This window comes from Salvelinus fontinalis, unplaced genomic scaffold, assembly GCF_029448725.1.
Source record: "Salvelinus fontinalis isolate EN_2023a unplaced genomic scaffold, ASM2944872v1 scaffold_0032, whole genome shotgun sequence".
In the NCBI taxonomy this organism is placed as follows: Eukaryota; Metazoa; Chordata; class Actinopteri; order Salmoniformes; family Salmonidae; genus Salvelinus; species Salvelinus fontinalis.
The window spans coordinates 492740-564828 of NW_026600241.1; the positions used below are offsets into that span (position 1 = coordinate 492740).

A 72089-nucleotide genomic window follows, 5' to 3' on the forward strand; every position below is an offset into this window, starting at 1 on the left:
AAAACTCCCTAGAAAGGCAGTGACCCAGGAAGAAACCTAGAGAGGAACCAGGCTCTGAGGCGTGGCCAGTCCTTTTCTGGCTGTACTGGGTAGAGAGGAACCAGGCTCTGAGGGGTGGCCAGTCCTTTTCTGGCTGTACTGGGTAGAGAGGAACCAGGCTCTGAGGGGTGGCCAGTCCTTTTCTGGCTGTACTGGGTAGAGAGGAACCAGGCTCTGAGGGGTGGCCAGTCCTTTTCTGGCTGTACTGGGTAGAGAGGAACCAGGCTCCGAGAGATGGCCAGTCCTCTACTGACTGTACTGGGTGGAGAGGAACCAGGCTCCGAGAGGTGGCCAGTCCTCTACTGACTGTACTGGGTGGAGAGGAACCAGGCTCCGAGAGGTGGCCAGTCCTCTACTGACTGTACTGGGTAGAGAGGAACCAGGCTCCGAGAGGTGGCCAGTCCTCTACTGACTGTACTGGGTAGAGAGGAACCAGGCTCCGAGAGGTGGCCAGTCCTCTACTGACTGTACTGGGTAGAGAGGAACCAGGCTCCGAGAGGTGGCCAGTCCTCTACTGACTGTACTGGGTAGAGAGGAACCAGGCTCCGAGAGGTGGCCAGTCCTCTACTGACTGTACTGGGTAGAGAGGAACCAGGCTCCGAGAGGTGGCCAGTCCTCTACTGACTGTACTGGGTAGAGAGGAACCAGGCTCCGAGAGGTGGCCAGTCCTCTACTGACTGTACTGGGTAGAGAGGAACCAGGCTCCGAGAGGTGGCCAGTCCTCTACTGACTGTACTGGGTAGAGAGGAACCAGGCTCCGAGAGATGGCCAGTCCTCTACTGACTGTACTGGGTAGAGAGGAACCAGGCTCCGAGAGGTGGCCAGTCCTCTACTGACTGTACTGGGTAGAGAGGAACCAGGCTCCGAGAGGTGGCCAGTCCTCTACTGACTGTACTGGTTAGAGAGGAACCAGGCTCTGAGGGGTGGCCAGTCCTTTTCTGGCTGTACTGGGTAGAGAGGAACCAGGCTCTGAGAGGTGGCCAGTCCTCTACTGACTGTACTGGGTAGAAAGGAACCAGGCTCTTAGGAGTGGCCAGTCCTCTACTGACTGTACTGGGTGGAGAGGAACCAGGCTCCGAGAGGTGGCCAGTCCTCTACTGACTGTACTGGGTAGAAAGGAACCAGGCTCTTAGGAGTGGCCAGTCCTCTACTGGCTGTACTGGGTAGAGAGGAACCAGGCTCTGAGGGGTGTCCAGTCCTCTACTGGCTGTACTGGGTGGAGAGGAACCAGGCTCTGAGGGGTGTCCAGTCCTCTACTGGCTGTACTGGGTAGAGAGGAACCAGGCTCTGAGGGGTGTCCAGTCCTCTACTGGCTGTACTGGGTGGAGAGGAACCAGGCTCTGAGGGGTGTCCAGTCCTCTACTGGCTGTACTGGGTGGAGAGGAACCAGGCTCTGAGGGGTGTCCAGTCCTCTACTGGCTGTACTGGGTAGAGAGGAACCAGGCTCTGAGGGGTGTCCAGTCCTCTACTGGCTGTACTGGGTGGAGAGGAACCAGGCTCTGAGGGGTGTCCAGTCCTCTACTGGCTGTACTGGGTAGAGAGGAACCAGGCTCTGAGGGGTGTCCAGTCCTAATCTACTGAATAGTAGATTATCCATCTACATTCAAGCTTTGTTTATATGTGGTTGTCTCACGTAGTCACCTTAATAGGAATGCACTAATTGTAAATCCCTCTGGATTAGAGCGCCTGCTAAATGACAAAAATCTCATGTAAAAACAAATGCAACTAGTCTAAGGCTGTTTTCACATCTACAATAGCAAAGGGGCGTTCTGGACAGCTTCTGGAGAAGTTCTGGAGAAGTTCTGGAGAAGTTCTGGAGAGGTATCGATTTTCGAGAGACAATACTGTTGTGTAAACTTGCGAAATTCTCACATCTCGAGCGCTACCTCCGGAGGGCGCGCACGACACTCGCCCTACAGTTGACCCCCTCTGAGCAGGGCGGTGTAAACAGAACTGTCTCCTTGTGCTCAGCGGTATATGGTAGTAGCAGAACAGCTAAAATGTAAAGGAATTTTCTTCATATTTTACTTGTTTTATTGAGTTTTTACCTGAAAAGGCAGTAACAGCTTGTTACATTCTGAAACTGTTGCAGTAGCTGCCAACATGCCAGCTGTACAGAGCCACATAAAACTTTAGAACCCATTCCCACCACAGTGTTTTTATGTCGACACTATCTACAATTGTGGAGATATGTAAGTGAACATTTTGAGATAGTAAACCATACAAATGGAATATGTTTTTTCATTTGTAACATTGTGTGGTGATTTCAGAGGTGGCATCACAGGTTTCAGAGTGGTGGGGGGGGAATCATTTTTCTAGGGCCCAGAGTTTTTCCTGATCTGGTAGGCTAGCTTAACCAGGTAAAACTCTGGGTATGACACAGTAATCAATCAGCTTAAAAAACTGTTTTATATGGGCTATGATGAGACCAGATCTTTTCAAATAGTAAAAAAAAAAAAAAAACTCCTGGAAAGCCTCCCGGCCCCTAGTGAGGATGAAAATAATAAAATCCTGTCAAATAAATCATGAAACGAATCAGATGTTGGTGACGTGCTGCTTTCATGAACCAACACTTGCGCTTCAGTCCCCCCCTCCCCTCCCAGCACTGACTTTGCTGATAGCTACTTACAACTAAATGTACTCACGATGACTGAGATATGTGGTTGTCTCACCTAGCTATCTGAAGAAATGCACTAACTGTACGTTTTCTTACCAAGTCGTGGGTAAAATAACTCGTGTTAGCCACTAATATTGATCGCTAGTTAGCTGACTAATGTTAGCTAGCATGTTTAATGTACTAAGAGCAAACGCAGCTAACTAATATAGCCTGGTACCAGTCATGGTGTAGGCCGAGATAAGCCTGTTGTTTGTACAACGGTATCTTCCAAATCAGAAATTAAAAGTATGAATACATTAGCTAGCTACATGAGGTAAGAAAACATGTAATGTAACATCTCATTGGGGTCCTCTGGAAACACTGACCAACACTTTGATTCCTACCCTGTCAATAATTCCTCCCTGGCTTATTCATTCATTGTTATGTCAGAAAACAATGTATTCAAAGTGCTGACCACTATATTCCAACTATATAATTAGAATAATCATTCTATTTCCACGATTCCAACAGTTCAACAATAAACACAGCCTAGATTGTTTTGCCCATATCTTGTAGCCCAACTTGGCAGAGCGTGAAAATGATAACAAAAGTGTAGGAAATGCAGAAACTGTTGAAAATGATGAAAATGATTTTTGATGGAAGTTGGATTGAACAGTATAAAACTATTTTAAATGGAGAAAGCCCTATTGAAATCACGTATAATGTATGTGTTGCCATCCTAGGGTCATTAACTACTCATAAAGCATATTTACAACTTTTATTATTCAAAAAGGTGTGTGTGAGAAAGAGGAATTTGAATATTGCAATAGCCCTGCTCCTCTCTCTCTCCAGCTGTACTAACTAAATCCCCAGCCCATTGAAGCTCATCTCTCTGTCTCCCAGCTCACCTCATGAGTCTTTATCTGGATCTTGGTAATAGCTCAAATCCCACAGCACACAGACCAGTCTAGGGGTTATATATATATAGATTCCGCTCTCCAGTCCTCAGAGGCTGCTGTGAGTCTGTTTATATAATGGACAGGTAGGCTAGCGGTTAAGACCGTTGGGCCAGTAACCGAAAGGTCGCTGGTTTGAATCCCCAAGCCGACTAGGTGAAAAATCTGTTGATATACACTTTGAGCAAGGCACTTTGAGCATGGCAATAATTGCTCCTGCAAGTCACTCTGAATAAGAGCCATATGCTTTGGGGGCCTTTGTGACACTGTCTAAAAAAATACATTATTTCAGGAAAAACACTGGATTGTCTGATCGATCGATTGATAGATTATGGAATGATTGACCAATATGAGGGAGGGATGGATTGACTGACTCCTACCTTTGTTGACGGGCATCACTATGGTCTGTGGCCGTACCCACCCCAATCTGTTTCAGCTGGTTGTCAGGAACGGTCAGCGCTGGGAGTGGGAACCCGCCAGAGTGTATCTTCAGCATACCTAGACAAGACGAGAGTACAAGAGACAACACTTAGCCTGGATGGAGAATTTGGCCACTTACATAATCTATTTATTCTAAAACTATGCTTTATTTATACAGGTGATCCCACTGGGATTAAAAATGGAGACCTGTCCCAAAACAGCATCAATCCACTTCCTCAAACAACATAAGAGGTATTCTCTTTCTACCTGATAGAGTAGCAGCAGTCTTCCCTCTCCCTGCCGCCATCTCGCTGATCAATGTCGTGCTGGTGCTCTCGGGCACGCCCCTACCGTAGACCCCGCACCTTTGGCAATGCTGATAACAGGCATGTTGGTAACGGTGTTGGGGGTGTTGGGACCCTTTCCCAAGGTGACATTTACTGCTCGCCTTTCGTCATGGTTACCAAACTGGTGGCGCTCTTTGCCGTGGTAATGGCGGTTGCCGTGGCGTTCTTTGTCATGGTAACATTTACGTTCTTTGCAGCCTTGATGACTGCCACCTGGTTGGCTGCTTCCAGAACAGAGTAGGATACAGATTTGGCCTGACAGGACCCCTCCACTTCCGGGAACCTAACGAACAGCTGTTATTAGTGGAGGTGTACTAACACAGACAAACACACACAGTTTTACTGCCTTGAATTTCACCACGTTTTCAGTCTGTGTATAATTATATAAATACAGTACCAGTCAAAGGTTTGGACATACATTTACATTTACATTTAAGTCATTTAGCAGACGCTCTTATCCAGAGCGACTTACAAATTGGTGCATTCACCTTATGACATCCAGTGGAACAGCCACTTTACAACAGTGCATCAAAATCTTTTAAGGGGGGGGGGGGGGTCAGAAGGATTACTTTATCCTATCCTAGGTATTCCTTAAAGAGGTGGGGTTTCAGGTGTCTCCGGAAGGTGGTGATTGACTCCGCTGTCCTGGCGTCGTGAGGGAGTTTGTTCCACCATTGGGGGGCCAGAGCAGCGAACAGTTTTGACTGGGCTGAGCGAGAACTGTACTTCCTCAGTGGTAGGGAGGCGAGCAGGCCAGAGGTGGATGAACGCAGTGCCCTTGTTTGGGTGTAGGGCCTGATCAGAGACACACCTGCTCATTCAAGGGTTTGTCTTTATTTTTACTATTTTCTACATTATATAAAATCAAAACTATGAAATAACACATATGGAATCATGCAGTAACCCAGAAAGTGTTAAACAAATATATTTTATATTTAAGACTCTTCAAAGTAGCCAACCTTTGCCTTGATTCAGCTTTGCACACTCTTGGCATTCTCTCAACCAGCTTCACCTGGAATGCTTTTCCAATAGTCTTGAAGGAGTTTCCACATATGCTGAGCACTTGCTGGCTGCTTTTCCTTCACTCTGCGGTCCAACTCATTTCAAACCATCTCAATTGGATTGAGGTCGGTGTAATTGTGGAGGCCAGGTCATCTGATGCAGCACTCCATCACTCTTCTTCTTGGTCAAATAGCCCTTACACAGCCTGGAGGTGTGTTGGGTCATTGTCCTGTTTAAAAACAAATGATAGATGGTGATGATTCTCTGGATGATTCTCACTCCAGAAAATGCATTTCCCTGCCCCAAGAGTCCAATGGCGGCGAGCTTTACACCACTCCAGCCGACGCTTGGCATTGCGCATGGTGATCTTAGGCTTGTGTACGGCTGCTCGGCCACGGAAACACATTTAACTTCATGAAGCTGCCGACGAATAGTTCTTGTGCTGACGTTGCTTCCAGAGGCAGTTTGGAACTCGGTAGTGAGTGTTGCAACTGAGGACAGACGATTTTTACGAGCTTCAGCACTCGGCGGTCCCGTTCTGTGAGTTTCTGTGGCCTACCACTTCACGGCTGAGCCGTTGTTGCTCCTAGACGTTTCCACTTCACAATAACAGCACTTACAGTTGATCGGGGCAGCTCTAGCAAGGCATATATTTGACGAACTGACAAGTTGGCAGTGCCACGTTGAAAGTTACTGAGTTCTTCTGTAAGGCCATTCTACTGCCAATGTTTGTCTATGGCATGGCTGTGTGCTCGATTTTATACATCTGTCAGCAACGGGTGTGGCTGAAAAAGCAGAATTTGAAGGGGTGTCCACTGTCCACATACTTTTGTGTATATACAGTGCATTCGTAAAGTATTCAGACCCCTTGACTTTTTCCACATTTTGTTACGTTACAGCCTTATTCTAATACGGATTCAATAGTTTTTTCCCCTCATCAATCTACACAGAATACCCCATAATGACAAAGGAAAAACTGTTTTTTAGAAATTTGTGCAAATGTATAAAAAATAAAACTCTTAAATATCACATTTACATAACTATTCAGAGTCTTTACTCAGTACTTTGTTGAAGCACCTTTGGCAGCGATTACAACCTCGAGTCTTCTTTGGTATGACGCTATAAGCTTGACACACCTGTATTTGGGGAGTTTCTCCCATTCTTCTCTGCAGATCCTCTCAAGCTCTGTCAGGTCGGATGGGGAGCGTCACAGCACAGCTATTTTCAGGTCTCTCCAGAGATGTTCAACTCCGGGCTCTGGCTGGGCCACTCAAGGACATTCAGAGACATTAGAAGCCACTCCTGCATTGTCTTGGCTGTGTGCTTAGGGTTGTTGTCCTGTTGGAAGGTGAACCTTCGCCCCAGTCTGAGGTCCTAAGCACTGGAGCAGGTTTTCATCAAGAATCTCTCTGACCTTTGCTCATCTTTCCCTCAATCCTGACAAGTCTCCCAGTCCATGCCGCTGAAAAACATCCCCACAGCATGATGCTGCCACCACCATGCTTCACCATAGGGATGGGGCCAGGTTTCCTCCAGATGTGACGCTTGGCATTCAAGGCAAAGGGTTCAGTCTTGGTTTCATCAGACCAGAGAATCGTGTTTCTCATGGTCCAAGAGTCATTTAGGTGTCTTTTGGGAAACTCCAAGCAGGCTGCAATGTGCCTTTTACTGAGGAGTGGCTTCCATCTGGCTACTCTACCATAAAGGCCTGATTGGTGGAGTGCTGCAGAGATGGTTGTCCTTCTGGAAGGTTCTCCCATCTCTACAGAGAAACTCTGGAACTCTGTCAGAATGACCATGGGATTCTTGGTCACCTCCCTGACCCTTCTCCCCCGATTGCTCAGTTTGGCCGGGAGGCCAGCTCTAGGAAGAATCTTGGTGGTTCCAAACTTCTTCCATTTAAGAATGATGGAGGCCACTGTGTTCTTGAGGACCTTCAATGCTGCGGAAATGTTTTGGTGTCCTTCCCCAGATCTGTGCCTCGACACAATTCTGTCTCGGAGCTCTACGGACAGTTCCTTCGACCTCATGGCTTGATTTTTTACTCTGACATGAACTGTCAACTGTGGGACCTTATATAGACAGGTGTGTTTCTTTCCAAATCATGTCCAATCAATTGAGTTTACCACAGGTGGACTCAAATAAAGTAGTAGAAATATCTCAAGGATGATCAATGGAAACAGGATGCCCCTGAGCTCAATTTCCAGTCTCATAGCAAAGGGTCTGAATACTTATGTAAATAAGGTATTTCTGCTTAATTGTTTTTATAAATTTGTAACATCTCTCGAAACCTGTTTTCACTTTGTTATTATGAGGTATTGTGTGTAGACTGATGAGGAAAACATGTAATTTAATTCATTTTAGAATAAGGCTGTAGCATAACAAAATGTGGAAAAAGCCAAGGGGTCTGAATACTTTCCGAATGCACTATATATAACTTTTAACAAGGCACACCTGTTAATTGTAATGCATTCCAGGTGACTACCTCATGAAGCTGTTTGGGAGAAGGCCAAGAGTGTGCAAAGCTGTCATCAATGCAAAGGGTGGCTACTTTGAAGAATCTAAAATATTAAATATATTTTGATTTATTTAACACTATTTTGGTTACTACATGATTCCATATGTGTCATTTCATAGTTTTGATGTCTTCACTTTTATTCTACAATGTAGAAAATAGTAAAAATAAAGCATGATAGCATGATAAAGGCTATAGGAACTACACCTCTCTAGTTCCATAACTCATAATGATACAGACTACAGGGACTACACCTCTCTAGTTCCATAACTCATAATGATACAGACTACAGGGACCACACCTCTCTAGTTCCATAACTCATAATGATACAGACTACAGGGACCACACCTCTCTAGTTCCATGACTCATAATGATAAAGACTACAGAGACTACACCTCTCTAGTTCCATAACTCATAATGATACAGACTACAGGGACTACACCTCTCTAGTTCCATAACTCATAATGATACAGACTACAGGGACCACACCTCTCTAGTTCCATAACTCATAATGATAAAGACTACAGAGACCACACCTCTCTAGTTCCATAACTCATAATGATACAGACTACTACAGGGACTACACCTCTCTAGTTCCATAACTCATAATGATACAGACTACTACAGGGACTACACCTCTCTAGTTCCATAACTCATAATGATACAGACTACTACAGGGACTACACCTCTCTAGTTCCATAACTCATAATGATACAGACTACTACAGGGACTACACCTCTCTAGTTCCATAACTCATAATGATACAGACTACTACAGGGACTACACCTCTCTAGTTCCATAACTCATAACGATACAGACTACAGAGACTACACCTCTCTAGTTCCATAACTCATAATGATACAGACTACAGGGACTACACCTCTCTAGTTCCATAACTCATAATGATACAGACTACAGGGACTACACCTCTCTAGTTCCATAACTCATAATGATACAGACTACAGGGACTACACCTCTCTAGTTCCATAACTCATAATGATACAGACTACAGGGACCACACCTCTCTAGTTCCATAACTCATAATGATACAGACTACAGAGACTACACCTCTCTAGTTCCATAACTCATAATGATACAGACTACAGGGACTACACCTCTCTAGTTCCATAACTCATAATGATACAGACTACAGGGACTACACCTCTCTAGTTCCATAACTCATAATGATACAGACTACTACAGGGACTACACCTCTCTAGTTCCATAACTCATAATGATACAGACTACTACAGGGACTACACCTCTCTAGTTCCATAACTCATAATGATACAGACTACAGGGACTACACCTCTCTAGTTCCATAACTCATAATATTTTAGGGTCCGCTGCTCTGTGCTCCCCTTCTGCAGCTCCACTGATGAATCCAATTCATTGTAATTAAGAGGCGGACTGATCAGACTAGGCCAGTGGGTTTAGGGAGTTCCAGCTGAAACAAAAGAACCCATTTCTCTCTGGCAAGACGCTAACATTCCAATTAACAGTTCTGGAAAAGCAGCGTTGCAAAACAGGGATCAGGCACGGAAGAGAGGCGTCTTGGTTCCATAAAACAGTGGTTCCCAAACTGTGGGGCAGTTTGTCATCAAGGCAAAGGGTGGCTATTTGAAGAATCTCATACATAATTATATTTGTTTAACACTGTTTTGGTTTCTGCATGATTCCATATGTGTTATTTCATAGTTTTGATGTCTTCACTATTATTATACAATGTAGAAAATAGTAAAAATAAAGAAAAACCCTTGAATGAGTATAGGTGTTCTATAACTTTTGACCGGTAGCGTAGTACAATATCAAAAACTCACATTGTAGACAAATGCTTAGGATGATTTAAAACATGTCTTCAGATTTGTCCATCAGTAAGCTTAGAGAACGTGTACTAAAGGATATTTGACATTTCCATTATATACATGAATGGGTTAATCTCACTATGAGGCCCAGGATTATAATATTTAATGTCACCACCACACGAACAGCCAGGCTGGCAGGCAGGGAGGGAGGGAGGGAGGAAGATGGGGGGAGGAAGGCAGGGAAAGAGGGAGGGAGGGAGGGAGAGAGGGAGGGAGGCTGGCAGGCAGGCAGGGAGGAAGGCAGGGAGAGAGGGAGGGAGGGAGGGAGGGAGGGAGGCTGGCAGACAGACAGGCAGGGAGGAAGGCAGGGAGAGAGAGAGGGAGGGAGGCAGGCAGGCAGGCAGGGAGGCAGAGAGAGAGGGAGGCAGGCAGGGAAGGAGGGAGGGAGGCAGGCAGGGAAGGAGGGAGGCAGGCAGGGAAGGAGGGAGGCAGGCAGGCAGGAAAGGAGGCAGGCAGGCAGGGAGGGAGGGAGGCAGGCAGGCTGACAGGGAGGCAGGGAGAGAGGGAGGGAGGCAGGCTGGCAGGCAGGGAGGGAGGGAGGCAGGGAGAGAGGGAGGGAGGCAGGGAGAGAGGGAGGGAGGCAGGCAGGCTGGCAGGCAGGGAAGGAGGGAGGCAGGCAGGCTGGCAGGCAGGAAAGGAGGCAGGCAGGCAGGGAGGGGGGCAGGAAAGGAGGCAGGCAGGCAGGGAGGGGGGCAGGCAGGTTGGCAGGCAGGGAGGGAGGCAGGCAGGAAAGGAGGCAGGGAGAGGGGGAGGGAGGCAGGCAGGCTGACAGGCAGGAAGGGAGGCAGGGAGAGAGGGAGGCAGGCAGGCTGGCAGGCAGGGAATGAGGCAGGCAGGCAGGAAAGGAGGCAGGGAGAGAGGGAGGGAGGCAGGCAGGCTGACAGGCAGGAAGGGAGGCAGGGAGAGAGGGAGGCAGGCAGGCTGGCAGGCAGGGAAGGAGGCAGGCAGGCAGGAAAGGAGGCAGGCAGGTAGGGAGGGAGGGAGGCAGGCAGGCTGGCAGGCAGGGAGGGAGGCAGGCAGGCAGGAAAGGAGGCAGGGAGAGAGGGAGGGAGGCAGGCAGGCTGACAGGCAGGAAGGGAGGCAGGGAGAGAGGGAGGCAGGCAGGCTGGCAGGCAGGGAAGGAGGCAGGCAGGAAAGGAGGCAGGGAGAGAGGGAGGGAGGCAAGCAGGCAGGCAGGGAGGCAGGCAGGCAGGCAGGAAAGGAGGCAGGGAGAGAGGGAGGGAGGCAGGCAGGCTGACAGGCAGGAAGGAGGGAGGCAGGCAGCCAGACAGGCAGGCAGGAAGAGAGGCAGGCAGGCAGGCAGGCAGGGAGGGAGGCAGGCAGGCTGACAGGCAGGAAGGGAGGCAGGGAGAGAGGGAGGCAGGCTGGCAGGCAGGGAAGGAGGCAGGGAGAGAGGGAGGGAGGCAGGCAGGCAGGAAGGGAGGCAGGGAGAGAGGGAGGGAGGCAGGCAGGCAGGGAAGGAGGGAGGCAGGCAGCCTGACAGGCAGGAAGAGAGGCAGGCAGGCAGGGAGGCAGGCAGGCAGGCAGGCAGGGAGGGAGGGAGGGAGGGAGGGAGGAAAGGAGGCAGGGAGAGAGTGAGGCAGGCAGGCTGACAGGCAGGAAGGGAGGCAGGCAGGCAGGAAAGGAGGCAGGGAGAGAGGGAGGGAGGCAGGCAGGCAGGAAGGGAGGCAGGGAGAGAGGGAGGCAGGCAGGCTGGCAGGCAGGGAAGGAGGGAGGCAGGCAGCCTGACAGGCAGGAAGAGAGGCAGGCAGGCAGGGAGGGAGGGAGGGAGGGAGGGAAGCTGACAGGCAGGAAGGGAGGCAGGCTGACAGGCAGGAAGGGAGGCAGCGAGAGAGGGAGGGAGGGAGGCAGGCAGGCTGGGCCCCAGAGGAACAGAGAGAGGAGCTGAGGATGGGAGGGAGCAGTAGAGAGATGAAAATGTTTATTGAGGTTATGTAAGCTGAAACAGATTGAACGCTGAGTGAGTGTCAGACTCATCTCCTCTAGCTAATGCTAGCACGGATGGGCACGCACACACAAATACACGCACACACAAATACACGCACACACAAATACACACACACACAAATACAGGGGAGCTGTTTCTGCTGTCCCCTGCTAAGTCCTAGACTGATAAATAGTCTTACACACACCAATACTGCTGTCCTCTGAAATGGTCTCTCACCAAATACTGTTCATGTCTTTAAAGGCAAAGGGACAGATCTACTGGTGTTTTCACATGCTTTTGCAAGAGAGAATACAACATAAAATAGGAAAAATGTAGCTATTTGATTAAGAAGGTTAGAACCCCTTTATGCATTAAAAAAGTATTATAAATATGAGGTGTATTGAGACGCATCCAATACAGAAAAAACTCAACTCTAGCTTCAACTCTAGCTTCAACTCTAGCTTCAACTCTAGCTTCAACTCTAGCTTCAACTCTAGCTTCAACTCTAGCTTCAACTCTAGCTTCAACTCTAGCTTCAACTCTAGCTTCAACTCTAGCTTCAACTCTAGCTTCAACTCTAGCTTCAACTTAAACTTGATGGGGATTCTTTTGTTATGTAACTTAGATTGACGCACTGGTGTGTCAATCGACTCTAGTGGGTTAAACTATATGCCCATAGAGGACATTAACACTGCCTGACTCTACACTAAATAATAGCTGAACGAGTTGAGACCAATGCAATGATAAAACAGACTGGCTGAGAGGACGAGAGACAGAATGTTGTCAATGAAATGGAGAGAAATCCAGAAAGAAAGAGATGGACAGAGAGAGAGAATTAGTCCAAATTAAAGCTCAGACGCCTGCCAAAAAGTACAATTATGAGCTCTGATCTGATAATCAGGGGAAAACAAACACACACACACACAGAACACACACACTCAGAACACACACACACACATACAGAACACACACTCAGAACACACACACACACACACACAGAACACACACACACAGAACACAAACTCAGAACACACATACAGAACACACACACACACACACACACACACACACACACACACACACACACACACACACACACACACACACACACACACACACACACACACACACACACACACACACAAACAGCAGACATAGGAGAACTCCCTTTTTAAAGCCTACTCATTTGAGTCCAATTTATTTCCATGACAATAACTACTCGAAAAAACACTCAAATGTAATAACACAGCACAGTATTTTATATGTATGCTAATTCTGTCTTTAATGAATGCCCTTCTAATATATTCATCTTCTCCAGCTCCTGGAATCTGGTACCATGACTACGATGGTATAACAATGCCTTCAGTGCACCACTGTTGGGCTGCAGTTCGTGTGAGGACAGACTGGTGTAGAAGAGCTGTCCGGATGTAGGTGTGAGGACAGACTGGTGTAGAAGAGCTGTCCGGCTGTAGGTTCATCCCCAGAACATGCAGTATGTGTCTGTGAACCCACTACCACTCACAAAAGGTCAGCAGAGTCTGGTGTTCACTGCTCTATCGCTGCTGATCAACAGCAGTTTGCTGATCAACAGCAGTTTGCTGACACCTTGCCATTGGAAATGTATTGGTTAAATGAATTAGTTACAACGGCTATTCTTCTTGGGGTTGCCTGTAGACTATACTGTACATCTTCTTGAGTAGAGGTTTGTATTGCACACAGACTAACTTACACTATATGACCAAAAGTATGTGGACACCTGGTTGTCTAACATCTCATTCCAAAATGATGGGCATTAATATGGAGTTGGTCCCCTCTTTGCTGCTATAACAGCTTCCACTCTTCTAGGAAGACTTTCTACTAGATGTTGGAACACTGCTGCTATAACAGCTTCCACTCTTCTAGGAAGACTTTCTACTAGATGTTGGAACACTGCTGCTATAACAGCTTCCACTCTTCTAGGAAGACTTTCCACTAGATGTTGGAACACTGCTGCTATAACAGCTTCCACTCTTCTGTGAAGGCTTTCCACTAGATGTTGGAACACTGCTGCTATAACAGCTTCCACTCTTCTGTGAAGACTTTCCACTAGATGTTGGAACATTGCTGCTATAACAGCCTCCACTCTTCTGGGAAGGCTTTCCACTAGATGTTGGAACATTGCTGCTATAACAGCCTCCACTCTTCTGGGAAGGCTTTCTACTAGATGTTGGAACACTGCTGCTATAACAGCTTCCACTCTTCTGGGAAGGCTTTCCACTAGATGTTGGAACACTGCTGCTATAACAGCTTCCACTCTTCTGGGAAGGCTTTCCACTAGATGTTGGAACACTGCTGCTATAACAGCTTCCACTCTTCTGGGAAGACTTTCTACTAGATGTTGGAACACTGCTGCTATAACAGCTTCCACTCTTCTGGGAAGACTTTCCACTAGATGTTGGAACACTGCTGCTATAACAGCCTCCACTCTTCTGGGAAGACTTTCTACTAGATGTTGGAACACTGCTGCTATAACAGCCTCCACTCTTCTGGGAAGACTTTCCACTAGATGTTGGAACACTGCTGCTATAACAGCTTCCACTCTTCTGGGAAGACTTTCTACTAGATGTTGGAACATTGCTGCTATAACAGCCTCCACTCTTCTAGGAAGACTTTCCACTAGATGTTGGAACACTGCTGCTATAACAGCCTCCACTCTTCTAGGAAGACTTTCTACTAGATGTTGGAACACTGCTGCTATAACAGCCTCCACTCTTCTAGGAAGACTTTCTACTAGATGTTGGAACACTGCTGCTATAACAGCTTCCACTCTTCTGGGAAGGCTTTCCACTAGATGTTGGAACACTGCTGCTATAACAGCCTCCACTCTTCTAGGAAGACTTTCTACTAGATGTTGGAACACTGCTGCTATAACAGCCTCCACTCTTCTAGGAAGACTTTCTACTAGATGTTGGAACACTGCTGCTATAACAGCCTCCACTCTTCTAGGAAGACTTTCTACTAGATGTTGGAACACTGCTGCTATAACAGCTTCCACTCTTCTGGGAAGGCTTTCCACTAGATGTTGGAACACTGCTGCTATAACAGCTTCCACTCTTCTAGGAAGACTTTCCACTAGATGTTGGAACACTGCTGCTATAACAGCTTCCACTCTTCTAGGAAGACTTTCTACTAGATGTTGGAACACTGCTGCTATAACAGCTTCCACTCTTCTAGGAAGACTTTCCACTAGATGTTGGAACACTGCTGCTATAACAGCTTCCACTCTTCTAGGAAGACTTTCCACTAGATGTTGGAACACTGCTGCTATAACAGCTTCCACTCTTCTGGGAAGGCTTTCCACTAGATGTTGGAACACTGCTGCTATAACAGCTTCCACTCTTCTAGGAAGACTTTCCACTAGATGTTGGAACACTGCTGCTATAACAGCTTCCACTCTTCTAGGAAGACTTTCTACTAGATGTTGGAACACTGCTGCTATAACAGCTTCCACTCTTCTAGGAAGGCTTTCCACTAGATGTTGGAACACTGCTGCTATAACAGCTTCCACTCTTCTAGGAAGACTTTCCACTAGATGTTGGAACACTGCTGCTATAACAGCTTCCACTCTTCTAGGAAGACTTTCTACTAGATGTTGGAACACTGCTGCTATAACAGCCTCCACTCTTCTAGGAAGACTTTCTACTAGATGTTGGAACATTGCTGCTATAACAGCCTCCACTCTTCTAGGAAGACTTTCTACTAGATGTTGGAACACTGCTGCTATAACAGCTTCCACTCTTCTAGGAAGACTTTCTACTAGATGTTGGAACATTGCTGCTATAACAGCCTCCACTCTTCTAGGAAGACTTTCTACTAGATGTTGGAACACTGCTGCTATAACAGCCTCCACTCTTCTAGGAAGACTTTCCACTAGATGTTGGAACACTGCTGCTATAACAGCCTCCACTCTTCTAGGAAGACTTTCCACTAGATGTTGGAACACTGCTGCTATAACAGCCTCTACTCTTCTAGGAAGACTTTCCACTAGATGTTGGAACACTGCTGCTATAACAGCCTCCACTCTTCTAGGAAGACTTTCCACTAGATGTTGGAACACTGCTGCTATAACAGCCTCCACTCTTCTGGGAAGGCTTTCCACTAGATGTTGGAACACTGCTGCTATAACAGCCTCCACTCTTCTGGGAAGGCTTTCCACTAGATGTTGGAACACTGCTGCTATAACAGCCTCCACTCTTCTGGGAAGACTTTCCACTAGATGTTGGAACACTGCTGCTATAACAGCCTCCACTCTTCTGGGAAGCTTTCCACTAGATGTTGGAACACTGCTGCTATAACAGCCTCCACTCTTCTGGGAAGGCTTTCCACTAGATGTTGGAACACTGCTGCTATAACAGCCTCCACTCTTCTGGGAAGACTTTCCACTAGATGTTGGAACACTGCTGCTATAACAGCCTCCACTCTCCTGGGAAGGCTTTCCACTAGATGTTGGAACACTGCTGCTGTAACAGCCTCCACTCTTCTGGGAAGGCTTTCCACTAGATGTTGGAACACTGCTGCTATAACAGCCTCCACTCTTCTGGGAAGTCTTTCCACTAGATGTTGGAACACTGCTGCTATAACAGCCTCCACTCTCCTGGGAAGGCTTTCCACTAGATGTTGGAACACTGCTGCTGTAACAGCCTCCACTCTTCTGGGAAGGCTTTCCACTAGATGTTGGAACACTGCTGCTGTAACAGCCTCCACTCTTCTGGGAAGTCTTTCCACTAGATGTTGGAACACTGCTGCTATAACAGCTTCCACTCTTCTAGGAAGACTTTCCACTAGATGTTGGAACACTGCTGCTATAACAGCTTCCACTCTTCTAGGAAGACTTTCTACTAGATGTTGGAACACTGCTGCTATAACAGCTTCCACTCTTCTAGGAAGGCTTTCCACTAGATGTTGGAACACTGCTGCTATAACAGCTTCCACTCTTCTAGGAAGACTTTCCACTAGATGTTGGAACACTGCTGCTATAACAGCTTCCACTCTTCTAGGAAGACTTTCTACTAGATGTTGGAACACTGCTGCTATAACAGCCTCCACTCTTCTAGGAAGACTTTCTACTAGATGTTGGAACATTGCTGCTATAACAGCCTCCACTCTTCTAGGAAGACTTTCTACTAGATGTTGGAACACTGCTGCTATAACAGCTTCCACTCTTCTAGGAAGACTTTCTACTAGATGTTGGAACATTGCTGCTATAACAGCCTCCACTCTTCTAGGAAGACTTTCTACTAGATGTTGGAACACTGCTGCTATAACAGCCTCCACTCTTCTAGGAAGACTTTCCACTAGATGTTGGAACACTGCTGCTATAACAGCCTCCACTCTTCTAGGAAGACTTTCCACTAGATGTTGGAACACTGCTGCTATAACAGCCTCTACTCTTCTAGGAAGACTTTCCACTAGATGTTGGAACACTGCTGCTATAACAGCCTCCACTCTTCTAGGAAGACTTTCCACTAGATGTTGGAACACTGCTGCTATAACAGCCTCCACTCTTCTAGGAAGACTTTCCACTAGATGTTGGAACACTGCTGCTATAACAGCCTCCACTCTTCTAGGAAGACTTTCCACTAGATGTTGGAACACTGCTGCTATAACAGCCTCTACTCTTCTAGGAAGACTTTCCACTAGATGTTGGAACACTGCTGCTATAACAGCCTCCACTCTTCTAGGAAGACTTTCCACTAGATGTTGGAACACTGCTGCTATAACAGCCTCCACTCTTCTGGGAAGACTTTCCACTAGATGTTGGAACACTGCTGCTATAACAGCCTCCACTCTTCTAGGAAGACTTTCCACTAGATATTGGAACACTGCTGCTATAACAGCCTCCACTCTTCTGGGAAGACTTTCCACTAGATGTTGGAACATTGCTGCTGGGACTTATTTCCATTCAGTCACAAGAGCATTAGTAAGGTCCGGCACTGATGTTGGGCGAGTAAGCCTGGCTCACAGTCTGTGATCCAATTCATCCCAAAGGTGTTCGATGGGGTTGAGGTCAGGGCTCTGTGCAGGCCAGTCAAGTTCTTCCACACCGATCTCGACAAACCATTTCTGTATGGATCTCACTTTGTGCACAGGGCATTGTCATGCTGAAACAGGAAAGGGCCTTACCCAAACTGTAGGCACAAAGTCAGAAGTACAGAATCGTCAATAACGTCATTGTATGCTGTAGTGTTAAGATTTCCCTTCACTGGAACTAAGGGGCCTGAACCATGAAAAACAGCCCCAGACCATTATTCCTCATCCACCAAACTTTACAGTTGGCACTATGCATTGGGGCAGGTAGCGTTCTTCAGCATCTGCCAAACCCAGATTCTTCCGTTGGACTGCCAGATGGTGAAGCGTGATTCATCACTCCAGAGAACGAGTTTCCACTGCTCCAGAGTCCAATGGCGGCTAGCTTTACACCACTCAAGCTGACACTTGGAATTACACATGGTGATCTTAGGCTTGTGTGGGGCTGCTTGGCCATGTGAAACCCATTTCATGAAGCTCTCGACGAACAGTTCTTGTGCAGACGTTGCTTCCAGAGGCAGTTTGGAACTCGGTAGTGAGTGTTGCAAGTGAGGACAGTTTGTCAATGGAGATTGCATGGCTCTGTGTGCTCAATTTTATATACCTGTCACCAACGGTTGTAGCTAAAATAGTCACATTGAGTAATTTGAAGGGGTGTCCACATACTTTTGTATATATAGTGTATATGACCACTATCTCAAAACCACTATCTGCCAAGAAGTAACTATGGCTACCTTTCCTCCATTTTGTGTCCAAACAGTACTGACCTGAGTCAAGATGGCAGCCATCTGACCCGTTGTGACCAGGATGGCCTGCTGGGTGACGGTCGTCGGGGATGACACCACGTGACCTGTGGAACTGGCCACGCCCTGCTTCCCCGCACCCTGTGATGCTGGCTGGCCAACCAGAAACATACCCTGGGAAAGATCATTCATAAACAAAACTCGGTCGATACAACGCTAACGATACAATGCTATAACGATACAACACTATAACGATACAACACTATAACGATACAACACTATAACGATACAACGCTGACGATACAACACTATAACGATACAACACTATAACGATACAACACTATAACGATACAACACTATAACGATACAACACTATAACGATACAACACTATAACGATACAACACTATAACGATACAACGCTAACGATACAACGCTAACGATACAACGCTAACGATACAACGCTGACGATACAACACTATAACGATACAACGCTATAACGATACAACGCTATAACGATACAACACTATAACGATACAACACTATAACGATACAACACTATAACGATACAACACTATAACGATACAACGCTGACGATACAACACTATAACGATACAACGCTAACGATACAACGCTGACGATACAACACTAACGATACAACACTATAACGATACAACACTATAACGATATAACACTAACGATACAAGGCTAACGATACAACGCTAACGATCCAACGCTAACGATACAACGCTAATGATACAACGCTAACGATACAACGCTAACGATACAACACTATAACGATACAACGCTAACAATACAAGGCTAACGATACAAGGCTAACGATACAAGGCTAACTATACAAGGCTAACGATACAACGCTAACGATACAACGTTAACGATACAAGGCTAACAATACAACGCTAACGATACAACACTAACGATACAACACTAATGATACAACACTATAACAATACAACACTATAACAATACAACACTAACGATACAACGCTAACGATACAACGCTAACGATACAAGGCTAACGATACAACGCTAACGATACAACACTATAACAATACAACACTAACGATACAACGCTAACGATACAATGCTAACGATACACCACTAACGATACAACACTATAATAATACAACACTAACGATACAACGCTAACGACACATGGCTAACGATACATGGCTAACGATACATGGCTAACGATACAACCCAAACGATACAAGATAACAGCAGCAGCAACGGGGTTTTATAATACTATCTGAGAGTTAAATGTGTTTGATTAGGGTTTAGGAGTGTGGAGAGGGACTGTGTTGTTTATTTATTGTTCATTCAGAAGTTAGGCAGTGTGTGTGGTGAAACCTTTAGTTAGGCTGTTTGAGGATGTAGGAGGTGTGTGTGGTGAAACCTTTAGTTAGGCTGTTTGAGGATATAGGGGGTGTGTGTGTGGTGAAACCTTTAGTTAGGCTGTTTGAGGATGTAGGAGGTGTGTGTGGTGAAACCTTTAGTTAGGCTGTTTGAGGATATAGGGGGTGTGTGTGTGGTGAAACCTTTAGTTAGGCTGTTTGAGGATGTAGGAGGTGTGTGTGTGTGTGTGTGGTGAAACCTTTAGTTAGGCTGTTTGAGGATATAGGAGGTGTGTGTGTGTGGTGAAACCTTTAGTTAGGCTCTTTGAGGATGTAGGAGGTGTGTGTGTGTGTGTGTGTGTGTGTGTGTGTGTGTGTGTGTGTGTGTGTGTGTGTGTGTGTGTGTGTGTGTGTGTGTGTGTGTGTGTGTGTGTGTGTGTGTGTGTGTGTGTGTGTGTGTGTGTGTGGTGGTGAAACCTTTAGTTAGGCTGTTTGAGGATATAGGATGTGTGTGTGTGTGGTGAAACCTTTAGTTAGGCTGTTTGAGGATGTAGGAGGTGTGTGTGTGTGTGGTGAAACCTTTAGTTAGGCTGTTTGAGGATATAGGGGGTGTGTGTGTGTGTGTGTGTGTGTGTGTGTGTGTGTGTGTGTGTGTGTGTGTGTGTGTGTGTGTGTGTGTGTGTGTGTGTGTGTGTGTGTGTGTGTGTGTGTGTGTGGTGAAACCTTTAGTTAGGCTGTTTGAGGATGTAGGAGGTGTGTGTGTGTGTGTGTGTGTGTGTGTGTGTGTGTGTGTGTGTGTGTGTGTGTGTGTGTGTGTGTGTGTGTGTGTGTGTGTGGTGAAACCTTTAGTTAGGCTGTTTGAGGATATAGGATGTGTGTGTGTGTGGTGAAACCTTTAGTTAGGCTGTTTGAGGATGTAGGAGGTGTGTGTGGTGAAACCTTTAGTTAGGCTGTTTGAGGATATAGGGGGTGTGTGTGTGGTGAAACCTTTAGTTAGGCTGTTTGAGGATGTAGGAGGTGTGTGTGTGTGTGTGGTGAAACCTTTAGTTAGGCTGTTTGAGGATGTAGGAGGTGTGTGTGTGTGTGTGTGTGTGTGTGTGGTGAAACCTTTAGTTAGGCTGTTTGAGGATATAGGAGGTGTGTGTGTGGTGAAACCTTTAGTTAGGCTGTTTGAGGATGTAGGAGGTGTGTGTGTGTGTGTGTGTGTGTGTGTGTGTGTGTGTGTGTGTGTGGTGAAACCTTTAGTTAGGCTGTTTGAGGATATAGGAGGTGTGTGTGTGTGGTGAAACCTTTAGTTAGGCTGTTTGAGGATGTAGGAGGTGTGTGCAGCACTACATACGTTTTCTACCGACCGATAGAGCAGTGGAAAGAAAGAGGATGTTTAAATTTGTCCCTACTCTCTGGGGGCAACCTGGTGACAAAGCCTAAAGATTTTTCCCTAAAGTTCGACTGACGTCAGAGTGAGAAGAGCGAGCGGTGACTTGAAATGATCTCTGCCCCAGATTTAGATTGTATGTGGAAGGAAGAGATGAACGGAGGAAGCACAGAGACCTCATTAGTAGTAGTTGTGTAAATGCAGAGACAGCATTGTTCCAGAGCAGAGAGCTGGATCAATGGCTTGGTAATGAATGTATCTAATAAAGGCCTATAGATAGATACAACAGGATCAATCAATGCCAGAATACTAAAGACAGGCTCTACAGGGCTGTCTACAGTGCTCTCTGCAGGGCCGTCTACAGGGCTCTCTACAGGGCTCTCTACAGGGCTCTCTACAGGGCTCTCTACAGGGCTCTCTGAGCATGACATGAGACTCTCCTCAACAATATGAGATGAAAGACAGAATGGGGTGAGAGGGTAAATGAAAGACAGAATGGGATGAGAGGGTAAATGAAAGACAGAATGGGATGAGAGGGTAAATGAAAGACAGAATGGGATGAGAGGGTAAATGAAAGACAGAAAGACAGAATGGGGTGAGAGGGTAAATAAAAGACAGAATGGGGTGAGAGGGTAAATAAAAGACAGAATGGGTTGAGAGGGTAAATAAAAGACAGAATGGGTTGAGAGGGTAAATAAAAGACAGAATGGGGTGAGAGGGTAAATAAAAGACAGAAAGAGAGAATGGGGTGAGAGTGTATATGAAAGACAGAAAGACAGAATGGGGTGAGAGGGTAAATGAAAGACAGAAAGACAGAATGGGGTGAGAGGGTAAATGAAAGACAGAATGGGATGAGAGGGTAAATGAAAGACAGAAAGAGAGAATGGGGTGAGAGGGTAAATGAAAGACAGAAAGAGAGAATGGGGTGAGAGGGTAAATGAAAGACAGAAAGACAGAAGGGGGTGAGAGGGTAAATGAAAGACAGAAGGGGGTGAGAGGGTAAATGAAAGACAGAAAGACAGAAGGGGGTGAGAGGGTAAATGAAAGACAGCAGCTAGTTTTACTCAATGATTATTTGAAGAGGATAACAGGACGAACAGAGAGAGAGAGGAGGTGTGTGTACCTGTGGGTTCTGTTTTGAGGATGAAGGCAAATCTGTCTCTGTGTGTGTGTGTGTGTGTGTGTGTGCGTGCACGCGCGCCTGTCAAATCAAATCAAATTGTATCGGTCACATACACGTGTTTAGCAGATGTTACTGCAAGTGTTGTGAAATGCTTGTGTTTATAGCTCCGACAGAGCAGTACTATCTAATAAATTACACAACATATAGCCAATACACACAAATCTAAGTAAAGGAATAGAATTAAGAACATATAAATATTTGGATGAGCGATGTCAGAGCGGCATAGACTAAGATACAGTAGAATAGTATAGAATACAGTATATACATATGAGATGAGTAATGCAAGATATGTAAACATTATTAAAGTGACTAGTGTTCCATTATTAAAGTGGACAGTGATTTCTAGTCTATGTATGTTGGCAGCAGCCTTTAATGTGCTAGTGATGGCTATTTAACAGTTTAATGTGCTAGTGATGGCTATTTAACTGTTTTTCAGTCTCTCAGTCCCAGCTTTGATGCACCTGTACTGACCTGGCCTTCTGGATGATAGCGGGGTGAACAGGCAGTGGCTGGGGTGGTTGTTGTCGTTGAAGTGTGTCTGTACCTGCATGGTCTGTTTGAGGAGGTGTGATGTACATCTCCTTCAGTATAATACACCTATAGACTGCTATCACACAGTCAGCAGGATGGGACTGTTTGTTAGAGAGATGTGGAGGCAGAGGAGAAAGAACAAAGCTGGAAGAAGGAGACAGAAAATGGACAAAGGGGAGAAGAGGGTGAAGAAAATAAGAAATTAAAGAAAGAGAGGACAGGAGAGAGGACAGGAGCCAGGACAGGAGAGAGGACAGGAGAGAGGACAGGAAAGGACAGGAGAGAGGACAGGAGCCAGGACAGGAGAGAGGACAGGAGCCAGGACAGGAGAGAGGACAGGAGAGGACAGGAAAGAGGACAGGAAAGAGGACAGGAAAGAGGACAGGAGCCAGGACAGGAGAGAGGACAGGAGAGAGGACAGGAGCCAGGACAGGAGCCAGGACAGGAGCCAGGACAGGAAAGAGGACAGGAAAGAGGACAGGAGAGAGGACAGGAGCCAGGACAGGAGCCAGGACAGGAGAGAGGACAGGAGAGAGGACAGGAGCCAGGACAGGAGAGAGGACAGGAGCCAGAACAGGAGAGAGGACAGGAGCCAGGACAGGAGCCAGGACAGGAGAGAGGACAGGAGAGAGGACAGGAGAGAGGACAGGAGCCAGGACAAGAGCCAGGACAAGAGCCAGGACAGGAGCCAGGACAAGAGAGAGGACAGGAGACAGGACAGGAGCCAGGACAGGAGAGAGGACAGGAGAGAAGACAGGAGAGAAGACAGGAGAGAGGACAGGAGCCAGGACAGGAGTTTGTGAGAATAATGGTGTGTATGTTACTAGTTGGAGGCTAGGAGGATGTCTCCCTGTGATATGAGCAGCTTCCCTGAGGGATTATTGCTGTTGGTGCTGACATAGAGCTTGGTGCCCGCGAGCAGGTTGGCAAGGTTGTTGACTGGCAGCTGGAGGGTCGCCATCACTGGGAGGAGGGAGGGAGGAAAAGAGAGAGAGAGAGAGAGAGAGAGAGAGAGAGAGAGAGAGAGAGAGAGAGAGAGAGAGAGAGAGAGAGAGAGAGAGAGAGAGAGAGAGAGAGAGAGAGAGAGAGAGAGAGAGAAGGAATGAAAGAGAGGCAATAAATGGGGGTTGTTGTCGTTGAAGTGTGTCTGTACCTGCATGGTCTGTTTGAGGAGGTGTGATGTACATCTCCTTCAGTATAATACACCTATAGACTGCTATCACACAGTCAGCAGGATGGGACTGTTTGTTAGAGAGATGTGGAGGCAGAGGAGAAAGAACAAAGCTGGAAGAAGGAGACAGAAAATGGACAAAGGGGAGAAGAGGGTGAAGAAAATAAGAAATTAAAGAAAGAGAGGACAGGAGAGAGGACAGGAGCCAGGACAGGAGAGAGGACAGGAGAGAGGACAGGAAAGGACAGGAGAGGGGACAGGAGCCAGGACAGGAGAGAGGACAGGAGCCAGGACAGGAGAGAGGACAGGAGAGGACAGGAAAGAGGACAGGAGAGAGGACAGGAAAGAGGACAGGAGCCAGGACAGGAGAGAGGACAGGAGAGAGGACAGGAGCCAGGACAGGAGCCAGGACAGGAGCCAGGACAGGAAAGAGGACAGGAAAGAGGACAGGAGAGAGGACAGGAGCCAGGACAGGAGCCAGGACAGGAGAGAGGACAGGAGAGAGGACAGGAGCCAGGACAGGAGAGAGGACAGGAGCCAGAACAGGAGAGAGGACAGGAGCCAGGACAGGAGCCAGGACAGGAGAGAGGACAGGAGAGAGGACAGGAGAGAGGACAGGAGCCAGGACAAGAGCCAGGACAAGAGCCAGGACAGGAGCCAGGACAAGAGAGAGGACAGGAGACAGGACAGGAGCCAGGACAGGAGAGAGGACAGGAGAGAAGACAGGAGAGAAGACAGGAGAGAGGACAGGAGCCAGGACAGGAGTTTGTGAGAATAATGGTGTGTATGTTACTAGTTGGAGGCTAGGAGGATGTCTCCCTGTGATATGAGCAGCTTCCCTGAGGGATTATTGCTGTTGGTGCTGACATAGAGCTTGGTGCCCGCGAGCAGGTTGGCAAGGTTGTTGACTGGCAGCTGGAGGGTCGCCATCACTGGGAGGAGGGAGGGAGGAAAAGAGAGAGAGAGAGAGAGAGAGAGAGAGAGAGAGAGAGAGAGAGAGAGAGAGAGAGAGAGAGAGAGAGAGAGAGAGAGAGAGAGAGAGAGAGAGAGAGAGAGAGAGAGAGAGAGAGAGAGAGAGAGAGAAGGAATGAAAGAGAGGCAATAAATGGGGGATAATGTTGTAGATAAAGTTGGGGAAAGGGAAAGAAAGGAAAAAGTGGAACTAAACAGAGATAGAGCGAGCGAGAGAGAGAGACACCCACAACAGAGAAAATGCAGAAACATCAGTCAGAAGAGCTGTGTGGGAGCATGTGAATGAAACATCAGTCAGAAGAGCTGTGTGGGAGCATGTGAATGAAACATCAGTCAGAAGAGCTGTGTGGGAGCATGTGAATGAAACATCAGTCAGAAGAGCTGTGTGGGAGCATGTGAATGAAACATCAGTCAGAAGAGCTGTGTGGGAGCATGTGAATGAAACATCAGTCAGAAGAGCTGTGTGGGAGCATGTGAATGAAACATCAGTCAGAAGAGCTGTGTGGGAGCATGTGAATGAAACATCAGTCAGAAGAGCTGTGTGGGAGCATGTGAATGGAACATCAGTCAGAAGAGCTGTGTGGGAGCATGTGAATGAAACATCAGTCAGAAGAGCTGTGTGGGAGCATGTGAATGAGCATTTGTGTGGATGGGTGCTTTTTAAGGAGAGTTTGTGACAGTGGGCATCTGTCAAGAGTGTTGCTTGGTATTTACGTGTCTCAGGTAAAGAGACACCTTTTTTCCTGTTTGTTTGTATGTGTGTGTGTGTGTGTGTGTGTGTGTGTGTGTGTGTGTGTGTGTGTGTGTGTGTGTGTGTGTGTGTGTGTGTGTGTGTGTGTGTGTGTGTGTGTGTGTGTGTGTGTGTGTGTGGACCCTCACCTCCACTCTTTCCTGTTCCCCCTGCGGCCCCAGTTGCCTTAACAATGACCTGCTGACCCACAATGCTATCGGCCGCCCCGCTGACAATGGCCTTGGCAACGCCCTGGGCGACCACATGCCTCCCGCCCATCACCTTGGAGATCCAGAAACTGTCCAATGCTGATGGCCACAAGCTTCATTGCTGCCTGGAGGGCGGAGCCTACAGGGATACCCAGCACCTGGAGGGCGGAGCCTACAGGGACACCCAGCACCTGGAGGGCGGAGCCTACAGGGATACCCAGCACCTGGAGGGCGGAGCCTACAGGGAAACCCAGCACCTGGAGGGCGGAGCCTACAGGGATACCCAGCACCTGGAGGGCGGAGCCTACAGGGAAACCCAGCACCTGGAGGGCGGAGCCTACAGGGACACCCAGCACCTGGAGGGCGGAGCCTACAGGGATACCCAGCACCTAGAGGGCGGAGCCTACAGGGATACCCAGCACCTGGAGGGCGGAGCCTACAGGGGTACCCAGAACCTGAAGGGGGGAAACATGGGAGATGTATTTTAACAGGTCAAAACCATTGCTCTTTGATACCTTGCTCATTGGCTGTGAACCATATGTGTGTGTGAGTGTATGTTTGTCTGATACCTTGCTGGTTGTGGCCCCCGCCCAGGTGGCCCCTCCTGTCTGTCTCTGTGGCGATATGGAGATCAAGTGACTTCCCTTCACTGCGACCAAACTGCTGGGCTGCCGTTACCGTGGAAACCATCTGCTGCTGCTCGAGTGGGAACTTCTCCCGGCTCCTGCTTGATAATGACCTGCAGAGGAAGAGAGCATAGAGATGGAACATCACAGACAGGACAAACACAGGTAAAAGAAACAGTTTCTATGCATTCTACGTAAGCCAAGTGTGCCCACGGATTTTTAGCTAATAGAAATATTCATTCTACATTCTGTCCCGTTCCAAACAGACTAGAAAGACTACAAATAACCCTGAAACTGTGTTGTAATATTCCTTCTACATTCTGTCCCGTTCCAAACAGAATAGAAATAACTGGCATCTGCTCTGAAACTGTGTTGTATCATCTGTGGAGAGAAGATGTGGGAGTGGGTGGATTGTATTACAGGAGTTTGACATGGTCTCTCTCTTTCCATCTGTGTGTGTGTGTGGATGTGTGATACAAACGTGCAGTTATTCTCTCTGCAATGCCTCTCCCATCCCCTCTCAGACTGATGTCCCATTTAAACAGCTTGCCAAGTGGCTGCTCACTGCTGCTGAGGACAGCACCCTGGCAGGGTGGCACACTATTAATAGGTGTGTGTTGTTACAGGAAGGAAGTGTCTACAGAGACAGCAAGTGACTATGCCACACAGAGACCCATCTGGGAGGAGACAGCCAATCACAGAGACCCATCTGGGAGGAGACAGCCAATCACAGAGACCCATCTGGGAGGAGACAGCCAATCACATTGGAACATAACGGACAACATCGTGGCAGTACTACTGGGTTTGGTCTGACACTCCGCTCCTGGAAGCCCACCACTGCTGGGTTTGGTCTGACACTCCGCTCCTGGAAGCCCACCACTGCTGGGTTTGGTCTGACACTCCGCTCCTGGAAGCCCACCACTGCTGGGTTTTGTCTGACACTCCGCTCCTGGAAGCCCACCACTGCTGGGTTGCACACTTTCCACTAGACGGTGAAGCCCTCTATTGGGTTTGCAATAAAAAAAAAATGGGATTAGAGGTGCGCCCTCTATCCATTTTTATGGTCAGCTGTCATGAGATTTTTCGACGCAGCCTTTTCTCCGCTCACTTGAGAACTAAATGAGGAAGTCGAAAATCGGGTCAAGGAAACGCTCCCAGCAGAGATGTTGATCTGAAAGTAACACGTGTTACTTGAACAAGTAACTCTAATTATACTACCCAGTTTTAAAAAGTAACTCTAATTATATTACCCAGTTTTAAAAAGTAACTCTAATTATACTACCCAGTTTTAAAAAGTAACTCTAATTATATTACCCAGTTTTAAAAAGTAACTCTAATTATATTACCCAGTTTTAAAAAGTAACTCAAATTATATTACCCAGTTTTAAAAAGTAACTACAATTATATTACCCAGTTAAAAAAGTTACTCAAATTATACTACCCAGTTTAAAAAGTAACGCGGTACACTACTAGTTACTGATAATAATAAGTATTCTGATCACGTAACGCTTCACTGATCAATGCTTTTATAATGTGTTACCCCCAAACACACTGGTCTATGCTTTTATAATGTGTTACCCCCAAACACACTGGTCTAAGCTTTTATAATGTGTTACCCCCAAACACACTGGTCAATGCTTTTATAATGTGTTACCCCCAAACACACTGGTCTATGCTTTTATAATGTGTTACCCCCAAACTCACTGGTCTACGCTTTTATAATGTGTTACCCCCAAACACACTGGTCTATGCTTTTATAATGTCCCAAACACACTGGTCAATGCTTTTATAATGTGTTACCCCCAAACACACTGGTCTAAGCTTTTATAATGTGTTACCTCCAAACACACTGGTCAATGCTTTTATAATGTGTTACCCCCAAACACACTGGTCTATGCTTTTATAATGTCCCAAACACACTGGTCTAAGCTTTTATAATGTGTTACCCCCAAACACACTGGTCTATGCTTTTATAATGTGTTACCTCCAAACACACTGGTCAATGCTTTTATAATGTGTTACCCCCAAACACACTGGTCTATGCTTTTATAATGTGTTACCCCCAAACACACTGGTCTATGCTTTTATAATGTGTTACCCCCAAACACACTGGTCTATGCTTTTATAATGTGTTACCCCCAAACACACTGGTCTAAGCTTTTATAATGTGTTACCTCCAAACACACTGGTCTATGCTTTTATAATGTGTTACCTCCAAACACACTGGTCAATGCTTTTATAATGTGTTACCCCCAAACACACTGGTCTATGCTTTTATAATGTGTTACCCCCAAACACACTGGTCAATGCTTTTATAATGTGTTACCCCCAAACACACTGGTCTAAGCTTTTATAATGTGTTACCTCCAAACACACTGGTCAATGCTTTTATAATGTGTTACCTCCAAACACACTGGTCAATGCTTTTATAATGTGTTACCCCCAAACACACTGGTCTATGCTTTTATAATGTGTTAACCCCAAACACACTGGTCAATGCTTTTATAATGTGTTACCTCCAAACACACTGGTCAATGCTTTTATAATGTGTTACCCCCAAACACACTGGTCAATGCTTTTATAATGTGTTACCCCCAAACACACTGGTCAATGCTTTTATAATGTCCCAAACACACTGGTCAATGCTTTTATAATGTGATACCCCCAAACACACTGGTCTAAGCTTTTATAATGTGTTACCCCCAAACACACTGGTCTATGCTTTTATAATGTGTTACCTCCAAACACACTGGTCTATGCTTTTATAATGTGTTACCCCCAAACACACTGGTCTATGCTTTTATAATGTGTTACCCCCAAACACACTGGTCAATGCTTTTATAATGTGTTACCCCCAAACACACTGGTCAATGCTTTTATAATGTGTTACCCCCAAACACACTGCCCTAAGCTTTCGCCTTCATTTCAGCGGCAAAACATCTCTTTAGTTAGACTAGTGAATCAGCACTAACTCCCACCTCAGCATCAATCCTCCAGCTTGAAATAACATCAGACATTTTAAACCCCTCTGCCTGCCGGGATCTGCTGAAACTAAGCGTTGGTGGATACATGGGAGAGGTTGTGTGGAAGAGTACAGCACATGACTGGAATGTGAATGTGAGCTATAAAGGGCTGAAACACAGCAGAGAGGGAATGTGGTTTCACTATGTTCCACTTGAGAAAGACACTGATACATGGAATGACCAAATGCCAACACACACATTAGTTCTGTAATTGAATTTACAACGAAGCGTAGCCTAGTCAATAAACACACACAAAATCACATAGGAAAATGAAAACATCCTTTTGTCCCCACTCTCCTGTAATCTGTTCCTGACACTGAGCCACAGAACAAGGTAGTACAGCTGTAGTTCTGGTCACCATGGAAACCCCTCTCATACCATCGCTATGCTGCTGCCTCACCAACCGTCATAATCTATGAATGGAAGGAAATGGAGAGACAAAAAGAGGGAGAGACTAAGAGAGAGAAAGAAAGAAAGAGAGCAAGAAAGCGAGAGAAAGAGGGAGAGACAAAGAGAGAGAAAGAGAGAGAGCGAGAAAGAGAGAGGGATATAGAAAGAGAGGAAGAATGGCTTTGCCTGTCAGGATACAAGTGTAGGCGTCTTCACGATAACAGAGGAGAAACCGTAAGGTTTCAGGGTTGGAGAGTTAGAGAACACTAGTCAACTGTAAGGGTTCAGGGTTGGAGAGTTAGAGAACACTAGTCAACTGTAAGGGTTCAGGGTTGGAGAGTTAGAGAACACTAGTCAACTGAAAGGTTTCAGGGTTGGAGAGTTAGAGAACACTAGTCAACTGTAAGGGTTCAGGGTTGGAGAGTTAGAGAACACTAGTAAACTGTAAGGGTTCAGGGTTGGAGAGTTAGAGAACACTAGTCAACTGAAAGGTTTCAGGGTTGGAGAGTTAGAGAACACTAGTCAACTGTAAGGTTTCAGGGTTGGAGAGTTAGAGAACACTAGTCAACTGTAAGGTTTCAGGGTTGGAGAGTTAGAGAACACTAGTCAACTGTAAGGGTTCAGGGTTGGAGAGTTAGAGAACACTAGTCAACTGTAAGGGTTCAGGGTTGGAGAGTTAGAGAACACTAGTCAACTATAAGGGTTCAGGGTTGGAGAGTTAGAGAACACTAGTCAACTATAAGGGTTCAGGGTTGGAGAGTTAGAGAACACTAGTCAACTGTAAGGTTTCAGGGTTGGAGAGTTAGAGAACACTAGTCAACTGTAAGGGTTCAGGGTTGGAGAGTTAGAGAACACTAGTCAACTGTAAGGGTTCAGGGTTGGAGAGTTAGAGAACACTAGTCAACTGTAAGGTTTCAGGGTTGGAGAGTTAGAGAACACTAGTCAACTGTAAGGGTTCAGGGTTGGAGAGTTAGAGAACACTAGTCAACTATAAGGGTTCAGGGTTGGAGAGTTAGAGAACACTAGTCAACTGTAAGGTTTCAGGGTTGGAGAGTTAGAGAACACTAGTCAACTGTAAGGGTTCAGGGTTGGAGAGTTAGAGAACACTAGTCAACTGTAAGGGTTCAGGGTTGGAGAGTTAGAGAACACTAGTCAACTGTAAGGGTTCAGGGTTGGAGAGTTAGAGAACACTAGTCAACTGTAAGGTTTCAGGGTTGGAGAGTTAGAGAACACTAGTCAACTGTAAGGGTTCAGGGTTGGAGAGTTAGAGAACACTAGTCAACTGTAAGGTTTCAGGGTTGGAGAGTTAGAGAACACTAGTCAACTGTAAGGGTTCAGGGTTGGAGAGTTAGAGAACACTAGTCAACTGTAAGGGTTCAGGGTTGGAGAGTTAGAGAACACTAGTCAACTGTAAGGGTTCAGAGTTGGAGAGTTAGAGAACACTAGTCAACTGTAAGGTTTCAGGGTTGGAGAGTTAGAGAACACTAGTCAACTGTAAGGGTTCAGGGTTGGAGAGTTAGAGAACACTAGTCAACTGTAAGGGTTCAGGGTTGGAGAGTTAGAGAACACTAGTCAACTGTAAGGGTTCAGGGTTGGAGAGTTAGAGAACACTAGTCAACTGTAAGGGTTCAGGGTTGGAGAGTTAGAGAACACTAGTCAACTGTAAGGGTTCAGGGTTGGAGAGTTAGAGAACACTAGTCAACTGTAAGGTTTCAGGGTTGGAGAGTTAGAGAACACTAGTCAACTGTAAGGTTTCAGGGTTGGAGAGTTAGAGAACACTAGTCAACTGTAAGGGTTCAGGGTTGGAGAGTTAGAGAACACTAGTCAACTGTAAGGGTTCAGGGTTGGAGAGTTAGAGAACACTAGTCAACTGTAAGGGTTCAGGGTTGGAGAGTTAGAGAACACTAGTCAACTATAAGGTTTCAGGGTTGGAGAGTTAGAGAACACTAGTCAACTGTGGTACAGTAGTACGAAGGGCAGTTATCGGTATGAGGGGAGGGGAGAGGAGGGCAGTTATCAGTAAGGGAGGTGAGGACAAGAGAAGAGAGGAGAGGAGGGCAGTTATCAGTAAGAGAGGTGAGAGGACAAGAGAAGAGAGGAGAGAAGGGCAGTTATCAGTAAGGGAGGACAGGACAAGAGGAGAGAGGAGGAGGGCAGTTATCAGTAAGGGAGGACAGGACAAGAGGAGAGAGGAGAGGAGAGCAGTTATCAGTAAGGGAGGAGAGGACAAGAGAAGAGAGGAGAGGAGGACAGTTATTAGTAAGGGAGGTGAGACGACAAGAGGAGAGAGGAGAGGAGAGCAGTTATCAGTAAGGGAGGACAGGACAAGAGGAGAGAGGAGAGGAGGACAGTTATTAGTAAGGGAGGTGAGACGACAAGAGGAGAGAGGAGAGGAGAGCAGTTATCAGTAAGGGAGGACAGGACAAGAGGAGAGAGGAGAGGAGGACAGTTATTAGTAAGGGAGGTGAGACGACAAGAGGAGAGAGGAGAGGAGTACAGTTATCAGTAAGGGAGGAGAGGACAAGAGGAGAGAGGAGAGGAGAGCAGTTATCAGTAAGGGAGGAGAGGACAAGAGAAGAGAGGAGAGAAGGGCAGTTATCAGTAAGGGAGGAGAGGACAAGAGGAGAGAGGAGAGGAGGGCAGTTATCAGTAAGGGAGGACAGGACAAGAGGAGAGAGGAGGAGGGCAGTTATCAGTAAGGGAGGAGAGGACAAGAGGAGAGAGGAGAGGAAAGGAGGGCAGTTATCAGTAAGGGAGGTGAGGACAAGAGGAGAGAGGAGGAGGGCAGTTATCAGTAAGGGAGGTGAGAGGACAAGAGGAGAGAGGAGAGGAAAGGAGGGCAGTTATCAGTAAGGGAGGACAGGACAAGAGGAGAGAGGAGAGGAAAGGAGGGCAGTTATCAGTAAGGGAGGAGAGGACAAGAGGAGAGAGGAGAGGAGGGCAGTTATCAGTAAGGGAGGTGAGAGGACAAGAGGAGAGAGGAGAAGAGGGCAGTTATCAGTAAGGGAGGACAGGACAAGAGGAGAGAGGAGAGGAGGGCAGTTATCAGTAAGGGAGGTGAGGACAAGAGGAGAGAGGAGGAGGGCAGTTATCAGTAAGGGAGGTGAGGACAAGAGGAGAGAGGAGAGGAGGGCAGTTATCAGTAAGGGAGGTGAGGACAAGAGGAGAGAGGAGAGGAGGGCAGTTATCAGTAAGGGAGGAGAGGACAAGAGGAGAGAGGAGGAGGGCAGTTATCAGTAAGGGAGGAGAGGACAAGAGGAGAGAGGAGAGGAAAGGAGGGCAGTTATCAGTAAGGGAGGTGAGGACAAGAGGAGAGAGGAGGAGGGCAGTTATCAGTAAGGGAGGACAGGACAAGAGGAGAGAGGAGGAGGGCAGTTATCAGTAAGGGAGGAGAGGACAAGAGGAGAGAGGAGAGGAAAGGAGGGCAGTTATCAGTAAGGGAGGTGAGGACAAGAGGAGAGAGGAGGAGGGCAGTTATCAGTAAGGGAGGTGAGAGGACAAGAGGAGAGAGGAGAGGAGGGCAGTTATCAGTAAGGGAGGAGAGGACAAGAGGAGAGGAAAGGAGGGCAGTTATCAGTAAGGGAGGAGAGGACAAGAGGAGAGAGGAGAGGAGAGCAGTTATCAGTAAGGGAGGTGAGAGGACAAGAGGAGAGAGGAGGAGGGCAGTTATCAGTAAGGGAGGACAGGACAAGAGGAGAGAGGAGAGGAGGGCAGTTATCAGTAAGGGAGGTGAGAGGACAAGAGGAGAGAGGAGAGGAGGACAGTTATCAGTAAGGGAGGAGAGGACAAGAGGAGAGAGGAGAGGAAAGGAGGGCAGTTATCAGTAAGGGAGGTGAGGACAAGAGGAGAGAGGAGAGGAGGGCAGTTATCAGTAAGGGAGGACAGGACAAGAGGAGAGAGGAGGAGGGCAGTTATCAGTAAGGGAGGAGAGGACAAGAGGAGAGAGGAGAGGAGGGCAGTTATCAGTAAGGGAGGAGAAATAGCCTGGAGACAAGATGTGGTGTGTGACCCGAGCTAGAGATAGCCTGGAAGAGTTTAGAACAATGCCTCATTGTCTCATCTTCCTGGCATCTGGGAAACTAAGCCGGGTTGGAAGTAAAACAACATCCTGTGCAGATAACTTGGAGATGGGCCAAGGTGGCTTATGGGAAGGGTAGAAATTACTGACTAAGCATTTTTTAGGGCCTATATAAGATCTGTTTTTTCATTATCAGTTAAGCACTCGGCAACACACTTTGGAGTGTGGGGTCGACGGTTTCATTATTGCAATAATTAATCCAAGTTAAATAAAGATGATTGCTTGAATAATTGTCCAAGTCTCTCTCAGTACTGAAATGTCCACGACAGAGTGCACTAGATTCAGCCTTGGGGTGTAGCAGACATTGGTCTGTGGAAGGGGAGTGTTGGAAATACAGTGGCTGAGAAGAGTCTAAAACAGCATTATCAGGTGCTGTGTGGGGGGCACAGAGTCCACAGCACAGTCTCTTATAGTGCTGCAGGAACTGACCCAAAAGGAGAGGATAACTCCCTATAGACAAGCAGAGAGCTCAGTATAGAAGTTGCACTTAGGCTCAGATCTAGGATCAGATTACCCCACCTAAATCCTAACTTTCACCATTATTGGGAAAACACCAAACTGGCCATAGCTCAGTCTTTAGAAGGACTTCATTCTAGTCAGAGCGGAGCAGTAGCATACCTGTGGAGGCAGTGAAGGAGGTTATTGCCATCCCGATGACCTAGCAGGCTTCTCGTCGATTATGTAAGGATTTTTGAGTACGGAGGATCCCTGTTCTGTCACGTTCCTGACCTGTTTTCCTTTGTTATGTATTTGTTTTAGTTGGTCAGGGCGTGAGTTGGGTGGGTTGGTCTAGGTTTGTTTTTCTATGTTGGGATTTTTGTGTTTGGCCTGGTATGATTCTCAATCAGAGACAGGTGTGTATCGTTTGTCCCTGATTGAGAGTCATACTAAGGCAGCCAGGGTTTCACTGGTGTTTTGTGGGTGTTTGTGTCCTGTGTCAGTGTTTGGGCCACACAGGACTGTTTTCAGGTTAGTCACGTTTGTAGAGTTTCGTAATTTGTAGTGTTTGTTGTTTGTTCATTAAAACATGAATACCTACTACTCCGCATCTTGGTCCGATCCATGACGACTACGACAACCATAACATGTTCGGTGTGTACAGGGGTGGAGGTGAGGGTTCAGGGGAGGGGGGGAGAGTGGCTGGGTGTGGAGATGAGTGAACCTTTCGGACCAAAACAAATCAAAAACACGCTGCTCATTGTAAAGATATTCTTTATAAAGGCTCGCACACGTCGCACCAAATGTGGATCTAGCATTCGTCTGCCTGCCGTTTAGCACGCTGTGTTTTAGGGACCGCCAGCTGTAGACGGCTAACTGACCACATTGTTCAGGCTATTGTACACGTAAAATCGGTGCACACTCGGTTCGCAAATGACGTTTAGAGGTGCTAAATACTCTCGGCCAGCAAACGTTATTGATGTGTCTTAGCCCTGAAACATTTACTTTTCTAAAGCTCTGAATCGTCGCAAATACAGGCTATGAACAATCACAAGTTGTGTTTTAGTTTCAACAGCCAATGTATCTAAAGATTTCCCCTTAGGCATTTGTGTGCCCCAATTTAGAAATTGAACCCCATTTCAATCTCAGAGTTTTTAAACTGAGATTGACTGGTAATTTCTTCTGTTTGAATAAGAAAACATATAACATGAATGAAATAAACTGACTAACAAAAATCCAAATAAAAATACTGAATCATTCAACAGTTCCACCTCTTATCTACCTCTCTTCCTCCTTCCGTTCCAATACCAACAAATCCCATTGGTAGATAGTTACCTGACACAATCTTACAGCTCATTGTGATTGGCTGAAATGATTTCCCAGGGGACACGGAGGGGCCTGGACGCCTGACCCTGTGGGACAATCTTACAGCTGGCCGTGATTGGCTGGAAGGCCGAGTTGCCATAGGAACCCAAACACGATCTTCTCTGTGACTTTACGCCGGGATGGGGTGCGTTCCGAGGCTGAAGGAAGCGCACTGTACACCATGGACCTCCCCGCTTTGATGGGCAGACCTGGACGGGAAGAGAGGATAGAGAGAGAAAGAGAGAGAGGGGGAGAAGGCAATAACCATTAAAAACCACTCTGGGCATCATCTACAATATAATTACCTTCATCCTGGCACAAAGAGATAGCGGGAGAGAGAGGTGGGATAGAGAGAAAGAGAGAGAGAGAGAGAGAGAGAGGGCTAGAGAGAGACGGGGGATGAGATACGGTTTCTCAGTCCACACTCATCAATCATTCACTATAGGCCTGCAGAGGAAAGGATTAGAAATGTTAAAAAAGAGAGGTAAAAATAACAGCACTTGGGCTGGTCGTGATTCACTGACTAGGAGATGAAAGTGACATCATTCCAATGCAGTTACAGCTACTTATTTCACAGTTCACGTCAAGGCCTCAATGGAAAATGTTTGGATGTTCTATGGTGTGCAGTTACACTCGATGTCTCAGTCACAACTCTATCTGATAGAACTTGACTGAATAGAACCCCCCAGGCATAGAAACAGAATGACACCCATATTGAATTAACCCATGAGTGCACTTCAAATGGCAGTGGTCCGACGGCTTATCCTGTTCTAGTAATTATATATCTATGACCTCATGTATCTCACCTTGTCACGTTCCTGACCTGTTTTATGTTATTTTTGTATGTGTTTAGTTGGTCAGGGTGTGAGTTGGGGTGGGCATTCTATGTTTTGTGTTTCTATGTTTAAGTTTGTAATTAGCCTTATATGGTTCTCAATCAGAGACAGGTGTTTGACTTTTCCTCTGATTGAGAACGGCAGTCCTCCTCCTCTTCATCTTCGGAAGAGGAGGAGTATTGAGGGAACCAAGGCGCAGCGTAGTGAAAAGACATTTTTATTAACGAAACACGAACTTGATTAAACTAACAAAACAACAAACGGTGTAGACAGACCTAGACGACGTACTTACATAAAACAAGAAAAACGCACGAATAGGAACATAGGCTACACAAACCGAACAAACCGTAAACAGTCCCGCGTGGTGAACAGACACATACACGGAAGACAATCACCCACAACGAACACTGTGACAACGCCTACCTAAATATGACTCTTAATTAGAGGAACGCCAAACACCTGCCTCTAATTAAGAGCCATACCAGGCAACCCAAAACCAACACAGAAACAGAAAACATAGAATGCCCACCCAAACTCACGTCCTGACCAACTAACACATATAACAAACTAACAGAAATAGGTCAGGAACGTGACAAGAACCATATAAAGGTTGGCTGTTCACACTGTTTGTTTGTGGGTGATTGTCTTCCGTGTCTGTGTCTTTGCACCACACGGGAATGTTTCGGTTTGTTTGTTCATTCGTTCGTTCGTTTGTATGTTGTAGTCTGTACCTGTTCGTGCGTTCTTCGTGTTTCATGTAAGTTCTCAGAGTTCAGGTCTGTCTACGTTTTCGTTTTGTTATTTTGTAATCTTTTCAAGTGTTCTTCGTGTTTCGTCTTCGTCTGTCAATAAATCATTATGTATTCACAACCCGCTGCATTTTGGTCCTCCGATCCTTCTCTCCTCTCCTCGTCCGAGGAGGAGGAAGATCTAGACACCCGTTACACACCTTTCTCTGCGATGGTGCGGTGGTTGCACTGTGAGAGAGGGGAAAGCTGCAGCAGCCAGAGACTGTATGTGTTACGGCTGTCACTCTCCTCTTCCTCGGATGAGGAGAGGAGAGAAGGATCATCAGACCAATACGCAGCTTGAGGGAAATAAGCCATCTTTTATTTCGTAACGACGGCACACGAAAACAAACACTTTAACAAACTTACAAAAACAAGAAAACGACGTAGACGAAACCTGAACATAAACTCACATCAATAAACGTAAACTCACGGACAGGAACAGACTACATCAAAACGCACGAACAGCCAAACAGTCCCGTATGGTAACATACATCGACGACACGAGAGACATCACAGGAGACAATCACCCACAAACAAACAGTGAGAACGCCCTACCTAAATATGACTCTTAATTAGAGGAAAACGCAAACCACCTGCCTCTAATCAAGAGCCATACCAGGCAACCCAAAACCAACATAGAAACAGATAACATAGACTGCCCACCCAAAACACATGCCCTGACCATAAACACATGAAAAACAACATAAAACAGGTCAGGACCGTTACAGAACCCCCCCCCCCCTCAAGGTGCGAACGCCGGGCGCACCAGCACAAAGTCCAGGGGAGGGTCTGGGTGGGCAGTTGACCACGGTGGTGGCTCCGGCTCTGGACGCTGTCCCCACACCACCATAGTCACTCCCCGCTTCTGTCTTCCCCTCCCAATGACCACCCTAAAACTAACATCCCCTAAATAAATGGCCAGCACCGGGACAAGGGGCAGCACCGGGACAAGGGGCAGCACCGGGACAAGGGGCAGCACCGGGATAAGGGGCAGCACCGGGATAAGGGGCAGCACCGGGATAAGGGGCAGCACCGGAATAAGGGGCAGCACCGGGACAAGGGGCAGCACCGGGACAAGGGGCAGCACCGGGACAAGGGGCAGCACCGGGACAAGGGGCAGCACCGGGACAAGGGGCAGCACCGGGACAAGGGGCAGGTCCCGGCTGATATACTCTGGCAGATCCAGGCTGAGGGACTCTGGCAGGTCCTGGCTGAGGGACTCTGGCAGGTCCTGGCTGAGGGACTCTGGCAGGTCCTGGCTGAGGGACTCTGGCAGGTCCTGGCTGAGGGACTCTGGCAGGTCCTGGCTGAGGGACTCTGGCAGGTCCTGGCTGAGGGACTCTGGCAGGTCCTGGCTGAGGGACTCTGGCAGGTCCTGGCTGGACGGCTCTGGCAGGTCCTGGCTGGACGGCTCTGGCAGGTCCTGGCTGGACGGCTCTGGCAGGTCCTGGCTGGACGGCTCTGGCAGGTCCTGGCTGGACGGCTCTGGCAGGTCCTGGCTGGACGGCTCTGGCAGGTCCTGGCTGGACGGCTCTGGCAGGTCCTGGCAGGACGGCTCTGGCAGGTCATGGCAGGACGGCTCTGGCAGGTCATGGCAGGACGGCTCTGGCAGGTCATGGCAGGACGGCTCTGGCTGGTCATGGCAGGACGGCTCTGGCTGGTCATGGCAGGACGGCTCTGGCTGGTCATGGCAGGACGGCTCTGGCTGGTCATGGCAGGACGGCTCTGGCTGGTCATGGCAGGACGGCTCTGGCTGGTCATGGCAGGACGGCTCTGTAGGGAGGAGAAGGAGAGACAGCCTGGTGCGTGGTCTAGGCACTGGCTGCGCTGGAGAGGAGGAAACAGCTGGAGAGAGAACCCGGAGAGACAGCCTGGTACGGGGGGCTGCCACCGGAGGACTGGTACATGGAGGTGGCACCGGGTCTACCGGACCGTGAAGGAGGACACGTGCTCTTGAGCACCGAGCCTCCCCAACCCTACCAGGTTGAATGGTCCCCGTAGCCCTGCCAGTGCGGCGAGGTGGAATAGCCCGCACTGGGCTATGCAGGCGAACCGGGGACACCACCTGTAAGGCTGGTGCCATGTACGCCGGCCCGAGGAGACGTACTGGAGGCCAGATACGTTGGGCCGGCTTCATGACATCCGGCTCGATGCCCAACCTAGCCCTCCCAGTGCGGCAAGGTGGAATAGCCCGCACTGGGCTAAGCACGCGTACTGGGGACACCGTGCGCTTTACCGCATAACACGGTGTCTTACCAGTACGACGCCTTCTACCTCCACGGTAAGCACGGGGAGTTGGCTCGGGTATCCTACCCGGCTTTGCCACACTCCTCGTGTGCCCCCCCCCAAGAAATTTTTTGGTCTGACTCACGGGCTCCCAACCGCGTCGTCGCGCTGCCTCCTCATACCAGCGCCTCTCAGCCTTCGCTGCTTCCAACTCCTCCTTTGGACGGCGATATTCCCCTGGCTGAGCCCAAGGTCCTCTACCGTCCAGGATCTCCTCCCAAGTCCAGGAGTCCTTGTTGCTCCGTAGAGCATTCCCTTGCCGCTTGGTCTTAGCGTGGTGGGTGATTCTGTTACGGCTGTCACTCTCCTCTTCCTCGGATGAGGAGAGGAGAGAAGGATCATCAGACCAATACGCAGCTTGAGGGAAATAAGCCATCTTTTATTTCGTAACGACGGCACACGAAAACAAACACTTTAACAAACTTACAAAAACAAGAAAACGACGTAGACGAAACCTGAACATAAACTCACATCAATAAACGTAAACTCACGGACAGGAACAGACTACATCAAAACGCACGAACAGCCAAACAGTCCCGTATGGTAACATACATCGACGACACGAGAGACATCACAGGAGACAATCACCCACAAACAAACAGTGAGAACGCCCTACCTAAATATGACTCTTAATTAGAGGAAAACGTAAACCACCTGCCTCTAATCAAGAGCCATACCAGGCAACCCAAAACCAACATAGAAACAGATAACATAGACTGCCCACCCAAAACACATGCCCTGACCATAAACACATGAAAAACAACATAAAACAGGTCAGGACCGTTACAGTATGTATGTATGTATGTATATGTATGTATGTATGTATGTATGTATGTATGTATGTATGTATGTATGTATGTATGTATGTATGTGTCGTGTCTTTGACTATGCCAGATTAATTGCTATGACATGCTATTCTATAAAATAGTTTCTCTGTAATTAATATTACCTGATTGAACTAATCATGTAAATGTTAATTAACTAGAGAGGGACACCACGAAATAATATTTATAGAGCTGTTATCTTTCGAATAAACTCTTAAAGATTTAGTAAGATTTTACATCCATAACAGTCACATTAATCGTCATTTTATTCAGTCTCATCTGAAAGTTGTAAATCCTTGATTATCTGCAAGAATCCTGGCTAACAAGTTGAATCAGCAATACAAAATTGGGTTTAATTATTTATTTACTAAATACCTAACTAATCACACAGAATCACACATATACAATTAAATCATAACTTGATCACAAATTACGTCATACAGAAAAACGTCCCTAGCGGGCGGAATAGATATGACAGCTTGTTACACAAAGGGAAGGGGCTGAGTCCTAGTGAAAGAGGGGGAGACTGGGACAGAGGCGAAGCTGTGCTATCGTAAATACAGTATCTTATGCATTCTAAATTACCGCCCATTTGAAGAGGAAAATGCAATAAATATTTACTCTGAGCTGCGCTTCAGTAGGTTGGTGGTAGATGGACCGTGTCGCCAACCCGAGTCCTCTGTCCTTTGGAGAATGTCTCTGGTGCCTTACTGGATACGTTGGAGGAACGTTGTGTGTAGTAGACGGGATACTCAAAATTCCTTCCTAACCTGCGTTTAGCTGTTGCTAACTCAACGGCTAGGAGATATCACTTCTGTAGTGAATACGAGTTCAAAGTTGGAGAATGTCTCTGGTGCCTTACTAGATACGTTGGAGGAACGTTGTGTGTAGAAGACAGGATACTCAAAATTCCTTCCTAACCTGCATTTAGCTGTTGCTAACTCAACGGCTAGGAGATATCACTTCTGTAGTGAATACGAGTTCAAAGTTCATACCATTCACAATCAAAGTCCATGCTGATGTTGGCTTAGTTCTGTAGTTATTATCTGAACCATTCTGACACCGGACTGTCATCCTAGTGTACCCGGAACAGAAAGTTATATTCTTGTCAATGGCTTTTAAAGTGGAGGGAGAGGGGTGTGTCTGAAAAGTTTATAACACATGCCTCGCAGAGGAACACTTATGAAAATCCAGATCTCTCATTTGGAAGCTAAAATTACATTTCACCTCTTCACAAATAATGTCATATTCAAACATTTGAATTAAACAACAATTCCATGTGAATCCGATACCTCTGACATTTAGACTTTCCACAGTAGAGTTTATGTCATTCTATCATTGATGAGAATGTGTCAGAGGGCAACCGAACTGACATAATATACCTTAAGTACCACCGCATATGTTCAGTTGGTCGGATTACCAGAATATAGTTCATTTCCCCCAACTTCTGATGTTACCCAGAATCTCTATGTTAACCCATGGGTTTCCTTATGTCACATCAATTATAGTAGGGAGAGAGAAAAAGGGGGAAAGAGGTATTTATGACTGTCATAAACCTACCCACAGGCCAACGTCATGACATATGTATGTATGTATGTATGTATGTATGTATGTATGTATGTATGTATGTATGTATGTATGTATGTATGTATGTATGTATGTCCAATGTAAAATGAGTCCTATATCGACATAACCTGACAGGCCGCTCAGTAAGGAAGAAGCCACTGCTCCAAAACCGCCATAAAAAAAGCCACACTACGGTTTGCAACTGCACATGGGGACAATGATCGTACTTTTCTGAGAAATGTCCTCTGGTCTGATGAAACAAAAATAGAACTGTTTGGCCATAATGACCATCGTTATGTTTGGAGGAAAAAGGGGGAGGCTAACAAGCCGAAGAACACCATCCCAACCGTGAAGCATGGGGGTGGCAGCATCATGTTGTGGGGGTGCTTTGCTGCAGGAGGGACTGGTGCACTTCACAAAATAGATCAGCAACATGAGGATGGAAAATTATCTGGATATGTTGAAGCAACATCTCAAGACATCAGTCAGGAAGTTAAAGCTTGGTCGCAAATGGTTCTTCCAAATGGACAATGACACCAAGCATACTTCCAACGTTGTGGCAAAATGGCTTAAGGACAACAAAGTCAAGGTATTGGAGTGGCCATCACAAAGCCCTGACCTCAATCCTATAGAAAATTTGTGGGCAGAACTGAAAAAGCGTGTGCGAGCAAGGAGGCCTGCAAACCTGACTCAGTTACACCAGCTCTGTCAGGAGGAATGGAACAAAATTCACCCAACTTATTGTGGGAAGCTTGTGGAAGGCTACCTGAAACATTTGACCCAGGTTAAACAATTTAAAGGCAATGCTACCTAGTACTAGTTTACTATGTAAACTTCTGACCCCCTGGTAATGTGATGAAAGAAATAAAATCTGAAATAAATCCTTCTCTCTACTATTATTCTGACATTTCACATTCTTAAAATGAAGTGGTGATCCTAACTGATCTAAGACAGGGAATTTTTACTAGGATTAAATGTAAAGAATTGTGAAAAACTGAGTTTAAATGTATTTGGCTAAGGTGTATGTAAACTTTCGACTTAAACTGTATGTATGTGTGTGTATATATATACAGTGCTTTAGGAAAGTATTCAGACTCCTTTACTTTTTTCACATTTTGTTACATTATAGCCTTATAAATAAAATCCTCAGCAATCTACACACAAAACCCCATAATGGCAAAAGCGAAAACAGCTTTTTAGAAATACCTTATTTACATAAGTATTAAGACCCTTTGCTCTGAGATTCAATATTAAGCTCAGGTGCATCCTGTTTCCATTGATCATCTTTGAGATGTTTCTACAACTTTATTGGAGTCCACCTGTGGTAAATTCAATTAATTGGACAGGATTTGGAAAGGCACACACCTGTCTATATAAGATCCCACAGTTGACAGTGCACGTCAAAGCAAAAACCAAGACATGAGGTCGAAGGAATTGTCCGTAGAGCTCCAAGACAGGATTGTGTCGAGGCACAGATCTGAGGAAGGGTACCAAAAAATGTCTTCAGCATTGAAGGTCCCCAAGAACACAGTGGCCTCCATCATTTTTGGAACCACCAAGACTCTTCCTAGAGCTTGCTACTTTGGGGGAGAAGGGTTGGGAGAAGGGTCGGGGGAGAAGGGCCTTGGTCAGGGAGGTGACGAAGAACCCAATGGTCACTCTGACAGAGCTCTAGAGTTCCTCTGTGATGGGAGAACCTTCCAGAAGAACAACCTTCTCTGCAGCACTCCACCAATCAGGCACATGACAGCCCGCTTGGAATTTGCCAAAAGGCACCTAAAGATTCTCAGACCATGAGAAACAAGATTCTCTGGACTGATGAAACCAAGATTGAACTCTTTGGCCTCAATGCCATGCGACACGTCTGGAGGAAACCGAGCCCAATCTTTATGGTGAAGCATGGTGGTGGCAGCATCATGATGTGGGGATGTTTTTCAGAGTCAGGCTCGAGGCAAAGCTGAACGGAGCAAAGTACAGAGAGATTCTTGATGAAAATCTGCTACAGAGCGCTTAGGACCTCAGACTGGGGTGAAGGTTCACCTTCCATCAGGACAACGACCCTAAGCACACAGCCAAGACAACGCAGGAGCGGCTTCGGGACAAGTCTCTGAATGTTCTTGTGCGGCCCAGCCAGAGCCCGGACTTGAACCCAATCAAACATCTCTGGAGAGATCTGAAAATACCTGCGCAGCAACGCTCCCATTCCAACCTGACAGAACTTGAGAGGATCTGCAGAAGAATGGGAGAAACTCCCCAAATACAAGTGTGCCAAGCTTGTAGTGTCATACCCAAGAAGAATTGAGTCTGTAATCACTGCCAAAGGCGCTTCAACAAAGTATTGAGTAAAGGGTCTGAATACTTAGGTAAATGTCATATTATTATTTTTTTTATAAATTGGCAAACATAAAAAAAGAAAAAATTGCTTCGTCATCATGGGATATTGTGTGTAGATTGATGAAGGGGAAAAAACTATTGAATACATTTTAGAATAAGGCTATAACATAACAAAATGTGGAAAAAGTCAAGGGGTCTGAATACTTCCCCGAAGGCACTGTGTGTGTGTGTATATATATACAGTACCAGTCAAAAGTTTGGGCACACCTACTCATTGAAGGGTTTTTCTTTATTTCTACATTGTAGAATAATATTACAGACATCAAAACTATAAAATAACACGTGGAATCATGTAGTAACCAAAAAAGTGTAAAACAAATCAAAATAGATTTTAGATTCATCAAAGTAGCCACCCTTTGCCTTGATGACAGCTTTGCACACTCATGGCATTATCTCAACCAGCTTCACCTGGAATGCTTTTCCAACAGTCTTGAAGGAGTTCCCACATATGCTGAGCACTTGTTGACTGTTCTTCCTTCACTCTGCGGTCCAACTCATCCCAAACCATCTCAATTGGGTTGAGGTCGGGTGATTGTGGAGGCCAGGTCATCTGATGCAGCACTCCATCACTCTCCTTCTTGGTCAAATATCCCTGACACAGCCTGGAGGTGTGTTGGGTCATTGTCCTGTTGAAAAACAAATGATTGTCCCACTAAGCGCAAACCAGATGGGATGGCGTATCGCTGCAGAATGCTGTGGTAGCCATGCTGGTTAAGTGTGCCTTGCATTTCTTAATAAATCACTGACAGTGTCACGAGCAAAGCACCCCCACACCATCACACCTCCTCCTCCATGCTTCACGGTGGGAACCACACATGCAGATATCATCTGTTCACCTACTCTGCGTCTCACAAAGACACGGCGGTTGGAGCTAAAAATCTAAACTTTGAACTCATCAGACCAAAGGACAGATTTCCACCGGTCTAATGTCTCTTCTTATTATTAGTGTCCTTTAGTAGTGATTTCTTTGCAGCAATTCGACCATGAAGGCCGCATTCACGCAGTCTCCTCTGAACAGTTGATGTTGAGATGTGTCTGAACTCTGTGAAGCATTTATTTGGGTTGCAATTTCTGAGGCTGGTAACTCTAATGAACTTATCCTCTGCAGCTGAGGTAACTCTTTTCTGTGGCGGTCCTCATGAGAGCCAGTTTCATCATAGCACTTGATGGTTTTTGAGATTGCAAAAATTGGCTGACCTTCATGTCTTAAAGTAATGATGTGCTGTTGTTTCTCTTTGCTTATTTTAGCTGTTCTTGCCATAATATGGACATGGTCATTTACCAAATAGGACTAACTTCTGTACACCACCCCTACCTTGTCACAACACAACTGATTGGCTCAAACGCATTAAGCAGGAAAGAAAATCCACAAATTGACTTAACAAAACACATCTGTTAATTGAAATGCATTCCAGGTGACTACCTCATGAAGCTGGTTGAGAGAATGCCAAGAGTGTGCAAAGCTGTCATCAAGGCAAAGGGTGGCTACTTTGAAGAATTTCACATTTAAAATATATTTTGATTTAACACTTATTGGGTTACTACATGATTCCATATGTGTTATTTCATAGTTGTGATGTCTTCACTATTATTCTACAATGTAGATGTAGGTGTGTCCAAACTTTGGACTGGTACTGTGTATTTATACGAGGAACATTAGCTGGTGGGAGAAATGCAATAAAGGGTAATCCTCGGTTCTCGCCAGGCCCAATGTTTATGTTCACAATGTGCTTGTATTGTGTCAGAATGCCCAGTGTTAGAAAGAATCCAATCAAATTCATGAATCAAGATTTCCAATCAGTCTAATTTGCATAAACATTGTGATTGAATGATAGCTGTGAGGGTTATCAAATCAGGATCAAATCCTCTGATCTCCTTGAGCTCATTAACGATAGAATGTTCATATTTGAAGATTGACGAAAGGTACGTCTCTTTGGCAATGACAAGGAGTGGCAAAGAGTGTAATGTCAGCTACAGGGACGGGTACCCAGGCTACCTTAGATGACAATCAGAAAAGGCTTTAGCTATGTCTCTGTGGGGTTCAGTTAGTTTGAATTCTCCACTCAGCCAGCCAGTCAGTCGATCAGTCAGTCAGACGGTCGGTCAGTCAGCCTGTCAGTTAGTCAACCAGCCAGCCAGCCAGTCACTCAGTCAACCAATCAGTCTGCCCGTCAGTGAGGGTGCATCTGGGTTATTAAGAGCCTTGTGTGTCTGGTCTGTTATGCTGATGAATGAGGACCCAAAAGCGACGTAATAGAAACAGAGTCTTTATTCCAGTCTTAAACAAACAATGATTCTCCTGGATATTATCAAAGGTAAATCCAAAACAGGAAACTGAAATCCTCTCGTCAGTAGAGAGGAACGACTGGAGACGCGACCACAGACTGCAGGTCGCTTCAGGAAGGCACAGACCGTAGCTGACATAGACACCTGCTCACACGCAGCATCTGACGAAGGCAAAAACACGACAGGGCGGAACAAGGACACAGAACAGCAAACCTCAAACAAGAATCCGACAAAGACAGAAGCGGAAAACAGAGGGAGAAATAGGGACTCTAATCAGAGGGCAAAATAGGGGACAGGTGTGAAAGACTAAATGAGGTCGTTAGGAGAATGAGAAACAGCTGGGAGCGGCAACGAAGGAAATCATCAATCAACGAACGGTCCAGCACATCCCGAGATGGAACCCAACTCCTCTCCTCAGGACCGTAACCCCCCCAATCCACTAAGTACTGGTGACCACGTCCCCGAGAACGCATGTCCATGATCCTCCGTTCCTTGTAAATAGGTGCGCCCTCGACAAGGACGGGAGGGGGGGAGGGAAGACGAACGGGGGAGCGAAGAAAAGGCTTGACACAAGAGACATGGAAGACAGGGTGGACGCGACGAAGATGTCGCGGAAGAAGCAGTCGCACAGCGACAGGATTAACGACCTGAGAGACACGGAACGGACCAATGAACCGCGGCGTCAACTTGCGAGAAGCTGTCGTAAGGGAAAGGTTACGAGTGGAAAGCCACACTCTCTGACCGCGACAATACCTAGGACTCTTAATCCTACGTTTATTGGCGGATCTCACAGTCCTCCCCGCAGACGAAGGCAGACCGGTAATAAAGTCTAAGGCGATGTGAGACCATGAACGAGAAGGAATGGGAAGCGGTCTGAGACGACCGGCAGGAGGAGAGTTACCTGACTTAGTCTGCGCGCAGTCCGAACAAGCAGCCACGAAACGCCGCGTGTCCCGCTCCTGAGTAGGCCACCAAAACCGCTGGCGAATAGAAGCAAGCGTACCCCGAACGCCGGGGTGGCCAGCTAACTTGGCAGAATGAGCCCACTGAAGAACAGCCAGACGAGTAGAGACAGGAACGAACAGAAGGTTACTAGGACAAGCGCGCGGCGACGCAGTGTGAGTGAGTGCTTGCTTTACCTGTCTCTCAATTCCCCAGACAGTCAACCCGACAACACGCCCTTCAGGGAGAATCCCCTCGGGTTCGGTAGAAACCACAGGAGAACTAAAAAGACGGGATAAAGCATCAGGCTTGGTGTTCTTATTTCCCGGACGATAGGAAATCTCGAACTCGAAACGAGCGAAAAACAACGCCCAACGAGCTTGACGTGCATTAAGTCGTTTGGCAGAACGGATGTACTCAAGGTTCTTATGGTCAGTCCAAACGACAAAAGGAACGGTCGCCCCCTCCAACCACTGTCGCCATTCGCCTAAGGCTAAGCGGATGGCGAGCAGTTCGCGGTTACCCACATCATAGTTGCGTTCCGATGGCGACAAGCGATGAGAAAAGTAAGAGCAAGGATGGACCTTATCGTCAGACTGGAAGCGCTGGGACAGAATGGCTCCCACGCCCACCTCTGAAGCGTCAACCTCGACAATGAATTGTTTAGTGACGTCAGGAGTAACAAGGATAGGGGCGGATGTAAAACGCTTCTTGAGGAGATCAAAAGCTCCCTGGGCGGAACCGGACCACTTAAAGCAAGACTTGACAGAAGTCAGAGCTGTGAGAGGGGCAGCCACTTGACCGAAATTACGAATGAAACGCCGATAGAAATTAGCGAAACCGAGAAAGCGCTGTAACTCGACACGTGACTTAGGAACGGGCCAATCGCTGACAGCCTGGACCTTAGCGGGATCCATCTGAATGCCTTCAGCAGACAGATAATCCTCGAGAGCCTTACGTTCGGGAGCCGACAGAGAGAATAGTCTACCCCGAGGGGAAGTGGTCCCCGGAAGGAGATCAATACAACAATCATACGACCGGTGAGGAGGAAGAGAGTTGGCTCTGGACCGACTGAAGACCGTGCGTAGATCATGATATTCCTCCGGCACTCCTGTCACATCACCAGGTTCCTCCTGAGTAGAGGGGACAGAAGAAACAGGAGGGATAGCAGACATTAAACACTTCACATGACAAGAAACGTTCCAGGATAGGATAGAATTACTAGACCAATTAATAGAAGGATTATGACATACTAGCCAGGGATGACCCAAAACAACAGGTGTAAAAGGTGAACGAAAAATAAAAGGAAATGGTCTCACTGTGGTTACCAGAAACTGTGAGGGTTAAAGGTAGTGTCTCACATCTGATACTGGGGAGAGGACTACCATCTAAGGCGAACATGGGTGTGAGCCTCCCTAACTGTCTGAGAGGAATGTCATGTTTCCGAGCCCATGCTTCGTCCATAAAACAACCCTCAGCCCCAGAGTCTATCAAGGCACTGCAGGAAGCAGCCGACCCGGTCCAGCGTAGATGGACCGACAAGGTAGTACAGGATCTTGATGGAGAGACCTGAGTAGTAGCGCTCACCAGTAGCCCTCCGCTTACTGATGAGCTCTGGCCTTTAACTGGACATGACATGACAAAATGTCCAGCAGAACCGCAATAGAAGCAAAGGCGGTTGGTGATTCTCCGTTCCCTCTCCTTAGTCGAGATGTGAATACCTCCCAGCTGCATGGGCTCAGTCTCTGAGCCGATGGAAGAAGATGGTTGAGATGCGGAGAAGGGAAACCCCGTTAACGCGAGCTCTCTTCCACGAGCTCGGTGACGAAGATCAACCCGTCGTTCTATGCGGATGGCGAGTGCAATCAAAGAGTCCACGCTGGAAGGAACCTCCCGGGAGAGAATCTCATCCTTAACCTCAGCGTGGAGTCCCTCCAGAAAACGAGCGAGCAACGCCGGCTCGTTCCAGTCACTGGATGCAGCAAGAGTACGAAACTCTATAGAGTAATCCGTTATGGATCGATCACCTTGACATAGGGAAGCCAGACCCCTGGAAGCCTCCTTCCCAAAAACTGAACGATCAAAGACCCGTATCATCTCCTCCTTAAAGTTCTGATAAACGTTAGAACACTCAGCCCTTGCCTCCCAGATAGCTGTGCCCCACTCCCGAGCCCGACCAGTAAGGAGTGATATGACGTAAGCGATCCGAGCTCTCTCTCCAGAGTATGTGTTGGGCTGGAGAGAGAACACAATATCACACTGGGTGAGAAAGGAGCGACACTCAGTGGGCTGCCCAGAGTAACATGGTGGATTATTAACCCTAGGTTCCGGAGACTCGGAAGACCAGGAAGTAGCTGGTGGTACGAGACGAAGACTCTGAAACTGTCCTGAGAGATCGGAGACCTGAGCGGCCAGGGTCTCAACGGCATGACGAGCAGCAGACAATTCCTGCTCGTGTCTGCCGAGCATTGCTCCCTGGATCTTGACGGCAGTGTTGAGAGAATCCGTAGTCGCTGGGTCCATTCTTGGTCGGATTCTTCTGTTATGCTGATGAATGAGGACCCAAAAGCGACGTAATAGAAACAGAGTCTTTATTCCAGTCTTAAACAAACAATGATTCTCCTGGATATTATCAAAGGTAAATCCAAAACAGGAAACTGAAATCCTCTCGTCAGTAGAGAGGAACGACTGGAGACGCGACCACAGACTGCAGGTCGCTTCAGGAAGGCACAGACCGTAGCTGACATAGACACCTGCTCACACGCAGCATCTGACGAAGGCAAAAACACGACAGGGCGGAACAAGGACACAGAACAGCAAACCTCAAACAAGAATCCGACAAAGACAGAAGCGGAAAACAGAGGGAGAAATAGGGACTCTAATCAGAGGGCAAAATAGGGGACAGGTGTGAAAGACTAAATGAGGTCGTTAGGAGAATGAGAAACAGCTGGGAGCAAGAACGGAACGATAGAGAGAGAGAGCGGGAGAGGGAAAGAGGGAGGAGGAAAGAGAGGAATAGAAAGAGGGAAAGAACCTAATAAGACCAGCAGAGGGAAGCACAGGGACAAGACAAGATGATCAAAGACAAAACATGACATGGTCAGCTAAAAACAGCCAGAGGGCAGAGGATCAGAAAACCCCTTTGTCTGATCCTCTGATTCACTATGGGGATTCTAAAGCAGGATCAACCTCTATGCCGGTGTCAGGGCTCTGAGGCTGAGGTATTCTGAGCTATTAGATATTTGTCTTTCTGAGTGGTTACACTGTCTGTAGGTGAAAGGTGTGTCAACACGGTTTAGTCATATTGACTCCTGGTCCGACTCAAACCGCTCACACAGGTCATAGGAACTAAAGTGTGTGTCAGGTGTGTCAGCGGGATCTGTAGAAGTTGCCCTTAGGCACAGCAGGTCTAGGATTAACTTTCCCACCCCAAATCATAACCTTTAACCATTAGTGTGGAAAAGGACAAGCTGGTCTTAGATCAGTGTCTCTGGGGACTAGTGGGTCAGCTGTTTGTTCACCCGCACCTGCTAATAACCCAACTATCAAGTGAATATCTGAGGTCCACAGCCAATCCTAACCCACTAATATAGAAAATGCGCTGCAGGCTACAATCAGAGGTGCAGGATTTTATTTTGCCTCCTTAAGATGTTTCTGTTTATAATTTCAGACATTTTGGTAGGCTATTTGTTAGTCAACATGTCTATAATTAGATACATGTAGGTTCTCTTCTGTCATTATATGTTTCCCTAGAGGTGTAAATAAACCCCTCGCTCACCAGAATGATGTCATAAATCAATAGAATGCATGCTTCAATCTAGCTGACATCGGTAAAGTTCTCTCCGTCATCTCTGCTTCTTTCTCGGTGCAAAGACGTTTAGGGACCGGGGAGAAAATACAATAACCCCACCCCAAAAAACGGGAATGATTTTCTGTGCACAATTTCCAAATGCCATTTGTTTGACCGGTTGTATGGAAATAGTAAGATGTGAAAACAACCCAACATGTTTCTGATAAGATTTCAGTTGGGCTTGGATGCATATTTTACGTGATTGAAATACTATTAGCTTTTATGATGCTGATAAAGATAGCACCTCTAAAGACAATATATAACTGTGCATTAGCATTCTCTCAAGATGCTGAATTAAATAAATAATATTTCTCCACCTGTTCCCAAGAAGAAAAAAAAAATGATGCACATTTGGTGCATCATTTTACTGCAATAAATGCTTCATTCTGCAGGAGTTATCATTAAGGCTATGTGAGAGGTTATAGACCTACAGTCAGTTTCCAGATTTCAGTTTCAATGTAACCCATCTAAACAGTAGGCTACAGTTCCCTTGACGTGCCATAAGCCTATTTGAAGTCCCTCTCTTGTTACTGTCGAATTTGTAGCGCCTCATAATCATCACACAAAACATAGCCGACACTGCTATCATCCTCTGTTACCATTTCACCAAATATTTCCCAAACATTACTTTTCTGGCCCTCCCTTCTCTTTATTTTCAACCCTCCATTTCACAGCTGTCCTTTTATTGAATTAAACTCCCGACATTGTGCCTCCGTGGATTGACATGAACGTTTTCTGCCCGTTTCCAAAAGCATTTGGCGAGTGGCGTGTAGGCAGGCTATTTGGCGAGTGTACAGGTAGGCCCTAAAGTTTAGGCTTATGCATTAATGCCAGATAGCCTAAAATAATGAAAGAAAAACCTCAATGTAAATATAAAGTGCACAATAATAGATTCATGGATTTTCTTAGCTTCATCCACACAATATTGAATTACCCTAAACGCGCACGGACTGCGGCTATAACCACGGGGACGGCGGGTTATGAGTCAACCCGAGTGTCAATACTAGACAACTAAACCGACCTAACTACTGTGTGCTGTCTGAAAGGTTTTTGGTGTCTCACGTCCACATGAGGGTGCTATTACTCCATGACATTTCAGTTTGTGATGGGAGCGTCCATAACTACTCAGGCAGTCTAACCAATGGGGTTTGAGGCTGGGTGTCTGTAAAGCACTTTATGACAACTGCTGTTGTAAAAATGGCTTAATAGAAAATAAAAACATTTGATTGGCTGAATTTGATTGCAACAGTTTCTGTACTAGCTAGGCCTACATCCTTGTCTGACCAAACAAAAGTTGCTCAGAAAACTTTTGTTGACCTGTAATATCAAACAAAACGGTGTAACCAGGGGAAACACTAAATAGATGATAGTTTATCAGATGAAAACAGAGTCTTGAGGCCTGCATAAAAAAATAACACTTCCTGCTGTTGCATGAGGCCTGCATACAAAAGCAACACCCCCAGTGATCAATTCAATAACAAGACGCGCCCTCCCGCCATAAAATACTGTCACACGCAATCACATTAACATCAGAACACACACAGTACACACACGCATGCTCACATCCACCCACACACACATACACGCATGCTCACACACAAGCACACCTGACTTCCATCGGGTCATTGGGCTTGTAGCTGGGGTTGCAGGAAGAACCAGACTTTCTTGACAAAGTGGTCGATGCTGGGCTCTCTTCTGGAGCCTCTGACGTAGACCATCCACTTATGGGTGGACTGGTCATTCTCCTCCCGGTTATCAGGGGGGATATACCTGTGAGATATAAGGGAATGGTTCCTATTTGCATAACACTAAATAGCAGCAATAGCAACTAAGGCTGAATTATTTGATACTGGGAGAGAGGGAGAGAGGAGAGAGAGGGGGGCGAGAGGGAGAAATGTTTGTTATCCTCTGAATGGCATATGGAGGGAGCTGACTCACAGGGGGAGAAATATGGAGCTGCCTCGCAGGGGGAGAAATATGGAGCTGCCTTACAGGGGGAGAAATATGGAGCTGCCTCCACAGAGGGAGAAATATGGAGCTGCCTCGCAGGGGGAGAAATATGGAGCTGCCTTACAGGGGGAGAAATATGGAGCTGGCTCGCAGGGGGAGAAATATGGAGCTGCCTTACAGGGGGAGAAATATGGAGCTGCCTCGCAGGGGGAGAAATATGGAGCTGCCTCACAGTGGGAGAAATATGGAGCTGGCTCGCAGGGGGAGAAATATGGAGCTGCCTTACAGGGGGAGAAATATGGAGCTGGCTCGCAGGGGGAGAAATATGGAGCTGCCTCGCAGGGGGAGAAATATGGAGCTGGCTCGCAGGAGGAGAAATATGGAGCTGGCTCGCAGGGGGAGAAATATGGAGCTGCCTCACAGGGGGAGAAATATGGAGCTGGCTCGCAGGGGGAGGAATATGGAGCTGCCTCACAGGGGGAGAAATATGGAGCTGGCTCGCAGGGGGAGAAATATGGAGCTGCCTCACAGAGGGAGAAATATGGAGATGCCTTACAGGGGGAGAAATATGGAGCTGCCTCGCAGGGGGAGAAATATGGAGCTGCCTCACAGGGTGAGAAATATGGGGCTGGCTCGCAGGGGGAGAAATATGGAGCTGCCTCGCAGGGGGAGAAATATGGAGCTGCCTTACAGGGGGAGAAATATGGAGCTGCCTCGTAGGGGGAGAAATATGGAACTGCCTCGCAGGGTGGAGATAGAAATACTCTCTCTCTCTCGTTAATGGGATCTCAGAGAAACAGGGCACTTAAACCTTTCATCTCTCTCTCCTCCAGCGAAACAGGGCACTTAAACCTTTCATCTCTCTCTCCTCCAGAGAAACAGGGCACTTAAACCTTTCATCTCTCTCTCCTCCAGCGAAACAGGGCACTTAAACCTTTCATCTCTCTCTCCTCCAGAGAAACAGGGCACTTAAACCTTTCATCTCTCTCTCCTCCAGAGAAACAGGGCACTTAAACCTTTCATCTCTCTCTCCTCCAGCAAAACAGGGCACTTAAACCTTTCATCTCTCTCTCCTCCAGAGAAACAGGGCACTTAAACATTTCATCTCTCTCTCCTCCAGTGAAACAGGGCACTTAAACCTTTCATCTCTCTCTCCTCCAGAGAAACAGGGCAATTTAAACCTTTTGTCTCTCTCTCCTCCAGAGAAACAGGGCACTTAAACCTTTCAACACTTAAAAAAAAAGAGTATACCAATTCCAAATATTTTTCATAGGCCATGGTAGTACATGATAAAGCTATTTTAGACATGGAGTCTAGTTACTTTATGAAGTCAGTTGACAGAAGTAGTAACTACTGTTTTATGTCACTGTTATGACACCTTATGACAGAGGTCATAGCCTTGTTGTTGTGTTCTGGTATAGTGTCTCCCTGTAACCCCTAAACAGGCTTGAGATCCAGGGGGAAAACATGTCAGTGATCAGGACACAGAGGCTCTTAATGTGCTGTATCAAGATTGGGCTTGCATAACATGTACCCAGTGACCCAACTGCTCACTGTAACGTGAGGGAACAAAAACAAGGTGTGCTGACTAAACGCTTACAGTACTGAGAAACTCAACTGGATAGCAAAGGCTTGCAACACACTTCTGTTGTTCATATTATCTCCCTGTGTCTGTCACAAAGGACTAGATATATTGTGAAAGGGTTAAGAAAGTCCACTGTGACACAAAAAAATGGGATGGGAACCACTAGCTTTGTTTCCATCCACTTGTCCAGTGATTTTTTGTCGACATTTAGAAAGTTTGCATAGAAAACAGATGCGATTGTCTGCTAGGGTGAGTTTCCAAAAATAGAATGCAATAATTGACTTGGCATATTCAATTAATTCTCATGTGCCAAACGTATCGCCACAGTCCGTGCCATGGTAAAACTTGCAAGCAGTAGGCATTTATAATTAAATGGGGAGTGGAGCTTATAGTTGCGTGATTAGCCTACATCACGTGCCCCGCATACCTTCAAAAGTATTTGGCAATCATAATTTATTAGAAAAACACAGTTTCCACCATCATTTGTCGCAATAAAGAAAGTTTGACAAAAGAAAAATCCACCGTTGTCGAACAGATAAAAATGTGGTATTCTTTAGTAAATGTCTTCTATATGTGCCTTTTCCAATATACATGTCTCAACAACAAAAAATTGGTGACATTGCTCTTGTCGAATAAACCTGGGTCAATGGAAACATGCTTATTGTCTTGAAAAGCTCTCAGATGCTACTGATTAAAAAACTGGAAAACTCATTGATAATATTAGCTTTTTGACTTGTGTGCGTCACAATAGTCTACAGTGCCTCCCTCTCCTTGTCTCCTTTACTGACCTGAAAAGACAGGAGAGGTGGAGGCAATTTGCTCTCATCTGGCCCAGTCTTTCAGGTCAGTACGGATGAAGGAAAGAAGACGAGAAGAGAAAGCCACATCAGCCTATTGAGATGTGGCCCTTAACTCCTCACTCCACTCACCTTCCTTGTGTTGCGGCCTGGCCTGCTCTCCGGCCGGCCCCCATCCTCCCTCCAGGCCCCCTGTCCGGCCCCTCACCCTGCTGGGACAGGATCACCGAGGGCCCCAGGTAGTGGGCGTCCGAGCCCTGGTCGAGGGGGGACGAGGAGCGGGAGGGAAACTCCAGGAAATACTTGATGGCCGGGTGGTTCAGCACCGCCGGGTCACTCTTGGAGGCATGCTGGGAGACGTAGGAAAGGAGAGGGGATGTTCCACCTTGATATCCTTTCCTTCAGACAAAGAAAGATACAGCTATAATAGATACAGTTATAATAGATACAGCTATAATAGATACAGCTATAATAGGCAGCGGAGCGAATAGGGAAGAAAGGGAAGTTGTAGAATACATGGTGTGAATTGGTTACAGATGAACTTTGACATTGAAACTAAAAATAAAATAGACATGAACGGAGACACTAAAGCTTTCTCCTGCAGTATAAGCATGTAATTAATTACAAACAATGAAAGGCAATAAACATGTCATGAAAACAGGCTGCTAGTATGCATTGAAGGTGTTAGAACTTTTGTCCACTCGTAGTTCTGTTAAGGCTCACCTACGGGGGATATGATACTCATTCTGTAGCTGAGGTCAACAGTAACCTGTCCAATCACTTCCATCTCATGTTCTTTGTTCTTCATCTCCAAAGAGAACTGATCTTTGATGACGGCCTCAATCTTCTGCACCGTAGCTTCCCTCACTGGCAAGTCTCAAAAAAGTATGAGAAAAGACAGAAGGAGATACGATAGGTCACATCCTGTGTTCATACAGTCCAGACAAAAACAGGAAGGCTGCAATAGTACAAGAGCATGTGGTCTGAAATTATTGACACCATTAATTAATAAATATGACCAATAATAAACTTTATAAAATAAATCATTATATTACTGAGCTATATTGTATGCTCAAAAAAAATAGGGAAATTATATTATTTTATACTAATACAACTGCTCAGAGAAAGAGATTGTTTAACAAGTAATAATAAATAAATTAAATAAAGGTAAATGTCAAAATTATTGACACTCCTAAAGATTCTTATAAAAGTAGTCAAAAGTTTAGTATTTGGTCCCACATTCTTAGCACGCAATGACAACACCAGGCTTGTGACTCTACAAACTTGTTGGATGCATTTGTTGTTATTATATTGGTTGTGTCACTTTTGCTATAAATAAGAATAGAATATGTGTCTAAACACTTCTACATGAATGTGGATGCTACCATGATTATGGATGGTCCTGAATGAATCCTGAATAATGATGAGTGAGAAAGTTACAGAGGATCAAAGATCATACCCCCAAGACATGCTAACCTTCCCTGTTATTAGTAATGGTGAGAGGTTAGCATGTCTTGGGGGTACTCATCATTATTCAAGATTCATTCAGGGTTATCCATAATCAATGTAGCATCCACATTAATGTATAAGTGTTTAGAAACATACTATATTCTTATTTATAGTAAAAGTGACTCCAAAATGACACAATACATTATTTACCATTAATTTCCATTGGGCACAAAACAAGAATATCAGTTTTTGAATTATTTATTTTATACAGACATTACTGCTCATCTTTATCACTAATTTCGGACGTCACTGTAGATAGTGCTTCGTCTCAATCCTCTGGTTCTAGTCTTACCATTTTGTTTCACTACTGTGTCGCTTGTTCTCCTGAACCAGTGAGATGTCCTCATAATCTGGGTCCTTCTCGTCAATCTCCCTCTTGATGCCTGACATGTCTTGTCTTGTAGATGGAGACAACAGAAAAGTGTCAGTTGAAACTCTTGTTGATTCATCTGTGCAATTTGGAAACCATGTTTCGGCTGCTTGCTCTACGAATACGAATGTAGATACACTAAATGGACAAAAGTATGTGGACACATGCTCGTCGAACATCTCATTCCAAAATCATGGGTGTTACTATGGAGTTGGTCCCTCCCTTTGCTGCTTTAACAGCCGCCATTCTTCTGGGAAGACTTTCCACTAGATGTTGGAACACTGCTGCTGGGACTTGCTTCCATTCAGCCACAAAAGCATTAGTGAAGTCGGACATTGATGTTGGGCAATTAGGCCTGGCTCGCAGTTGCCGTTCTAATTCATCTCAAAGGTGTTCAATGGAGTTGAGGTCAGGGCTCTGTGCAGGCCAGTCAAGTTCTTCCACACCGATCTTGACAAACCATTTCTGTATGGACCTCGCTTTGTGCACGGGGGCATTGTAATGCTGAAACAGGAAAGGGCCTTCCCCAAACTGTTGCCACAAAGTTGGAAGCACAGAATCGCCTAGAATGTCATTGTATTCTGTAGCATTAAGAATTCCCTTCACTGGAACTAAGGGGCCTAGCACGAACCATGAAAAACATCCCCAGACCATTATTCTTCCTCCACCAAACGTTACAGTTGGCACTATGCATTTGGGCAGGTAGCGTTCTCCTGGCATCCGCCAAACCCAGATTCGTCCGTCGGACTGCCAGATGGTGAGCGTGATTCATCACTCCAGAGAACGCATTTCCACTTCTCCAGAGTACAATGGCGGCAAGCTTTACACCATTCCAGCCGAAGCTTGGCATTGCGCCTGGTGATCTAAGGCTTGTGTGCAGCTGCTCATTTTTTTTTTTAACTCAGTAGTGAGTGCTGCAACCTACAGACAATTTTTACACGCTACGCGCTTCAGCACTCCCGTTCTGTGAGCTTGTGAGGCCTTCCACTTCATGGCTGAACCGTGGTTACTGCTAGATGTTTCCACTTTACAACAACACTTACAGTTGCCCAGGGTAGCTCTAGCAGGGCAGAAATTTGACAAACTGACTTGTTGGAAATGTGGCATTCTATGACAGTCACTGAGCTCTTCAGTAAGGCCATTCTACTGCCAATGTTTGTCTGGGGAGACTGCATGGCTGTGTGGTCGATTTTATACACTTGTCAGCAATGAGTGTGGCTGAAATAGCCAAATCCACTAATTTGAAGGGGTGTCCACATACTTTTAGTGTATATATATTTGCATTTGCCCCTTTGTTTTTACACTGCTGCTACTCGTCGTTTATTATCTATACATAGTCACTTTACCCCTACCTACAAGTACAAATTACCTCGACTAACCTGTACCCCTGCACATTGACTCGGTACCAGTACCCCCTGTATATAGCCTCATTATTGTTATTTTATTGTGTTACTTTTTTATTTTTGTCATACTTTAGTCAAAGTAAAGATACCTTAATAGAAAATGACTCAAGTAAAAGTGAAAGTCACGCAGTAAAATACTACTTGAGTAAAAGTCTAAAAGTATTTGTTTTTAAATATACTTAAGTATCAAAAGTAGATGGAATTGCTCAAATATACTTAAGTGTCAAAAGTAAAAGTATAAATCATTTCAAATTCCTTATATTAAGCAAACCAGACGGCATAATTAAAAATATATATTTAATTACGGATAGCCAGTAGCAGACTCCAACACTCAGACATAATTTACAAATGAAACGTGTGTTTAGTGAGTCTGCCAGATTAGAGGCAGTATGGATGACCAGGCATGTTCTCTTGATAAGTGCGTGAATTGGAACATGCTAAGCATTCTAAATGTAACGAGTACTTTTGAGTGTCAGGGAAAATTTATGGAGTAAAAAGTACCTTATTTTATTTAGGAATGTCGTGAAATAAAAGTTGTAAAAATATAAATTGTAAAGATACCCCCAAAAACTACTTAAATCGTATTTTAAAGTATGTACTTGTTGATAAAACGTTTACTGTTGACAGGAGAACAAGAGGAGACAATAGGACGAGGTGGATAATTTTATAATAAGGCCGTTTAATCACATGTAAAGATATCTTAGTAAAATCTTGCAGCAAGGCTCTTTCTTTCTGATTCTTATGGAACCGTCCAGAAAAGAGGGTAGTTTCAACAGTTGTACAGTTTTATATAGACAACAAGCAAAGTAGGTTGATCTGCGAGTCTGGCCTTCCGATTGGTCGATCTGGGTCTTGGGTAGTCCTGAACAGGCCTGGTGTCCACGTTCCATTGGTTCCTGAGATAGTTCTTTGTCTTGAGCTCCAACCTTGTGTTGTGCGTCTATGGTTATCATGGGGGAGGGGAATTATGTGTGTCTGTAGTTGGTGTCTTAATAAGTCCAGCATATGTCCAAGAGAAATGAGGAGTATGTGTATTTTGTATAAAATATGGCTTATGTTGAAATGTAGTTATTACTAGTTTCCAGTCTCTATTACAATTTCTTACAAATCCCTCTCTTCACGTCTCACAAGAGACGTGACATAAAAGTATATAAAAAACAAAACTAAAGGATAAAATTTGTCAGGAGACAAATTTTAATTCCCTCTCTTCACGTCTCACAAGAGACGTGACATAAAAGTATAAAAAGACAAAGCTAAGGGATAACATTTGTCAGAAGACAAATTTTAATTCCCTCTCTTCACGTCTCACAAGAGACGTGACATAAAAGTATCTTAGTCCTCGAATAGATAGACAGGTCCAGCTTCCCCATCATCAAGCAATGGGAACATTTGGGCCCTTTCCTGATTAGGGTCTATGGCGGCAGTTATAACACGGCTAGCAAGCGTGCGCGCACATGGAATGCAACAGCATCCACAAAGTACAAGAATGGCCGCAAAAACAGAAATTGATACTAGGATGGAGGAAACCAGCGTCTTATATTTACCAAAAGCATCCATCCATGAGTCCCACATAGTAGTGTCCACTCCAGAATGCTGTTTCATCTTACCATTAAGGGTACGAAGTCCCTCCAATGCTACAGTCAGACTCCCATCCGTAGCTGTGTTATTGGGAATGAAAGTACAACACTGTTCACCAAACATTGCACAGACCCCCCCCCCCGTTCAGCCAATAACATATCAACCGCGATTCTATTTTGAAATGCCATCAGGGACGTAGCTGCCAATTGTCCATGGACCGCCTCGAAGCCTTGTTGAGTCCAATTTCCCAGTTTCTGGACATTAAAATGAATGTAGTTAATTCTGTCCACATTTTTACTAACTGTTCACCACCAACAGACAGAAGATTCAAACCCAGCTGTCACTTGGTCCACCAGTTTATATTCATCTGGCACCCCCTAGGGACACCAATAGCATCAATGTAAGTTGAGTCGTAAATGAGCAAGGACCAAAAAGGAGACCACTCCAATAACTACACCTGGAGTGGCCAACCACACATTAGTAAACCAAAAAACGAGAATATGTTAAACCCTCCGGTCCATCCCTCTATACAACCTGTACCAGGTGGGCTCGTCGCCACCCGGGAACTTCAAACCTTCACAACAGGGAGGACAAACATCACTTTTTATTCATTCAACAACATCATCTACAGCAAACCAAGGGTCCTCCTCTGTCAGCTCACTCTCCTGCGGAAGCTTGTTTTCGTATCAGCCTCTCCAACTGGAGCATCAAGCAACGGCATCATACCAGAGGCCCCTTACACATCTGTAACTAACTTCTTCAAACAAGGTATGATACAGGCAACACAGAAATGAAAAACAACAACTAGTGTCAGAAATCCAGTAATCATCATTGCAGTGTACTTACCAAAACAACCACCCAGCCAGGGGAACAGTCCACTCTCCTCCACACCTGCAAGACCCTTCATCTCCACTGATAACCTTGCCAACCCACTCAGAGCTTTTGAAATGCTCCCATCCGGACTAGTATTGTTAGGAACAAACGTGCAACACTGTTCTACAATCTTTTTACATACACCTCCCTGGTTGGCCAGTATCATGTCTAGTGCTAGTCTATTGTGTCTACTGGTTTGAGAGGTAGCATCCAATTGTTCAGCCATCCCTGTAAGTCCTGTGTGGGTGTGTTTAACAAATCATCATTAATTATAGTAGATACAATTGATCCAGACCTTTTCTTTTAGCATCAACAATAGCTGGGCCAATGATGGGCATCAGATGCCACAGGCCATCATTCCTGTTTAATGTCTGGAATTCGTGGGGGACCCCTATTGGGACCCCCAACAGGTTGGTGTGAATGTTATCTGTTCCCTCGGACCAAGGAGCGTCACGGTTCTGCCGTCTCCTGGGTTGGTACCGAGTCTCTGTGTCATGTACAGCTCCCAGAAGTTGGTTAGCTATAACCTCAATAATAGGCAATGGTGGTATCAGACTGGCCAAAACACATGTGCAACGACAATTTCCTTTCAAAATGGGGTCAACCGCCTGGCAGGTCCACACATCCACCATACATCAGCAACACCTCTAGTTAATAGTGGCATTAGTGATGCAGGTAGTAGTAGGGAGCCTTCCATAGTCTATACCTCTACCTGTACCAGTGATACAGCTGTTATATCCCCCATATGCCTTAACTCCCCACGGTACCTTCTGGGGAGGGACCTCTGGGAACACAAGACTCAAGAGTTTTACACAGGGTTGAATTTGGCTTGAACTTTCCAATATGCACATCCAACCTTCCCCATTACTTAGGACAAATGGGTGAGCAGCCAGAATAGGTCTGGCATGTCCACATACGACACAGTCCTTTCTATTAAGTGTTTTGTAGGCCAACCACATATTCTCCCTTTCCTCATAACCAGTTTCAGTCCCCAAATGTTCACTATCTGAGATGTCTTTTATATTTATTATCTGTACCAGATTGGAGAGCTTAGGTGATGGCGTGGGACTTGGTCTTGAAGTGGTGGAGGAGGCCGGCTGAACCCTGGTCCGTTGGAACTGGTGGTGGTTCTGGCAGCACTGCGATGGTAACATCCCCATCGTATCCTAATCAGACAGCTCAGGACTACAAGCAGTCCTGTAAAACCCCACCCTCTCCCAGAGAACACATCATCAGCCAGAGATCAAACAACACTTTCACTTCTATGAACGTACACAGTGTTGAGAGGTCAGGGTCAGGGATTCTTCATTAAGGAGTTGATCCCCGAGCTCTATTAGCAACGGTTCTTCTCCTTAACTCTGTGATCATTCGGCAGTGTCAGTGTGTCTCACCCTCCAAGTGCGATATGCCCCCAGGTCGAGTGATTCACCTTCTCCCTTAATTCACCTGCAATGCATAAACTCTTGGACATACAGGTTTGGTTAACTAGAAATTTTTAATTTTAAATATGTTTATTATCCAATAGGCCCCATCCTTTCCTAGACCACAATGTACCCTCCTTCGTTTGATACCTGGCTCTGGCCAGGTATCAACCTTACCTACTCTAAATAATGACTTAGTACATCATATTATAAGAACGTCCCTTTTATTCGCCGCATATCCAATTCTCCCTTGGGCGTATATTCATATCTATTCTTTTCCAATTCTCTGTCAAGTGACTTATCTACTTTGAAATGTATCTGTGCTGCTTATATATGTTAACCCCTTTCTCTCCTATCTTATTTCACAGCCTACCTTGTTCATTTCCTGGTCCACCCTCCCCACTCTGCTCTCAAACCTTCAAGGTCTCAACAGTGCGGGGTAGACCCATCTGTCTGCCTTTTTCTAATAATAGTCAATAACAACTATGTGTTCCTTTACAATATTGACTAAGTGTCTCACTGTTTTGACTTTATCTGCATGGATTTAAAAATAACAACAGGTCTTATAGTGTCAATCTCTAAAGTCCTTACATAACCTTAATTAACCTATCTCTATCTTCTAATGGCCAATACAAATGCTTACCTTATGGTCAAGAGTTATAAACTCTATTATAATCAATTTACCTCAAAACTAGTATCCCAAATGACACAACTTCATTATTCTCACTACATTTTCCCCGTGAGTGATCAAGTCACCGGAAAAATGCAACGAAAACAGAAAATAGGTCAAAAGGTTACACCTACATTCGTGTTCCATATCTAGACATACCAAAAGAACCCTTTATCTTCTCAAAGTCCCTTGCCTAAATAAAACTCAGAAAGTAAAACTCCTATTCCCATATGAGTGTATTCTTTTAAGATATCTTATCTCTGGGTACACGGAAACCCTTAACCTTAATGTTTACTCCAAAAAACAAAATTATGTCACCAGCATTCAACCAGGCCCCCCGTCGGCTGGGAGACCATTGGGTGCTGCAATACTGCCATCTTCTGTCCATTCTCTGCACAGCTCTCCACCCACTCTTATTCAACCTTCTCAATTTGAGCCATATTAGTTTCTTATTTTAACTATTGTTTTCTAAATTTTAATTTTTGAATTTTTTAATCTATTATTACCTAGTTAGACTAGAGTGTCCGTGACATACATCCATGGGGATCCGGTTATAGTTATTCTATTAACCATGTGAAAGTGCCCTGGGACACCCCAAATATCAGTAGGAATATCACAAATAAGGGGCCAGATATCCCTAGACTTGCCCAGGGAGGGAGAAATATCCCTCTAACTGGGCGAGGTTCCTTTATCAGGGGAGGCGGAGTTTGATTCCGCATCACCTGAGTCAGGAATGTCTTCATTTGGAATCGAATTTAAGCTGTTTAAATCAGCTCTGACTTCTGTCCGTGTTCTAGAAGGGATTGGGGCTGGAGTGCAATGTGTGAGGTGGTGCCAAGGTGCGCCTGATTTACCTTTGACCTGGACTGAGTGTGAAGTAACCTCCCTCACTTCGTACAGTCCAGTCCACCTGGGTTCTAGCCACTTTCTCTTGTGGACATTAACCCCACCCAGTCACCAATTTTTTCCTTCAGTGGTGCCAGATCTCCCGTCAGCCTCCCCGTTGGACCTTGTGAATCTGTGTGGAGAGAGCTGCAGAAAGTTCTGTCAATTATCAAACATTACAATTTGTTGTACATCAAGGGCGGGCATATGACCTCCCTCCCTTGGTGAACCCAGCATGACTCCTCCAGCCATTGTCTCATGAGGAGAGAGATGGGTGCCTGCACCTGGAGAGGCTATCATGGCCAGCAACGCCAGGGGCAGGACTTTAACCCAAATCAACTTCAAACCTGCACATACATTTGATTGGCGCGTTCCACGAGACTTATGAGATTGTGGCCTGTACACTAACCCCATCATTAAACAACATCCATTAATCAGTTGACATTTACACATCCGACCCTATTGGTACATGGAGCGTTTGTCATTAAACAATACACATGAGTTCGGTTTGCAGCCACTTAATGACCTATTTTGCATCCTCCCTTGCTGTTGGTATTGCCTCAACCCATTTAGAGAACCTGTCTACCATAACTAACAGGTACCTTTTTCCATTTGTCACATTGTCTTTCCCCATATCTGTGTAATCTATGCTGATGTCCTGAAAACAAGCTTTTGGGACTGGGTATGAGCCCATGGGCGTTTGGTATGTTTTCTTTGGATTGTGGCTACCACAAATGCTACACTCGTCACAACACAAATCTGTCATGTCTTTCATGTGTGGGTGCCACCAGATGTGGGACACCTTCTGTAAAGTCTTTAGTTTGCCTTCGTGTGTGTGCCCATGAGCTTCTCGTATTAGTTCTGGACATAGGTTTGCTGGGGCCACTAGTCTGCCATCATGGCATCTCCACAGTTCATCAGGTCCCTTGGTGGCCTCTTTCTATGCCCATACTGAGTGTTCATAGGGTCCTGCTGTGGCCTGGAGTTCTTTTATGTGTTGCTTTGTGAGCTCAGTCCGAGCTGGTTGGGTCCGTAGTACCATTTGTCTCAGGGTGTATCCGCCAGCTTTCTTGGCTGCTTTATCAGCTGCATCATTTCCCTCGCCGACTCTGCTTTTCAGTTGTTGGTGTCCTTTACACTTCATGATGGCCACCTTCTCAGGTAGTGAGACCGATTTAATCAGTTTTTTCATCTGTGTCTTGTGTTTGTTTGGAAGGTTTCCTGTGGTGGTGAAGTTGCGTCTCAGCCATTGTGATCCATTCGTATGGACTGCTCCATGAGCATAAGCTGAGTCGGTGTAGATGTTCAGTCTTCCCTTCAGCTCTTTCCAGTGCTTGTGTCAAACCTATGATTTCAGCTAATTGGGCTGATGCAGGTTGTGGGATGGTAGCAGATTCCAAAGTCACGTGTGATCCCTTCGGAAGCTGCTGCACCACTGTGTATGCTGCTATGTTCCCTTCTTCTCCTCTATAGCGGCATCCATCTGTGTATAACCATAGGTCCGGGTTGGTGAGTGGTTCGTTCCCCAGGTCAGGTCTCCGTTTCAGTTCCTGTGCAGCTCTTTCTGCACAGGAGTGGGGTAGACCTTCAGCATTGAGTGCGTCTGCCATGTTTTTGTCAGTGTTGACAAATGTGATGTGTGATTGTGTGCATTTATTCTGGATTTTCGTTTTCCTTTCAGCGCTGAACGTGAATTTCTTTGCTCATCAGATATGCTGCAACCCCATGGTGGGTGTGGATTTTTAATGGATGGCACATTATCATGTGGGCTGTTTTTCCAATAGCTTTTGCCACTGCAGCCACATACCTGGAGCATGTGGTTTGTCCTACTTCCATGTAGTCCAGTTTGGAGGAGTGATACCTCAACACTCTACTCTCCCCCTCTAGGTTCTGGAAAAGGATGGATGATGTAAATCCTTCTTTTTCAGAAACATCCAGATGGAACTTGTTTTTTTTAGTCAGGTGCTGTTAAGGCTACTGCCACTTGGAGATCTGTTTTCAAGAGTGCAAAAGCCTTTGATGCTTCAGTAGTCCAGGTCAATGATGAGTGTAGGTTAGTGGTGAGCAGCTTCAGGGCCATGGGGCATATTCGTCAGACACGCCCTGGAAAGCGGGAGGTGATTGCTGATTCGGGTCTGGATTGGGGTGATTGTATGCAGGTTGAAGGGCCGCACGTGGTTGATACATCATGGGACGGACCCCTCCCCCTCTTCTGTCCTGCTTCTCTGATCTAAGTATTCATTGAATTTGTGTTTGGGGACGATAGTCGTGGTCATTTTGTCGTTAAGCTATGTCTGGGTCTATTATTATCTTTGTATACTTTAGCCCGTCACTGATCGAAACCAGCGATGTATTTTTTTTCTCTAACCCCCCCCAGTCTCGTGTCCGACCCGCGTGGACAAAGAATTTTATTGCCGTGTATTCGATGAATTATTTTCGTTTTCCAACAATATTTCAGCTATATCTTTTTGAAACAATATACGAATATATTCACGCGCTCCTGATATAATTGGAATGACAGTTTTAGGTACTTATAATAAAAAATATTATTGCTTTTAGCTTATTCAATTAATTAAATACTTTGGCAAAATATTTCAGAAGTTTCCTTTTGGAACAATATACTAAATTAATTCAAGCGCTCCTGATATAATTGGAATGGCAATTATAAGATCTTTTATTCGAAAGATATTATTGCTTTTAACTTTTTTGATTAATTTGAACTTTTTTCCGATTAATTAAATACTTTGCCAAAACATTTAAGAAATTTCCTTTGGGGACAACATACTAGTATATTCTAGCGCTTCTAAAATAATTGTCAAATTAATTCTAACCCTTAAGGATTTATCAACAGCACGAGAGGGAAAAATCAGGTCAACTCATCAGCAGAAAATAGTTGCTTCACAGCAACATACACATTGACACGGCGGTCACTCTAGCACAGCCTCAACTTAGCATATGGCTAATTAGTAGCAATCGGTCTCGTGGAACGTTCAATCCCCCACATTGCAACAACACAACTTACACATACAATATCACATTAAATTCCTCACGTAACACCTAGCTAAATATAGCTACTGCACGACTATTTGAATCGTATTTATATCACATTAGATTCCTCACGTAACACCTAGCTAAAAATAGCTATTGCACGACTATCTGAATCGTATTATATTATTATTATTTTTTTATTATTTTTTATGGGTCCTCACGGTAACACTTAGCAGATTGCCAAATCTAACTACTGCCCGGCTATCTGGATCCCATCTCTTAATTATGGATTCTTCACGGTAACCCCTATCCGATCGACTGTCAGATATGGCCCGACTGTGTGAATCGTTATAAAGCTTATTCTTCACTGTACACCTACTCGATCAGCATACCGCGTAGTGCCAGACTGTGTGAATAAGTCTTTGACCTATTAATACTTAGATATCTTTACACAATGCCTTAAATTCTAAACAATTCCACATAAATTTAGCAACCATTCACACTCACCACAGTAGTACTGATCATTGAATTTAGATATTGGCTATAATACAATATACAGATTTTGATTAAACAGGCATCTGCTCACCTTTTATTTTCGAGCTCTCTGATCAGTTTCCTGGGTGGGTTGAATCGCGATTCTCCCTCGAAAAGGTCACCTCTCCTCTGGAATCTTTCTCCCTCTCGTCTCCTGTCCGATTAATTTTCTATTGGGCCGAATTCAAAGATGTAACCATCCTCTGCTTACCAAGTCTGTTGATAAAACGTTTACTGTTGACAGGAGAACAAGAGGAGACAATAGGACGAGGTGGATAATTTTATAATAAGGCCGTTTAATCACATGTAAAGATATCTTAGTAAAATCTTGCAGCAAGGCTCTTTCTTTCTGATTCTTATGGAACCGTCCAGAAAAGAGGGTAGTTTCAACAGTTGTACAGTTTTATATAGACAACAAGCAAAGTAGGTTGATCTGCGAGTCTGGCCTTCCGATTGGTCGATCTGGGTCTTGGGTAGTCCTGAACAGGCCTGGTGTCCACGTTCCATTGGTTCCTGAGATAGTTCTTTGTCTTGAGCTCCAACCTTGTGTTGTGCGTCTATGGTTATCATGGGGGAGGGGAATTATGTGTGTCTGTAGTTGGTGTCTTAATAAGTCCAGCATATGTCCAAGAGAAATGAGGAGTATGTGTATTTTGTATAAAATATGGCTTATGTTGAAATGTAGTTATTACTAGTTTCCAGTCTCTATTACAATTTCTTACATACTACTTAAGTACTTTACACCACTGCACTGGGTATTTGTGCAATTTAAAAACAATGTCACTGCACTAGCTAGTGTAGCATGTTACCTGGCAAACATAAGCTGCCAAATAGGAATGTGCTAAATAGAAACATTTTCTATTTCCAACAACAAATCCCACAAAACATGACATTCATTTGAATGGCTAGATTTAGAGTGGCTAGCTAGCTACATCGACTAATTTAGCATCTAGCTAGTTGGCTATCTAGCCATCTAACTGGAGCTCTTTTCATTTAGCATAGCTAGGTGGTAAATGCTAGTTACTTGGCTAGTTAGCGTAAAATGGAGCTGCAAGTCGGATTCACTCTCCTACTCGACACCGATGTATAGTTAGGCCTTTAAAATACACTATTAGCAAGCAGCTAGCTAGCTACCAGAATCACAACATAGCTAACTAGCTACCAGAATAACGACATAGCTAGCAACCAGAATAATAACATAGCTAGCTACCAGAATAACAACATAGCTAGCTACCAGAATAATAACATGGCTAGCTACCAGAATAATAATATAGCTAGCTACCAGAATAATAACATAGCTAGCTACCAGAATAATAACATAGCTAGCTACCAGAATAATAACATAGCTAGCTACCAGAATAATAACATAGCTAGCTACCCGAATAACAACATAGCTAGCTACCCGAATAATAACATAGCTAGCTACCAGAATAACAACATAGCTAGCTACCCGAATAACAACATAGCTAGCTACCCGAATAATAACATAGCTAGCTACCCGAATAATAACATAGCTAGCTAGCTACCCCGTGTTCGATAATTAACCCTACCCCACGCTCGTGCAGGAGAAAGTTGCTAGCTAGCTGAACGTGTGAAGTGATTGTGTTTGCAAGCAAGCATTTAGCCTGCTTATGTAGCTTAATAATACATTTTCTGCGAGGTGCATTGAATGGACGTTTCTATATCAAGGTGAGTTTTCATTGAAAGCTAACTGGGATAGCTAACGTTTTAGTGTGTATGTAGCTAGAATCTCGAACTAGCTAGCCACTTGGTAAACGCCTACACAGATGGGCCTTGCAATTCCTGTGACGAACCATATGAGGGCGCTATAAAAACTGAATCTTAATTCAAGTTGCACAGAATTAGGGTTGAAAAATTCCTGGAACTTTCAATAAATTCAATTTTTCCAGAAATCCTGGTTGGAGGTTCCGGATTTCCAATTGATTCCCTCTTGATACCAGGAACCCTCCAACCGAGGGAATTTATTGAACGTTCCTCGAATTCTGCAACACTACAGGCTGTCATTGTAAATAGGAATGTGTTCTTAACTGTCTTTCCCAGTTAAATAAAAATGCAATTAAAAAATAAAAATACAGTAACCTGCCCAACACTGTATCTCAGTATCAGTATAATAATCTTAACTTCATGCTGAAGAAATGGGTCAATAATTATTAACCTCATGGATGTAAAATGTAGCTGATGTCAAAACAAAGTTTAAAAAACACATCACACTTAATCAATTCTGTTATTGAAACATCTTTACTCATCGTTGGCCCTTTGCTTTCTGTCAAATTTTCAGTGTCAGAGTTACACACTTCAAATAGTTTGTGATCCATTATACAGTAGTCAAGGTGTTCTAATTCAAAGAACATACATAGCCTGCTTTATTTGCCAGCAGCATACCACCCTGCATATCACTACTGGCTTGCTTCTGAAGCTAAGCAGGGCTGGTCCTGGTCAGGCCCTGGATGGGAGACCAGATGCTGCTGGAAGTGGTGTTGGAGGGCCAGTAGGAGGCACTCTTTCCTCTGGTCTAAAAAATATCCCAATGCCCCAGGGCAGTGATTGGGGACACTGCCCTGTGTAGGGTGCCGTCTTTCGGATGGGACGTTAAACGGGTGTCCTGACTCTCTGAGGTCATTAAAGATCCCATGGCACTTATCGTAAGAGTAGGGGTGTTAACCCCAGTGTCCTGGCTAAATTCCCAATCTGGACCTCAACCATCACGGTCACCTAATAATCCCCAGTTTACAATTGGCTCATTCATCCCCCTCCTCTCCCCTGTAACTATTCCCCAGGTCGTTGCTGCAAATGAGAACGTGTTCTCAGTCAACTTACCTGGTAAAATAAAAATAAATAAATAAAACATTTATCCGTTTATCAAATAGTGGCTTGTGCCACATTTGTTTGGCACAGTAACCATAACAATATTTGAATGTCCTGAAATGACATGATGTACGCCAGAGAGAGTATACATGTATAGATAAGTCTGGTTCATGACAGTGTGTGTGGTTGAGATGAGATGTGAGAAGAATCGCAAGCTGGTGCAAAATATCTTCTTTCTATACTGGATTTATTGGATCACACAGTCATTCATTTGAAAGACAGCATTGCTGATTTGAAATTGAACCTGATTAACCTCTGAGCCACTGTTTCATTCTCCGCTATTAAATCCACGTGGGTTTGTTGCCATACAACCAGAGGAGAATGTCTGAGGTTTTCATGTAACCACTTTGTATTAGAATAACATTCAAGGTATGTGAAGTAGGAGCAACGGTGGTATGCCACCCTTTAATAATAACCAAATGGCATTTTGTCAAACAGATAACATTCAGTCCTGCCACTACCTCTTAACTAATATGATATCGTTACAGTTAGTTGAAGATTGTATACACAGAGTATGAAAGGTCTATGTTTGTGTTTATGGTACGGCAACTGCTCCGCATCCGACCACAAGGCGCTACAGAGGGTAGTGCGTACGTGTAATAGTATAACTTTAGTCCGTCCCCTCGCCCCGACCCGAGCAAGTGACGTCACCGATTGAAAGGCTATTAGCGCGCACCACCGCTAACTAGCTAGCCATTTCACATCGGTTACATACGGCCCAGTACATTACCAGGGCCAAACTCCCTGCCATCCAGGACCTCTGGTCACTTTTTACCTAGTTATATGTACATACAGTTGAAGTCGGAAGTTTACATACATCTTAGCGTAATACATTTAAACTCAGTTTTTCACAATTCCTGACATTTAATCCTAGTAATAATTCCCTGTCTTAGGTCAGTTAGGATCACCACTTTATTGTAAGAATGTGAAATGTCAGAATAATAG

The 72089-nt window shown here is 45.6% G+C and overlaps 1 pseudogene; it reads right to left on the minus strand.

The window, feature by feature from the left end:
• Positions 1-1195: 1195 nt before the first annotated feature.
• LOC129842314 (uncharacterized) lies at positions 1196-57926 on the minus strand (annotated as a pseudogene).
• Between the last annotated feature and the right edge of the window lie 14163 nt (positions 57927-72089).